This window comes from Alligator mississippiensis, chromosome 11 (assembly GCF_030867095.1).
Source record: "Alligator mississippiensis isolate rAllMis1 chromosome 11, rAllMis1, whole genome shotgun sequence".
In the NCBI taxonomy this organism is placed as follows: domain Eukaryota; kingdom Metazoa; phylum Chordata; order Crocodylia; family Alligatoridae; genus Alligator; species Alligator mississippiensis.
Window position 1 is genome coordinate 65550968 of NC_081834.1, and position 70762 is coordinate 65621729.

Below are 70762 nucleotides of genomic sequence, written 5' to 3' on the forward strand. Positions count from 1 at the left end.
CCTGTGACCCCCTGCTAGACCTGCGTGTGGTTTTGTTGATGCCGTTGTGCCGGGACTCCAGAACAGCTCCTGTGACTTCTAGGGGGTTTCCCACTTTCTCTGTAATGACGGGAATTTCTCTGCCAAACCTGTTCTTATAATGGCAAGGCGTGATCATGATATCATGCCAGGCTTTCTGTTTCTGTTGCATTTCATCCTCCTTGAGACTCTGCAGTCTCAGTTGCAAATCTCAGTGAGTCCTCTACTCAGCCAGCTTAATCTGACACCAACCATGAAGTTTGAGGTGGAGAGAAAAGGGGTGGAGGTGTAATGGAAACACACGCAGGATACGTTTGAGTCAGGTCAGCAGAAGCTTTTTATTTAAATGAAACTTCAGCTGTAGGAGAGACCTCAAAGTGACATGGAGTCACCAAGCACTTGGAAGAGATCTCTCTCCAAAAGCAAAATCAGGCAGCTTATATACCTTTAAACAGCCACTACAACTCACATGATCGTATCATGGCATTTTTTAGAACAAGCAGCTATAGACACTAATCGTGTACTGTCTTGCTGTTATTGGGAAGCGGTTACGGGGGAGACAGGGTTTGCTAGAACAAACGCTTTCTGCTAACAACTGAAAGACAAAACTTGTCCTTTTCCACTCACATCTTTTTCTTACAAAGTCTGGTCAAAGTTTAAGGCCAGCGATGTCTGAATTCCACGCTCCCCACTTTGAGACTTTTAAGCCTCATTTTAGCCTTAAATTTCAATGCTCATTAACCCTTTTATTTCATTATATCTTTCTTCTTGTTCCTTCTCAATTTGCCCACATGTCTGTAATATCATTATTTTGTTCTCTATCTTAGGTTTACTAATCTTGCCAAACGTTTGCATACCAGTGCGTATGCAGCAAAGAGACAATTGAAGTAAAACATATAGCACTACTCACAGTATTAGAACAGACATTATTCCATACAGAATTTTCTTTCCCAGAGCCCCAAGGCTGGGCAGCCAGGAGGTAAGCCAGGACCACATATCTTCGATTCCCCATTTGGTATTTATTGAGGCTACCTGGTGTAGGACCCTAAACTGGTTGTGGATTTTGTGAATGTCTGTCTCTATTCGCTTGTTTTGATTGACATAAACACAGCAGGTGGAGTTTACCAGGACACATACTCCTCCCTGGGACACCAGTAGGTAGTGTAGGGCCATGTGGTTTTGTATAGTTACTTGTGAGGTCTGGGAGATCTCTTCTTGTAAGGCCTGGATAACATCAGCAGTAGTGTTCCCCATAGCTTCCGTTGTGGCTGCAATATTAGCTATGGCTTGTTCCCATTCATTTACTCCAAGCTGAGGTATGAGGGTCCTCACAAATTGGTGGAACCCTGTGTTTCTGGTAGCTCAGGGGTTAACCGCCCTTTTTATGCGATGGTTGAAATTTCTTACTTGTTCCAGATATATTGCATTATGCATTTCAAAACCAGGGATAACACGTCGAAGAGTGCATGTCGCCACCCATTTCCAGATGTTGTTCATTTAATTTCTTGAAACTTTGCACTTTTAGAGAGAGGTAAGGGCTTAACCCCATGTACACAAACTTACAGAGAGACAAGAGGGCTAATGGGTGGGTCTGTTGTCTCTTATCTCCATATATTGCTGTTAACAAGGATTGTTATTTCTGGAGACACAAATCCATAGTTTGAGAACCAAAACTAAGCATCACAGAGCTGCTTAATGGGATCTTGTAGACTGAGCACTTAGTCCCACTGCATAGAGTAGCTTTCTTTAATCTTTACTAATCTTTAGAGTAGCCTCTGGGAACCCCCTTAAGATTGGGCCCCCTTAAGATTGGGTCAATGGCCTGTTGTGACCCATTTATAAAACTCAAGTTACAAACTTGAGAGGCTTCCACCCAGCTGTTAAATTTAGACGGCCACCCCGACCATTTCACCAACAACCGCTTCTTTTGACTTCCACATTTCCCCCCTTTGAGACTTACAAGTCTCATCTTATTCTATTTCTATTCCCATGAGTCTCTTTATTTCATCTTGCATCCTTCTGTATCTTCTTTCAATCTGCTCACATCTTTTTAGTACCATTATTTTAGTTTCTGTGGTGTTTTTTCTTCCATTTTCCTCCTGCTGATTTTTTGTTCAGATTTTTGCAGGGACATTAATCTATTCCCTGGTTGGGTTTGCTTAGATACGTAGCTTAGACAACAACGTACGAGCATGAAAACTACACATAACAGGACGATAATAATAGAGAATATCAATAATCCATGAATAATGGTGGATCCTAAGGAGCCAAAAAGGGACCTGAACCATGAACTTAAATTCCAATTGTCTGGCTCATGTAATTTAGCTGCTTCCTCTTGAATATGTTCAGCCAAATCTTGTATTTTTTCTGAATTATCGGGGATGTAAGTACAGCATTCTTTACCAATTAAAGCACAGACTCCTCCTTCGCTGGCTAACATGTAATCTAAAGCAAGTCTGTTTTGTAAAGTCATCTGTCTTATTTCCTTCAGTTCAATATTTATTTCGTGAAGACTAATGGCAGTAGCATTAGCTATCTTCTCTAGGGATGCTGTTTGGGTTTTTTGGGGGGGAGGGGTGTTATTATTATTATTATTTTGATGTTTCATTAGTGTATTAAATCCATAAATAGCAAGAACATTAAGAAATTAGATATTAAATTGGGGTTTTTTTACATTTAAAAAACCCCATGCAAATAAAAAGGTTCCCTGTCTAAACATAGTCCGAGGAAGGGTGCTTCGTGCCTGAAATCTTGTCTAACTTCTCTCCCTCATACAGTTAGCCCAGGCGGCAATCTCTTCCCCCACAATGGCAGTGACTGGCTGATCAGGTCCAACAACTGTAAACAGGGCTGTAAAATGTACCAAATCACCCCAAAATAAGCTCAGAAGTAAAAAGAGAAACCCAAGATACTCAACAGGAGATGGATACCCAGCTGGCAGAGTTTCAGCCTGGACTGGGAAAAGGACAAATAACTCAAATCACAGGCTTAAAATAGAAAGGGCTGAGCAACTCGAACTGCAACTGGGTGCCCAAGCTAAGATATTCAGTGTCTGGGAAAGGACAGAATATCCTGAATAAATACAACATGTGTATTTTCTTGTAATAGAAATGTCAACATTTTTCACTGGACATTTTCTGAACATTGTATCCCATAAAATGTATTGGTGCCTTGATATTTTAATCACATTTTGGAATTAGATACAAATATCAAATCATTAAAATGTTATGTAAAAGAGAATTTTCCCCTTCAATATTGGTTTTGAAAAGCCAGTGGAAAGACGAGAAGGAGGATGTTAGGATACTGTGGGAACGAGGAACATAGAAGTGCACAGAAATATGGAAATATGATCGGGCGATAGATCTATTCTTCTGTATGCTTGGGGAGAAAGAGGAAAACTTTAATTTTAGATGTATTCATTTTTTCTTCCCACACAGTGATGCTGATGCAGTCTGGAAATTCTCACAGTTTCTTTTCCATTTGCCAGAAAAGACTAGAACAATGTGGAACAATGTGTCAATAAAAAACTAAATAAACCTTTCAGCAGCAGCAGAGGCCATATTAATATGGAGCAGATACCTACCTGATTCCAGCTTGCAAATATGAAAAGTAATGAAGAATGTGAGAAAACCAGGCAGCGATGTGGAGACTCTGCAGATTTGGCACAATGAGGAAGGCATCTTCTTCAGGGAAAACAGCACATTTGCATTGGTCCAGACAGGCAGTGAATAAGTACGGGGAACAGTACTCTGTGTCTGAGGCACTGTAGCAAATACACAGCACATCACTCACCAGCCTCTCGCATGGGACACTGCAAACGCTTTTTCATCTCCTCAGCCGCAGCAGCCTTGCCCTGGGCTCCCCAGCACTGCGGGTGTGAGCAGTGTTTGTGGCAGAGGAGGAGGCTGTCGCTGAGGTTCTGCAATGTCCTGACATGGAAAGAGTATCTCCAGAACCATGTTCTCCACAGCCCTGCGGAGGGGCTCTGCCTGCCCCAGGGAAGTGCTAGTGCCCAGCCTGACACCTCGGGGCCACAAGCTGATGTCCAACCCAGCCCAGCTCAGCGGGGACTGACGGGGGCTCTCAGCCTGGCTAACAGAGGTTGGGCTCCCTGGACGTGACATGCGCGTCTTGGGGTCTCAATCCCAGCTCTCCCAGCACAGGGGCACTCCCTGGCGCTGCACTGAATGGCCGTGTGTGCCAGTGTGGCACCGGCATCTGAACCTCTCATAAAACGCTGTGCTGAGGAGATGTGGAAGGGAAGACTGGAGCCTGAGACACTTTTCCTCAGAGGAGCAAACAGGAAGGGCCCTGACAAAAGCTTGGCACGTGATGCACATGGGGCTGCGGCTACGTGGCCCAGCCCTGCCCTAGGGAGGGCCCTGGCTGGAAACCAACAGCCCATGGCAAGCAGCTTGTTAGGGCGAGGGGTTGTGGGGTAGGGGAGATCCCCCAGGGAAACTCCAACCAGCAGCTGCAGAAGTGCTTGCCCTGCCGCTCCACGTGCCATGAGGCCAGCGGTGCTGCTGGGCTTGGCCTCTTCCTGTGCTCGGTGCCACTGGCTGTACTGGTTCCTGAATAGAGTCCCTGCAAAGAGGATTTCTATGGAGGAGCTCTGTCTGGACCAGAGGTTGGATGTTACAAACAGCCAACATTTGGCTGAAACTGGGCATCCAACATCATTTTGCAACACTACCACAAGATCTATGGATGGGACTGGTCAAACACTGGTACCATCTACTTAGAGAAATTGTGGTGTTTCCATCCTTGGAAGCTTTTAAGAGAAGGACAGATAGACACTGGGCTGGGCTGGGCTTTGTTAGTCAAGTATGCTCGTGCCTTGAGAGGGGGCTGGAGTAGATGAACTTTTGAAATCCCTTCCAGTCCTCCTGTCTTACGATCCTGAGGCACTTGCCTGTGGCCAGTGCTGAGCCCACTCCCCTCTCCCAGTCTCAGAGGGAGACCTTTTAAACAGAGAAGGATGGGAAGGGGCTCCCATTGACAACTTCCCTAAGGTGAGAGTAAGCAGAGCACTGCAGCCAGGCGCAGGTCTGACCCGTGTAACAAGCTGCTCCTTTGACGCTGTGCTGGGAGAAGCGTCTGTACCTGCTGGAGACGCACGGCCCGTGTCCCTGCAGAGCTGGGCGTGGGGGAACAGGGCTGTCACTCAGGAGGTGCTGCCCGCCTGGTTTGCTTGATGGAAAGTTGTGGTGTGGGCGGGGAGGGGGTTTTCCTCCTGGATGATCCATGCACTCGCTGTCAGAGAGCAGGTCCATTGGGATTCGGAGACGGCCCCTGGCTCTTACCCCCCATCTTATGGGCTTGGGTGAAGAACCAAAGTCTCCTAAGGAAGTGACACAGAAGTTTGCTGTCTTGCACCTGCTCTTCTGCCTGCGTCTCGGCACCAGAGACAGCCCAAGACCGTCGTCCCCACTGGGAAAGGGAATCGGTGAAGGGCAGAGTGGGTCCCCGCCTGCTCCGCAGCCTTGCCCGACTCGTGCTGACCCTGAGCCTCCCACGGGCTGTTGTGGGATGGAGCGATGTTTTCTTGAAACGAGCATGAAACTCCTGTGTTGCGGATGTCCCGGTGCTGAAGGTCACTGGAAACCTCCGTCCTTGTCGGCGCTGCCCCGCTCCTGCACACCTCCTGCCTGGCTCCGTGGGGGTCTCCCCGGCTTCCCCGGCGTGCGGGCGGCGGGGCCTGCGTGCGCGGGGCTGGGTCAGCCCCGGCGGGCAGGGGAGGGCCGGGGGGCCGGCTGGAGGGGAGGTGGGCTGCAGGGCTGTGCCGGGCCCTGGGGGCACTCCTCCGCGGCACAGGGAGGCCGGCCGGCCGGCCGGCGCTGGCAGGGCGCGGGCGGGGGCAGCGCTGGGCCCCGGGGAGGCGCCGCCTGGCCCGTCCGCGCCCGCGGCCCGCACGCCCCGGCCCTGCCGGCCCGCGTGTGCGGGGGGGGGGGGGGGGCGGCCCCGGGGTCCGCGAGGGCTGCTCCCTGGGGACCGACCCCGGGGCTGCTCCTTGGCCCCGCAGCTCCGCCCGCCCGCCCGCGCTGTCTCCCTGCGGCCGCCCTCCGCGGAGCCCCGAGGGAGGCGGTAGCCCGGGCCTCCCCGCTTGCGGCTGCGGCTCCTCCGCGTGTGCCGCCGTCGGGTGCAGGGGGAGCGGGCGGGGGCTCCTCTGCTCCCGGGACCTGCCGTGCCCGGCCCGTCCCGTCCCGGGGAGCGGCCCCTGCTCGGGCACCTCAGGCCCGGCTGTCCGGGGGGGGCGGGGGGGGGCAGGCCGGGCCGGGCCGGGCCGGGCCGGGCCGGGAGGAGCGCGGCGCCGGCGGGGTTTGGTCTCGCCTGTTTCTCGGCGAAAGCGCCCCTGGGCGGAGCTCCCTTGTCCGGGGCCGCCGCGGTCCGGGCCCCAGGTCTCGGCATCGCTCCCGCCGCAGTCCTTGTATTTCTGGACGTCGCAACAACATGCCTCGCAAACCGGACACAAATCAAGCTCTGGCCGCAGGAGTTCCCATGTGGGTGAGCTGAGCCCCGCGCTTCTCCGCAACTTGCTTCACTAGTTTGTCGATCTCCGCAGATTGCCTGTTAGACACGGGTTTACCGTGCGGGGCAGACAGCCCACCAGAGGGACATGCCTGGCTGTTGGGAAACGGATCTGTTTTCCTTTTGGGGGAGTGAGTCTGCAGTTACGACTAAGGAGCATTCAAATTCAAGTTCGGTCCTTGGACCTGTACTCTTGAACATCTTCATGAGTGACTTGGATGTGGGTGACGTGTACATTCTTCATATTTGCAGAGGATACTGAATTGTGGGGAGAAGTGCCCGCTCTGGAGGGTAGGGAACGATTGCAGTCAGACGCGGACAGGTTAGAAAAGTGGGCAGGACACAACAGGATGCAGTACAACAAGGACAAGTGCAGAGTGCTGCACCTAGGGTGCAAAAATATCCAGCGCACCTCCTGGCTGGGACGTGACCCTCTCAGCAGCAGGGAAGCGGAAAGGGATCTCAGAGTCATAGTGGACTCCAAGATGAACACGAGTTGTCAGTGTGACGAAATCATCGGCAAAGCTAACTGCACTTTATCGTGCATTAGCAGATGCATTGCAAATAGATCCAAACATGTGATACTTCCCCTCTATGCAGCATTTGTCAGGCCGCAGTTGGAGTACTGCATTCAGTTTTGGGCGCCGCACTTCAAGAAGGATGTTGATAAACTGAAGAGGGTCCAGAGAAGGGCCACTCATGGTTAGGGGCTTACAGGTCAAGCCCTATGAGGGGAGACTGAGGGACCTGGACCTCTTCAGCCTCCACAAGAGAAGGCTGAGAGGTGATCTTGTGGCCGCCTATGAATTCATTATGGCGACGCAGCAAGGGATCGGAGATGCTTTGTTCACCAGGGTGCCTCTTGGGGTAACAAGGAACAATGGTCACAAACTGATAGACAGCAGACTTAGGCTAGAGATCAGAAAAAAACTTCTTCATGGTAAGGGTGGCCAAAACTTGGAATGGGCTCTCAACGGAGGTGGTGCTCTCCCCTACCTTCGGGGTCTTTAAGAGAGAGCAGGAGAGGCATCTAGCTGGGGTCATCTGACCCCAGCACTCTTCCCTGCCTAAACAAGGGGTCAAACTCGATGATCTCTTGAGGTTCCTTCCAACCCTAACATCTATGTATCTATGAATCATTACTTCTTTTTTTAAGGAGACGCTTTACCACATCAGTGCCAGATAAGCCTGCAGCAGGTTGCAGGCCTAAGGACAGTCCCAGAAGGAAGTTCCTGCCCCAAGAAGTCCTGCCTTTTTGTTGCCTTGCCTTTTTACTGTCTTGAGCCGTAACCAAGGAAGAGAGCGGGCACCACTTCCAAAACTTGGTGGATCCTGTTGAAACTCACTGATGCTCCTACCCATCCTCCAGCTGCATCTAGTGAGCCCCGGTGCCATGGACGACGCACTGCAACAAGCATCCCAGGCGCTTCTCAGCTTCCCTGCACCTCTGGGAAGAAGTGTCCCTGTGGGAACAGCTTTGAGATCTCTTGCACCGGTTTCCCCACAATTTCATGTACTGGGATCTCATGTACCTTCTCCTTCCATCTCTCTAGCCCATATCTCCAGAGGTGGCCATGGTATTGTTCACACAACCGGGGACTTGGTGTTCTCCCCAGATCTGGATTATCTCCTTTCCCAATTCCATTTTTGATTCCAATCCTGAATCCAGTCCTTCTGGTGCTACCTGGAGAGGTCGGACTGAGAAAGATCTGACAAGGATCATGGATACGCCTACTCTGCACAGCCACCTCACCGATCCAGAGCTCTCTTTAAAAGTTTCCTAGAGCATCAACACTCAAGCAAAAAGCTCCACTCATCTTAGCGGCTTCAGCTGCATCTGGCTATCAACCTTTGGGAGGCAGTGACATCCCCAGCTAACAATGCTTCTAGTCTCCCTCAGTTGGCTTTTACAAACCAGGATGAGCATGGGGTACAGTTCACAGTTGTCCCCCCCCAAACCCCCCTCTCCCAGCACCTACAACATTGGGCAGCAGCAATTGAAACTAAGTCATGTAACCCAGACAAGACAGGAGTTCTCCAACTCCAAACTCTGACTCTGTTACAAGGGACAGCCCCCCAGCTGTGCTGGATACCAGCAACTTCAATTGAAAAGTAGGAGTTACTCTGAAACTCCTCAAAGCAGACCACAGAAAACTCATTTGGGGCAGGTGGGACCATGTGGGACTGCCCTGGGCACTGTGCTCCACATGCCTGTTTCCAGGAGGATCGTGTTGGGGGCTGGACCAGGAAGGGCTGCTGTAGGGGCAGATGAGAGCATGTACATGATTTGGGACATGCAGTAACAGAATGAAAGGCAAAGATGACTATTATTTAAAGTGGGGAGAGTACAGTGATGTCTTGATAACTGAGGCTAGGAGAAGGATTGCATCCTGATGGTTAGGATGGGGCAGGACAGAAGCCCAAGAAACAGTACTGGTCACAGAAGTTCCCCTGCTCTTACAACTCAAGTCAGGAGACTCCTGTAATGAGTTTTCTGTTTTCTCTCACTTTGCAGAGGATGCCGTTGTCTGAACTGCTAGGCTCTATATTGGAAAGTGAGGAAATGAGAGGATAGTTCATGTAACCCTGAGGACGAGGGTGCTCTTCCCTCCCCACCCCTGCCTGGTCAACATGGAACCAAGGAGAGTTTCAAGGGAGAAGGAGCAGGAGGGGAAGGAGAGAGGACAAGGGGAGAGGTGAATACAGAGATACAAAAGAAGAGAACCTACGGGGAGAAGAGAAAATGAGATTGGGAAGTAAGAAACACCAGAGTAGGGACCAGGACCACGGAAGAGATAGACACTGAGTGGGCACAGTAACTCCAGGATTAAACTGTGCCTGGGAGCAAGTGTACACATGTGCCTCTTGGGCACACATTTGCACCCAACAGTATCAGCCTGGTCCAGGACTGCACCTGTCCTGCTCTGCCCAAATGAAAAACAGCCTGGGGGGAGCTCCAGTCTCTCCCCATGCAAGCTCCAGGTTGGCAAGAGGCATGGGATCAGGCCTGGCCTTGGGGGCCTGGGGAGTGGGGGGAGCTGTCCCTGGCTCCAGAGGCAGCTCCCAGCCCCATAGTCAGGTGCGGACGGTGTGCCTGGGAGAAGCATGTGCTGGGTCCAGCCAACAGCTGAGGAGACGGGGCCGTGTGCCCATACCATACCCGTCCTTCTTTCCCCTGGAGTTGCAGTGGCAGTGAGGCCCAGAGCTTCCCCATGGTCCGCATCCTGCAGCCGTGGAAGAGGCTGGGGTTTTGGGCAGCAAGGATCACACAGCTGTCCCAGGCCTGGGAACTGCCCTCACGCTGCTGAGCGGCTGATACCTGGGCTGCTTAGGCCCCTGTTACCCTACAGTACCTCCGATGACAGCAGAGCCTGGCCCAGCTTGGCAACAGCCAGGCTTGGCTCTGGGTATCATGAAGAGCAGGGGCCTTCGCTGGCGTGCTGCTGGGCCTGTTGCCCCCTACGCGATTACCACACCAGTACAGGCCTGCTCCCAGTGCACCTGTGGAGCTCTCGGTAAGGGGCAGGTATGCAATGGTGTGCCAAGCCCCCATGACCCAATGCCTTCCTCTCTGCCTTGGGCGGTTTGCTCTCTGGGGCTCCAGCCGGCATTGGGTTTGGGAGGGTTCGTAGCGTTGGGGTGAGGCTTGGGTGTGGGATGGTTCCTCTTGTCCCAGGGCTCTTTGGGAATCTTGAGATGTCCTGGCTGGGCTGTGCTATGGGATTTGGGGGCTTTGCAAGCCAGTTCCTGTAGTGAGGTTGCTGGGAGTCTGCTGCATGGGGCTGCTGGAGCAGCCTGCTCAAGGATTCAGTGAAGGATGAGAGAATAGGAAAAGTTTAGAGCTGCCTGTGTGGGACTCCTGGAGGTCTGTTCAGCCTCCTCCTTCCTAAACACACCAGGGTTGGCCCTTTGGCTCCCATGGGTGGGTTGGGTCTGGGAGGGTTTGTAGTGGTGGGGTCAGGCTTGGCTGTGGGAGGGGTCCTCTTGGGGTGCATGTTCCCAGCAGGGGATCTCTCAGCTGGGTGCAGTGTTGGGGTTTGGTGGTTTCACCTGGTTTGTGCAGTGAACATGTTCTGCTCACATGCCTGGGGGATGCTGGAGCACCTCGAGCTTGGTGAGGGTTAGAGAATGGGGATTTACAGCTGCCTTTTTCCTTGGCAATGGTAGGGCTCCCAGTGCTGCTCCTTCTCCAACCTAGCCTGGACATTTTTTGGGGATGCCTGACTCTTGACTCCCAAACCCATTGGCGGATTAAATGTTATAGGTGCCCTGAGCAAACAGAAAATTGGAGGCCCCCCTCACCCCATTATAAACATGTATGTATCAAGAAGCATTAATAAATAGACCTGTTAAATGTTTACATGGTTCATTAATACATAAAGCACAGCACACAATGTCAAAATTAACTACTCAATTTTGCCACACAAAACTGAGTCAAACAAGTGCCTTAGTAAAATTACTCAGATGCTTGGGATCACAGAAGTGTATAATAACACAAATGAGACAGGGGAGGCCCACACACAAAGGGGCACCACAGCTGGGAAGGGTGCACAGGAAAGGGCCCCAGGTGCTGCGGCCAGCGTCAGGGGTCCTGAGGGCAGCGGGGATTGCAGTGGAGCTGGTTCTGGGGTCCTCTCCTTTTCCGAGCATCCCTCTGTGCCCAAACAGGCTGAGCTGTGTCAGGAGAGAGGGGCAACCTTGGTTGTGATTCCCCTTGGGGTCCGGCAGACAAAGCCTTCCAGGACCGCTCTGCCCTGCTGCTCTGGTGGCACTCTGCTAAGCTCTTGTGGGGGCAGAGGCGGGGGCGAGTCCTGTTCTCTTTACCCACGTGTCATGGCACCGTTACGGACAAGGCTGGAGTCTAAGGAGATTGAGACCTAGCTGTCCAGGCTGCAAGTGCATCTGTCCACCCCGAAAATCCTTGGCCACCTTCTCTCAGCTGCATCTCCTCCCCCAGTAGCCAGAAGAAGCTTCCTGGTCCTGTTCCTGGAGACAGCTGGCTCTTGAGAGCCTGATTCCCTTCCCCATGTGCCAGGGGTTGGCAGCACATCCATCAGCGTTGTCCTGGTTATTACAGTGTTACGTGTCCCTGGCTGTCATGTGGCAGACCGGGTTCAATTCTGCTACAGGGAGGCGCTGCTTCTGCCCACCTGCCAAACCCACTGCCGCTCCCTCCTGGTTCCCTCAACCAGCGCTCCCCCACCGAGAGCACGGGCCTTTCTTTGCAGGCTCCGGCAGGGCAGGCTCTCATGTGCACTGCCCTCCCCTGAACCACTCGTGCTTGTCAGAGCTGCCACTCTCGGCGGGCCCAGGGTGACTGGGACTTGCTGAGCAGTGCGGACCCTGCCTGGGGCTGGGGTATGGGTCAGACACCACCAAAAGCCTCCCCTTTAGGTGCAGCTGCTTCCAGTAGTGCTGTCAAATGCCATGCGGGGGAGGCAGTTCTGGCACAGGGACTGGGGCTTTCCCAGCACATCTCCCTGGTAGCACAACTTCTTCCCTCCCCTCAAAACTGCTCTGAGCCTGTCCCAGGTTCAGATATCGATGCAGCCAAAAGGAGACCATTGCCCCAGTGCCTGGCAACTCCCTGCTGCCTCGACCCACCCTCCTCGGGGCCTGGTGGAGTAAGTGCTGCAAGGGCTGGTGCACTGTTGCGGGCAGGGAGGTGCAAGTACTCGCGTCTGGGGGAATCAGCAGCCGCGGTCCCCATGGGGCACTCAGTGTCTCTGGCTTGGTACCAGCACAGGGACAGGCTGGGGGAGCCTGAAAGGGAGGGCCCAAGGCACATGTGGGCCAGCAGGATCGGAGCAGGTAAGCATCCCCTTCCCATGATGCTTGGGAGTGGCAGCGCTTGAGCCCCGGTGCCTCAGGAGACCCCATGTCCTGCAGGGCTGCCCCGTGGCTGGGTGCAGGCTGCTCACTTCCCCTGGCTCTGCACTGGCCCTGGATACGGGCGTCTGGGGCGGGAGGCAGGTGGCCCCATCTGCATGAGTGCTTCTCAGAGATTTTTTCCCAGGGGACCCTTGATTGGCAGGAGTGTGAGCAGGAGCTTTACTTCACATTTTCTTGATTTTCCACCATCTGACCTTTGGGTTTCGAATCAGGAAGGACAAGGTGACAACAAGGCCCAGTGGTATTGGGCGACAACCATAGAAAAGCTGTATGTCCATCTGGCTCACAGGCAACCCAAAAAATGATGCTTACAGCCCCCACAAACTGCAACGCGAACTTCCCAGGGAAGGCAATCGGTTTGGTTCGTGAGGAATCGAATTCCTTGAAGCCAGCGTCTCCGTAGCATTCGTGACAAGGGAATGAGACGTTAAAATAAAGGAATAAATCACCAAGGAGGACCTACTTTTATATCTATCAACAACAGCTTTATTGACCGCAATCATGAAGACGAGGAATCACTTGGGGGTGATTTTTTAATAATCAGAGTGAGGGGAAAGGGCCAAAATTCGCACAAATCATGTTTTAAGCAGCTGCAGTGGCTCCACTTCTCAGGACCGGAGGCTCTGGGTAAAGAGCGCTGCAACGAACAGCAGGGCCAGGTTCAGCTGCATTTCCCAACCCAACCGGCCGTGGGTTTTGGTGCCTCCTCTTCGCCGCCCCTCCCCCGACCCCCTGCAGCTGCACCCATGGGTGCCGGACCCCACAGGCCCCCGAGGGCCCCTCAGTCATGTAGGAAATGACACACGGGCAGAGGTGACCCTCCAGCTCAGCTACGTCCTGCTCGCTGTGGTTGGGGGGGGATGAAGAAACCCAGCCTTCATGCCCAGGGCCACGGACACAACACAGCTGATCATCTGCAGGGAGAGGAGTCCTCCAGGGTCACAGACACGAGCACAACTGAGGCCGGAGGGGACAACGAGCAGGTCCGGTCTTGCACGTTTCCTTTCCCTCTCACTGGCACCGTCTGAGCCTGATTTCACCAAACACACCTGGAACCAGGGCCGGATCCTGCCCCCCCCACGAATGAGGCCGGCGGGAAGCTGAAGATCGGTGCCCTGGTGTCAGCACTGAGAAACAACACCCGCCCCAACCTGCAGTCCAGATACACCCCCACGCTGCTGGGCAGATAGCTCCCTGTGCTTGTGCAATACACTGATGATCTGCTCTTAGCATCTACCTGCCTTAAAGCCTGTAAAGCTGATCCTTTAACTCTTCTCACCTCTCTTGCCCTAAAAGGTCATAAGGCATCTAAAGAAAAGCTACAACTTTGTCTCCCTCGTGTCCACTATTTGGGTCATGATATTTCCGCTATGCCTCTGTAGTCGGCCAGTGCAAAACCTGACTCTTGAGCCTTTGCCCTGGACTTCAGAAGCTGAAGCCGCTTTTGCCTCTATTAAACAAGCTGTGTCGCAAGTTCCTGCCCTAGGCCTTCCTGATTATACTAAACCCTTTATTCTTTTTTGTCATGAAAAGGACGGATTTGCACTTGCTGTGCACATGGAGACAAGCACCGTCCCATCGCTTATTATAGCTCTGCTCTTGACCCAGTTGCAGCCGGACTTCCTCCAAGTCTTCGTGCTGTAGCTGCAGCTGCTATTCCTGTTGAACTGTCCTGTACCCTTGTATTAGGTTCTCCCCTTACTGTTGCTGTCCCACACGCTGCAGCAGCCCTTTTACTGAAAACTAAAACTCAACACCTTTTAAATGCTAGATTGACTAAGTATGAAATTTTGCTTCTTTCTGCTGGAAATATTCCTTTAACTAGATGCTCTGTTTTAAACCCTGCCTCCCTGTTGCCTACTCCTTTAGATGGTGAACCCCACGATTGTATTGCTGTTACTGCCCACCTAACAATGCCCCGCACTGATCTAAAGGACACCCCCTTGCAAAACCCAAATCTAGTATTTTATGTTGATGGGTCATGTCAAAAAAACTTAAAAGGTTCTCTTGTTGCAGGATATGCAGTATGTTCCCAATTTGATGTTATAGGAAGCCATCACTTGCCCAATGTGTATTCAGCTCAAGTTGCTGAGCTTGTGGTCCTTACCAGGGCTTGCACCCTAGCCTCTGGTACCTCAGTTAATATTTACTCTGATTCTTGCTATGTCTTCGGTATTGTACACGATTATTGTCAACTTTGGAAGCAAAGAGGCTTCCTCATGTCAAGAAGTGCCAAAATTAGTAATGGTCCATATGTAAATGCCTTGTTAAATGCTTTACAGTTACCTTCTACTGTTGCTATTATTTCTTGGTCCAGGTCAACCCCATGGCAGGGTGGTCTGTAGTAGACACCCACCATAAGATCCCTTTCACCTTGCTCCCCTTGAATTTTGACCCACTGTGCCTCTGCCTGACCTTCCTCTGCCCCAGAGCTAATTCATAGAATCCTAAAATCATAGAAGTAGGGTGGGAAGGGACCTTGTAGATCTTCAGATCCAACCCCCTGCCTGAGCAGGAAGAAAAATGGGCTCCAATGACCTCAGCCAGGTAGACATCAAGCCGGTTCTTAAAGACCCCCAGAGTAGAAGCGAGCACCACTTCCCTTGGAAGTTGGTTCCAGATCCTAGCCGCCCTGACTGTGAAGTAGTTCCTACGGATGTCTAATCTAAACCTACTCTCCAATAACTTGTGGCCATTATTCCTTGTTATCCCAGGGGGTGCTAGGGGAAACAAGGTCTCCCCCAAACCCTTCTGGTCCCCCCTAGTGAGTTTATAGACTGTCACCAGGTCCTCCCTCAGCCTTCTCTTGTGAAGGCTGAACAGGTTCAGGTCCTATAGCCTCTCAGTATTGGGTCTGCCCTGCTGTCCCCGGATCATGTGGGTGGCCCTTCTCTGGACCCTCTCAATGTTGTCCACATCCCTCTTGAAGTGTGGCGCCCAGAACTGGACACAGTACTTCAGCTGCGGCCTGACCAGTGTCGCATAGAGGGGGAGGATCACCTCCTTGGCCCTACTTGAGATGCACCTGTGGATGTACAACAAGGTCTGGTTAGCCCTGCTGACCATGACCTCCCATTGTCGGTCCATGTTCATCTTGGAGTCAGTAATGACTCCAAGATCCCTTTCTGCCTCCGTGCTCTCAAGAAGGGAATTTCCCATCTTAAAAATGTGCTGCTAGTTACTACTGCCCAGGTGCAGCACCCTGCACTTGTCCGTATTGAATCGCAACCTGTTTTTGTTAGCCCACCCCTGCAACCTATCCAGATCTCTCTGCAGTCTTTCCCTCCCCGCTAATGTGCCCACCTCACTCCAGATTTTGGTATGCAAATTTGAACAGTTTGCTTTTCACCCCATCATCCAATAGCTGATAAAGAGATTGAACAGTGCAGGCCCAAGGACCGAGCCCTGGGGGACTCCGCTGCCCACTTCCCCTCAGGTCGAATATGACCCGTCCACCACCACCCTCTGAGTATGACCCTTCAGTCAATTTGCAATCCATCTGACTGTGTAGGCATCGATGCCACAGTCACCTAGTTTTTTAAGGAGGATGGGGTGGGAGACAGTGTCAAAGGCCTTGCTGAAGTCCAGAAAGACTACATCCACGGTGACACCTGCATTCAATGCTTTTGTGACCTGATCGTAAAAGGCAATCAGGTTGGTCTGACATGACCTGCCCCTAATGAAACCATGCTGGTTGCCCTTGAGCATCATCCCTGATGCCGGCCCATTACAGATGTGCTCCTTGATGATCTTCTCAAAGAGTTTCCCCAGGATTGAGGTAAGACTGACGGGCCTATAGTTGCCCGGGTCCTCCCTCCTCCTTTTTTAAAAGATTGGGACCGCATTGTTATCTTCGAATCATCTGGCACCTGGCCCGAGCACCACGAGGACTTGTAAAGCCATGCCAAGTGCCCTGCAATAACCCCTGCTAGCTCCCTCAACATCCTGGGGTGGAGAGCATCTGGACCTGCTGATATGAACACGTTCAGCCCCTCCAGTACCACTCTAACCTGATCCTCCTCAACCTTTGGTCTTGAGGCGTTCCCCTCAAGTCCATCTTGAATCGCAGTGGGGGAGTCCTGGTCCCTGCATAAGAAGGCAGAGGTGAAGAATTTGTTAAAGATGTCTGCTTTCTCCTCTGGCGCAACCACTAGATTGCCCAGCATATCTTGCAGGGGCCCCACATTTCCCGGCACCTTCTTCATCCTCCCTATATGTTTTAAAAAAGACTTTTTATTATCTTTGATCTTGGACGCTAGTCCTAGCTCTATGTCCATCTTAGCTTTCCTAACAGCCCCCCTACAGGCCCGAGCAGTGGAGGTATACTCCTTTTTGGAGATCGCCCCCCTCCACCGGGTGTATGCCGCCTTTTTGGCAACCAGCCATTCTTGGACATCCTTGGTGAGCCAGGGAGGCTTTTGGGCACTCTTGCCCCCCTTGCTTCTAGTTGGGATCATTGCCCTTTGGGCCCCGAGTATCGTCTCCTTAAGGAACGACCACTCATCTTGGGCACTGAGTTCCCCTGCCCTTGAGAACCCCAGTGTCTTTCCCACCAATCTCCTCAACTCCTTAAAGCTGGCCGTCTTGAAGTCTAGGGCTACCGCCTTGCTGCAGGCCCTTGACACCCTGCACTGGATGATGAATTCCAGTAAGCGATGATCACTATCACCCAGGTGGTCAAGGACCTGGAGCCCCATTACCAGATCATCGCCTGTGGCCAGGACCAGGTCCAACAGGGCATTTCCTTTGGTGGGACTGTGCACCTGCTGGGTTAAGTGGATGTCCTGTATCTTGGCCAGAAACCTCCTGGAACGGTCTGACCTGGCTGACTGCTCCTCCCAGCAGATGTCTGGGTGATTTAGATCACCCATGACAACTACGTCCCTTGCCTTAAGTGCCTGTGCAAGCTGGCTTGAAAATTCCCGGTCCAGCTCCTCCCCTTGGTTGGGGGGTCTGTAGCAGACCCCCACCGTTAAATCCCTCTCTCCATGACCACCTTGTATCTTGACCCAAAGCACTTCAGCTTGCCCTTCCTCCGACCCCATTTTGCTGGCAGAGCAAATTCTTGATGATGTGAGTTTCTCTTTGACATAGAGGGCGACCCCTCCGACTTTCCTCCCAGTCCTGTCCTTTCTATATAGTGTGTATCCCTGAATGCCCATGGCCCAGTCATGGGTAGGATCCCACCAAGTTTCTGTGAGCCCCACTAAGTCTGGATTCTTTCCTGCTATCAGAAGGCAAAGTTTCTGTTGCTTGCCCCCCATACTACGTGCATTACTGTACAGACATGAGTGGCCTCCTGAGAGTGCACGTACCTCCCCACTGCTTCCAGGGCTGTTGTGCCCGTTGTTGCTTACCTGCGTTTCTGTTTCTCTTGTTGCTTTGCTAGTTGGCGAAACATCCCTTCCTCTTCGGGTGGCCCCTGCCCCTGACAAAGCTAGTTTAAAGCCCGCTGAACCAGATCAGCCAACCTAGAGGAAAAAATGCGTTTACCCTTGGGTGAGAGATGTAGTCCATCCCACCCCAGCATGCCCTCAGCCCAGAAATATGGGTCATTATCCATAAATTCGAAGCCCGCCTCGTAGCACCAGCTCCAAAGATGCCTGTTAACTACACCAGTACAGGCCTTGTTAGGACTGGCTGTGGGAAACCAGGTGCATGGCACTCCTCAGATATTATGGCCTAAGGAAACAACTCCACCATGAGCTGTGAAGTCCAGTGATATGTGGAGTTGACAGATTTGACATACCTCACCATATATGATATGGTTTGGATTATGGTGTGTTTCTTTCCCTGCACATGCTAGGGCTTATCATGTCAGTTGAGACAGCGAGCTCTTTCGAATAGGAGCTGCGTATCTATGTCCAGCAACTGCTATGTGGAGGTCTTGATCTGTGTTGCCAATAAATGTTTCCTGCTGGACAGGTGCATGGCAGGATCTGCCCGACAATCCTGAGAGATTTGACAGTGTTCATAGATTTCATAGACATTAGGGCTGGAAGGGACCTCGGAAGATCATCGAGTCCAGCCCCCTGGCCAAAGGGCAGGGAGTCAGCTGGGGTCATAGGATCCCAGCAAGATAAGTATCCAGTTTCATCTTGAAGGTGTTCAATGAAGGCGCTTGAACCACCTCCGGTGGCAGGCTGTTCCAGACCTCGGGGGCTCGGACAGTGAAGAAATTCTTCCTTATGTCCAGCCTGAAACGATCTTGTAGTAGTTTGTGACCATTCGACCTCGTCATCCCTTGGGGCGCTCTGGTGAGCAAACGTTCCCCCAGATACTGGTGGTCACCCCTGACAAACTTATAGGTGGCCATCAGATCACCCCTGAGCCTGCACTTTTTCAGAGTAAAGAGCCCCAGGGCTCTCAGCCTGTCATCGTAGGGTCTGCTTCCCTGACCCCTGATCATGCGCGTGGCTCTTCTCTGCACTCTCTCAAGTTTCTCCACATCCTTTTTGAATTGTGGAGCCCAAACCTGGACATAGTACTCCAGCTGCGGCCTCACTAAGGCCAAGTACAGGGGGAGAATGACGTCCCGGGATTTGCTTGAGAAGCATCTATGGATGAAAGCCAGCGTTTTGGTCGCTTTACTAGCCGCAGCATCGCATTGCAGGCTCATGTTCATCTTGTGGTCAATGATGACCCCCAAGTCTCTTTCTTCCATAGTGCTAGCTAACATAGCACTGCCGAGCCTATAAGGATGCTGCGGGGTTTTTTTCCCAAGGTGGAGAACCTTGCATTTATCGGCGTTGAACACCATCAGATTCTCGTCCGTCCACTTGCTGAGCCTGTCCAGGTCAGCCTGGATCACCCGCCTGTCTTCTGGCGTGGATGCTTTGCCCCAAAGTTTGGTGTCATCGGCGAACTTGGCCAGTCCGCTTCTGACTCCAGTGTCCACATCATTAATGAAGATGTTGAACAGTATGGGTCCAAGGACAGAGCCCTGGGGGACCCCACTGGTCACAGGACACCACGATGAGTGACTTCCATCAATTACTACCCTCTGGGTCCAACCCCGGAGCCAATTTTCCAGCCAGTGGATCGTGGAGGACCCAAGGCGACAATTGGCCAGTTTCTCCAAGAGGCAATCATGGGACACCAGATCAAAGGCTTTTTTGAAGTCAAGATATATGACATCAATCTCTTCTCCCTTGTCCAGGTGATAGGTCACCTGGTCGTAGAAGGAAATGAGATTGGTCAAGCAAGACCTAGCCGCAACAAACCCGTGCTGGCTATCCCTTATGATGTTGACGTCGGCCAGTCCATTTAGGATGGCCTCTTTAATAAACTTTTCTAAGATCTTCCCCGGGATAGAAGTCAGGCTGATGGGCCTATAGTTAGCCAGATCCTTTCCTCCCTTTCTTGAAGATAGGCACCACATTGCTCTTCTTCCAGTCTTCGGGCACTACACCAGAGCGCCAAGAGTTTTCAAAGATCCGTGCTAGAGGCTGGGCTATGATGCTCGCCAGCTCCTTGAGTACCCTGGGGTGAAGATTGTCAGGGCCGGCTGACTTGAAGGTATCCAGCTTCTCAAGATGTTCCTTCACGAAGTCAGCATTAATGGAGGGCAGGGGATCGCCCTCACTCGGACTTCCCGGCCCTGTAGTGGGCATGGGTGTCCCATGGGGCTGATGAAAGACCGCCGCAAAGTACCTATTTAATAGGTTGGCTTTTTCCTGGGCGTCAGTTGTCAGTTGCCCCATCTGGTTCAGCAGGGGTCCAACGTTGCCCCTGCTTTTCCTCCGGCTCCCCACACATCTGAAAAAGGACTTTTTATTGTCCTTGATGCTCAAAGCTAGCTGGAGTTCAGTTGCAGCCTTGGCTTTCCTGGTCTGCTCCCTACAGGACTGGACCAGGGCAGAATAATCCTCCTTGGAGGTGACTCCCATCCTCCATCCTTTGTAGGCCTTTCTTTTTAGCCTCAGGAGGTCTGCTAGGTCCCTGGAGAGCCAGGGGGGCTGCTGTGCCCTCTTGCTGCCTTTCCTCCGAGATGGAATAGACTTAGTTTGTGCATTGAGGATCGCTCCCTTGAGAAGCAACCACTCTTCTTGAACTCCCCTCTCCCTGTGGTCACGATCCCTTAGGGCCTCACTGACAAGCCTCCTGAGCTTGTCAAATTCAGCTTTCCTGAAGTCAAGGACTTGCGTGTTGCTGACCGACTTGCCAGCTTTATGGCGGATGGTGAAGGTGATCAGCTCGTGGTCGCTGTCACCCAGCTTCCCATCGATCAGTAGGTCGCCGGCTAGGTCATCCCCAGTGCCAGTACCAGGTCGAGCAGCGCTTTGCCTCTCGTTGGCCCATAGACTTCTTGAGTCAGGTAGAGGTCATCCACGCACGAGAGGAAGCTCTGCGACCTCTCAGATTTTGTTGAGCGATCCTCACACGAGATGTCCGGGTAATTGAAGTCACCCATGACAACCATGGTCCTGGAGCAAGCTGCCTCAGCCAGTTCCTGGGCAAACTCCTGGTCAAGCTCAGGACTTTGAGCAGGAGGTCTGTAATAGACTCCCACCATTGTGTCCCCTGTGCCGTGTTCCCCACGGATTTTAACCCAGAGGGTCTCCAGCCGTCCACCCTGGTCGCCAATATCGGCTTGCAGGGACGTGTAGCTTTCCTTAACATAGAGAGCTACACCCCCGCCCCTTTTCTCTACACGATCCCTCCTGTACAGGGTATAGCCATCTATCCCCGTGGTCCAGTCATGGGTGGAGTCCCACCAGGTCTCTGTTATCCTTATGACATCGTAATTGTTTGCATTGAGCAGGAGGATGAGCTCCTCCTGCTTATTCCCCAGGCTCCTGGCATTAGTGTACAGGCAGGCAAGTGCCCCCTGGGGGGCTCCTTCCTTGCCCACAGATTTTACCAGGGCTGGGGCAGGGGTGGGCTCCCTGAAGCGCCATGATCCGCTGGCTTTGCAAGGATTGCTTGGCGGGCCAGCAGTGGCGGTAGTCCCCCCGTCCCCCAACGGGATTAGTTTAAAGCCCGGTGGAGCAGGTCAGCCAGTCTGGCTAAGAAGAGCCTCCTCCCTAGGGGAGAGAGGTGGAGGCCATCTCCTAGGGGAGAGAGGTGGAGGCCATCTCTTCCCAGCAGCTCGCTGCCTCTCTCGCCAAAGAGCGGGCTGTGGTCATGAAAGCCAAAGCCTTCCTGACAACACCAGCGCTGCAGTCTTTGATTGACCACATAGATCCTCCTGTCCCTTCTCAGCCCATAGCCTGAGACTGGGAGGATCGATGAGAACACCACCTGTGCCCCCAGACCCTTAAGCCCCGCTCCCAAATCCCTTTGTCGCTGTGTGCTGGGCCGTGAGGGATTCACCTCCGGGAGACACTGGTGGGAGGTGGAGGTGGAGGTGGAGGTCGGGGAGGGGGGATGGTGGGCCGTGTGGGTGGCCAGAGACTCTGTGTGGAGGTTGGGAGTGATCATATTTAGCCCCGAGGAGCGGGTCTGGGGTGTGCGGCACTTAAGGGGTCAGTACGAGGCTCTCACTGCCCCTCACCGTACCCCATGATGCCTGCAGCCTGTCCCTGCTCTTATAAGAGGAAGATAACTTTTGATCCATGATGAGATACTAGAGCTTTAACGTACCTTAAATTAAAACTGTCTTTATATAGGTTTGGGGTATTTTTTTTTAAAGTATCCTAAAAAAATATAAAAATTTGATTAAATTTAAAGATCTGATTTAAATAAAAAGAAATCCAATTTTTTTTCAAATCATTGCTTTTTATCCACCCTGATTGTAAGCTGCCCTGAGCCTTCTTTTTGGAAGGGCAGCATAGAACCAATTCTAATATAATAAATGGCTTTGTCCGTCTGTCTGTCTGTCTGTCAGGCTTTTGGGCAACAGAGTAGGCACTGCTGAAAAGGCCGGCAGCAATTGGCTGTGCAGGATCCACCTCCTCAGGCAGGGAGAGAGCCCCTCGTCCCCCAGTAGTGGATGGGGAGGAAGCAGCCGTGCCAGAGGCTGGAGGGGGAGTGCCGGTTAAAAAAGACGGGCAGGGTGTTGCTGCAGCAGAGCAGGCTGGGCAGGGGGGCATATGCAGATTAATACACAGGCCAGCGGGTGTGTTCCAGGGAAGGGGTTGGCCGGATGTGAGGCACCCCAGGGAGGCGCTTGGAGCCTGGCAAGTGGTTGGGCACAGTGAGGTGGGCGGCTCAAAGCAGGAGTGCCCCCTACTGGCCCGCCACACATGGTGGTAGGGGTGGGATCCAAATACCCTGTTGTATTTGAGGCATAATTTGGGGAAAGGAATAGTCACTGTAATCCCTTGAGCAAACAATTCCTAATTTGGCATTGGGTTGACTGGATAGTGTAGATAGTCAGGATGGCAGACGAGTATGTCCGGATGACCGTGCCTGAACTGAAAGAACTGGCAAAAGAGACAGGCCTTCACGTAAAGAAAGGGCTAAAGAAGGAAGAGCTGGTTAAACTCTTGTGCATCAGCCAGTCAGAGCAAGTGTCATCTTCACACTTGACAACTCCTGAGTCCAACCCAGAAACACGCTCCCGCTTGTCAAGTCCGGAGGCCACCAAGAGATCACCCTCTGAGGGGGAGTGGCAGAGACTCCACGAGCAAGAGCTGAAAAGGATGGAGTTAAAAAGGCTGGAGCTGGAGGCTCAGCGTAAGAGGGAACAATGACAGCTAGAAGTGAAAAGGATGGAGATGGAAGCCCAGCTGGAGGAGAAAAAGCTGGAGGCCCAGCGCGAGAAGGAACAGGAACAGCGACAGCTGGGGGAGAAGAGGATGGAGTTGGAGGAAAAGAAGCTGGAGGCTCAGCTCCGTCTGCAGCCCAACGGGGGAAACGCGAGCACTCCGCAAGCATCCGGGGAACACCCCAAACTGGACGTCTCAGCCTTAGCTCGCTACCGAGACGGAGACGATCCTGCAGTGTTCCTAAGCAACTTTGAAAGACAAGCCCAGCGGTGTAAGGTGCCGGAGGAAAAGATCATGATGTATTTATCTGCTCTGGTAGAAGGTGACATGGCGGTGGTCCTGAACAGCCTGCCCTCAGACGCAGCTGATGACTATAATGCCTTTAAAGCTGCCATGTCTAAAAGGTTCAAGTTAGGACCAGATTATTTTCGGAAAAAATTCCGGAATACGGGCCCACAACCCGGCAAGTCATTGACTGATTATGTGGCCCTGTTGGAGGACACATGCATTAAATGGTTAGCCGAAGCCAAGGTTGACGCTTTAGAAAAGGCATGCCAGCTCCTGGTGCTGGAACAATTCTGTTTGCTGTCCGAGAGAGGTTAAGACCCTCGTCAGGGGCAGGGACCCCAAAAATGCTCACGAGGCCGCTGAAATTGCAGACCAACTGTTTCTAAATCATGAGAAGCCTCCCTACTTTGGGAAGGAACAAAAAGGGTTTCAAAGAGGGGGGAAGGGAGGGCCAGGTCAAAAAGGGGAAAGAGGGCCACCTCCTGCAGAGTGCAAGGCGGCCCCAGATTCAGACAAACCACCCAATTTGGAAAAGAGGGGGTGCTATAACTGCGGGGAGCAGGGCCACATCAAGCCCAACTGCCCAAAGCTAAGCACTAGACCCAGGCCCGTCAGGCGTGCAACAGCCGTGAGCAGTGAGGGGGAGGGCTGGAGCCCCTCTGAGGGGAGGGTCTGTTGCTACAGGATCACAAACTCAGAGGAGGGGATGGCCCCCCACCGGACCATGATAACGGTAAAGGAGAGGACCCTTGTGGGGGAACTGCACACGGGGTGCAGGGTGACATTAATCAATTCCAACCTTGTCTTGCCTGCAGACATAATCCCGGGGAGGACCCTTAAAGTTCAAGGGGTGGGGCCCCCACCTCTGACGGCACCAGTAACCCATGCACCCATCATGTGGAACAACTGTGCAACATACCTGGAAATGGGGGTACTGGAAGGGGCTCCGGTCCCCATCTCGGTGGGACGGGAGCTTAGGGGGCAGGAATCCCAGCTCCGGAGGTGGGAACAGACCCAAGAGCCGAAGCCCTGCACTGTTCATGTGGTGACTTGTCTGCAGAGCAAAAAGGCTAAAGAGCGGGGGTTAGAAAATCCCCAGGAGACAGCCACACCACTGGCCACAGGGGAGGGGACCCCTGCAAACAGCAATTGCACACCGGTCCCAGAAGGAACTAGCGACCCTAAGGGTGGGTTAAGTGACAGTCCCGGGGAGGTGTGTATTCCGTCAGTGGCAGAGGGTGGTGAGACTGGCAGGGAGGAGACCCAGGAAGTCCCTGACGGTGAGAGTGCACTCCCTGCAGGAGCACCTGCACTCCCTGCTGATTGCCTAGCTGGGCAAGAGGAGTTCAAGCGGGAGGTTTGGGAGGACCCCAGCTTGGAGGGACTCTGGCAGATGGCTCAGGAGCAAGAGACTGAGTTCACTCCAGAGAAAAGGGAAGAGGTGGTCTGGGATAAGGGGCTTCTCTATTGGTTGTGGGTACTGAGGAACCATGTCAAGACCTGGGAGCCCCAGCGCCAGCTCATAGTACCCCGGAAATACAGACAGCAATTGCTCTCCATGGCTCACAATCTACCATGTGCTGGTCACATGGGCAGGGAACGGACACACCAGCGGTTGCAGGTGAACTTTTTTTGGCCCAGATTTGCCCAGAATGTGGCAGACTACTGCAAATCTTGTGAGACATGCCAGCCGATGGGCAAAAGTGGGGACAGGAGAAGGGTTCCCCTTCAGCCCTACCCTATCATCGACCAACCCTTCCAAAGGGTGGCAGTAGACATTGTGGGACCACTGAAGCATAAGACTCGTAAAGAGATACATACAATCTAGTGGATTTCGCAACATGGTACCCAGAGGCAGTTGCCTTGACCTCCCTTGAGACACCCGTGGTTGCTGATGCCCTAATCAAGGTCTTCTGTCAGCTGGGTTTTCCCTCTGAGATCCTGACGGACCGGGGTGGGAACTTCATGGCGGAGGTGATGAAGTGCCTGTGGGACTGCTGTGGGGTGAAACACCTTAAGACCACAGCCTACCACCCTCAGACAAATGGGCTGGTGGCAAGGTTCAATGGGACCTTGAAAGGGATGCTAAAGGCCTATGTGGACTCCAACCCCAATGACTGGGATGAAAACCTGCCGCATCTGCTCTCTGCCTACCGTGAGGTGCCCCAGGAGTCCACTGGGTTCTCGCCCTTCGAGTTGATGTTCGGGAGGAGAGTTCGAGGTCCTCTTGATTTGGTGAGAGAGGAGTGGGAAGGGAAGACCCCTTCCACAAAGACCTCCATGGTGGAGTATGTGCTTAACTTTTTGTCAGAAACTGACTGACATGATGAAGGTGGCACGGGACTCCCTGGGACAGGCCCAGGAGAAGCAAAGGTCCTGGTATGATGAGAAGGCCCGCTTACGTACCTTTGAGCGGGGTGATAATGTGATGGTTTTCCTGCCACTAAAAACAGACAAGCTGCAAGCCGCTTGGGAAGGTCCTCATGCTATCCTGGACAGACTGGATGATGTGACCTACGCAGTGGCTATTAGGGATAGAAAGCCTAAGACAGTTCATGTGAACATGCTTAAACCCTACTACGACAGAAAGGAGATGGTATTCTGGGTTCCCGCCGTTGAGGGAACACCGGAGGACCCCGAGGAGCCGGTCAGGTATGGTGACTGGGATGGTGAGTCAGGGATTGAGGAACTCCGCCTGCCGGACCATCTGCCCTCCCAGGACAAGGACCAGCTGCTCACAGCACTCAAGGACTTTGAGACTGTGTTCTCTAATAAACCAGGTAGAACGGACCTGGCGGTACACTCGATAGAGACGGGCAGCCATCACCCTATATAATCCCGACATTACCCATTAATGAGAAGGTGAGGCAAGAAATAAAATGGGAGATCGCAGAGATGGAGGAGTTGGGGGTAATCCGGCCTTCAATGAGTCCCTCAGCCAGTCCGGTGGTACTCGTCCGGAAGCAGGGTGGGACCATCTGGTTCTGTGTGGACTACAGGAAGCTGAATGCCATCACCACCCCTGATGCGTACCCTATGCCCAGGATGGACACTCTGCTGGATCACCTGGGCCCAGCCAAGGTTATCTCTACTCTCGATCTGTCTAAAGGATTTTGGCAGATGGCCCTGGACTCGGATGCCATAGCCAAGTCTGCCTTTACCACACCTATGGGGCTATACGAGTTCACTGTTTTACCTTTCGGTATGCGCAACTCTCCTGCCTCTTTCCAAAGACTGATTAATAATATGCTGCAAGGATGTGAGCAGTTTGCCATGGCTTACGTAGATGACATCACCATCTTCAGTCAGGATTTTGAGTCGCACCTGACTCACCTGACCACCATGTTAGGAAAAATCAAGCAAGCTGGTCTTACTGTGAAAGCCAAAAAGTGCCAGTGGGCACTATCGGAGGTAGTCTACTTGGGTCATTGTGTGGGTGGAGGTCATATTGCTCTCTTGTGGGACAAGATCAAGGCCATCAGACTGGCCGCCTCCACAAACCAAGAAGGAAGTCAGAGCCTTCCTTGGCCTGGCGGGTTATTACAGATGGTTTGTCCCTGGGTTTGGAGCAACCACAGAGCTGCTGCACGAGCTGACCAAGAAGGGGAGCCCGGACCCAGTGGTCTGGAAGCAGGGGTGCCAGGAAGCATTTGACACCCTCAACAACCGATCCTGAAGGCACCGCTCCATGATAAACTCTTCTACGTGGCAACGGATACCTCCGATGTAGGACTGGGAGCTGTACTCTTACAGGAGCACCAGGAGACACGGCACCCCGTGGCGTACCTCAGACGGAAGTTAATCCCTCGGGAGCGGAACCTGTCCTCCATCGAGAAGGAGTGCTCGGCTATCATCTGGGCCCTGAACAAGCTGAAGCCCTATTTATGGGGACAACAGTTCACTGTCCTGTCGGACCATGCCCCGCTGCAGTGGTTGCAGACCATGCAAAACACTAATGCCAAGCTGCAGCGACGGGCCTGGCAGCTTCAAGAGTTCAACTTCACTGTCGAGCACATCAAAGGAAGTCAGGATGTGATAGCGGATGCCTTGTCATGAAAGGACTCTGGGTAGTGGGTCCTCAGGACTCGGGCCTAGTGAGGAGATCACTAGTGTAAGACTGCCCATCAGGTTTTATGGGTTTTGTATGTTATTGTTATAACTCGTTTCATGTTTCAAGTTTTCATATTTTTTTCTCTTCAACTGGCATCTTGTGGGAACTCCCTGACCCGACATGCCAGGACCCACGGCCCTGAGAGGCCCCATGTTCGAGCTTATAAAGGGGGCGGGGTAGGGTGGGGTGGAGTGTGGCAGAAATGCCATCGTCTGTGTCCCTCTCCAGACATCTGTCTCTGCCAGCGTGAGAGGCTGGTGTTGAATCCCTCAGGGAGGAGGATCTTCCTCCCTGCCGACATGACAAAAGCCTGGTGCCTCGGAGGTGGATGCTCTGGTCACCTGTGGGGGGAGGGAAAAGCCCCACTCACCGGCCCAGGTAGCCAGTGATGTTTTTTTTTCATTGGTTGGCTAGTGGCCAGCACTGGCAGCTTCAATTGGACCGGGCTGCTGAGGTCAGTAAGGTTATTTAAAGGCCCGGGCCAGGAAGAAGGGTAGCCATTAGCCATGCGGTCAGCCAGGTAAATCTGAAACAGGCTCCCTCCTCATCACCGCATGCTCCAAGAGTGCCCTGCCTCCAGAGGGAAACTCCAACCACCTCTGGATGATGTGTGTGAGTAAGCTACTCGAGATCCTACTAGATATTTAGCTTACAGTAACTCAGATGTGAGATCAAACGGCTACCTCAGCCACCCTGGTTTGCTCTATGGGATTCCTCTGATATTTCTATGATACTGCTCTACCTTTTACCCTGTTCCCGCCCTACCCCCTGTAATCAATAAAGTTCTCCTTGTGACTGGTGTGGGAGACTTATTGAGGGGTGGGTCTGAATTATGCCGAGGAGGCCCCTTAGGTCTGTGGACTAAGGGAGACTTTCCTATTAAGCCCCTGACTTGGGGAAGCGCCCCAAGTGCCTGTATTGGGTCTAGGACCCATTGGACGATCAGGCCTGCGTTCTCCAAGGTGCGCAGAGCCAGGATTGAGTCCAGAGCCTTGGATGGTGGCAGCGGGACCCCAGGCTAGCGGGTGTGCTCCAGGGAAGGGATCGGCCGGACGGGAGGCACCCCAGGGAGGGCACTCTGAGCCTGGAAGGTGGTTGGGTGCAGAAAAGTGGGGGCTCAATGCAGAAGCACCCCCTACTCGCCCGCCATAGTGGGCTTAACTGCTGGTTAGATGAGTGGGAAGCTGGCTGTGAGGTAGGACACAGAGAGTTTTTCTGAATGGATCTGTGTCGTCCTGGCGAGAAGTGGGCAGTGGTGTCCCTCAGGTGTTGGTACTCGGTCCAGTGCTTTTCAACATCTTTATCAATAATTTGAATGTGGGGGTGAAGAGCTCATTGGCTAAGTTCGCAGATGACACCAAGCTATGGGGGAGTGTGGTCACTGTGGAATAAGCTCCCTCCAGAGGTGGTGCAATCACCCATCCTGGAAATCTTCAAGAGGAGACTGGACAGTCACCTCGCTGGGCTCACCTGACCTCAGTTGTCTTCTTGCCTAGAGCAGTGGGGCTGGACACTGATCTTGCAAGGTCCCTTCCAGCCCTTTACGATCTATGAATTTCCTATGTATTATCAGCTCTATTTTATTCTATGCTAAATATATCTAGGGAGTATTTTTTTCGAATGTATTTCCTAAGGCTGATGAAAAAAATATTCTCTCTTGCTTTTAATAAAAAATATAGGTGATTATAAGGGAAAATAGGTATGCCCTTATTGGTTTTGGAAGTACTACCATACATGTGTCTTTCCAGGTCTCAGAAAACTTTTTTTATTCTTCAGCATCTCATTAAAAACTTCTGATAATAGGTGCACTAATGCTGGAGTAAAACACTAGTAAAACTCTGGAGGGAACTCATCCAAGCCTGGAGATTTACCATTTTGAGAGACTTAATTTTGTTTAGTATCTCTTCTAATTTAATGTCCTTTTCTAAAACCCCTTGGTCCTCAGGGTCTAGTCTAAGCAAATTTCCTTTCCTTAGGTATTTATGTACATGTTCACAATTTGCTATATCTAAAAAATCGAGATTTTTGTAATACCTTTCAAAGATTTCACATATGGCTTTAGTGCCAGGTAAATCATTTGGAGCTTTCTACACAGGTGCTTTAATTTTAATGTCATATTTAAAAAAAAAATAATAATAGCTCGTCCTTTTCTTTCCCCTTTTTATCCCATATCTATATTGTATAACTACTCATTTTCTGTGGGGGTGAGGGGGAGGGGGAGGATTCTGTCCTTTTGGTTTCTATACACATCTAATTCATTTTTAGTTTCTACTACTTTTTTTTAAATATACTTTGTGATTGATTGATCTGATATAGATTGTTTGTCTTTCTATCACTATGGTCATTCTTAATTTCCTCTCTTCTAATCTATCTTGAGTAAGACTCCAGTTATTAGGTCGTCTCTGATTACTGCCTTGAATGCATCCCATAAAATATTATTTAAAATTTTTTATTCATATTATACTCAGTGGAATAGTTTGAGTTCTTTTCTCTAGTGCAAAATCTTCCCTGCTTACACAGAAGTGAGATATTCAGTTGCCAAGTTTTCACTTGGGTGTCTTCTTCCAGTCTTGAATTAATAACTGTACTGGACCATGGTTTGGAGGACTATAAGACTGCATGACTTTTAATAAGACCCTGCATATATGCATACACACACACACATATATGCACATACACACACGTGTGTATGTGCATATATCTATGTATGTATTATTTATTGACACTCTGGACACTTTGTATTGACAGCTAAACCTGTTTACTGATATTTTTATGTAACACAAATGTAACTCCTCTGCCAGGCCTTGCCCTGTTGCCAGGCCCATTAGAAAGGCTGGATTCTAACTTAGGGGTTCAACATCTCTGTCTGAAATGTGCTTGTGCTTCTGAGTTGTTCTCTAGCAGCTTTGGTCTGCTGAGACTCTGAACTCCTTTTGCCGTATCCCTTGTGGTGTGCTGTTGTCTTTTTGGGTAAACAGATGCGCAAAGGTGTAGCCCCTTCTGTTGCGTTTCATATTTCTTCTCTGAGTCGAGACAAGTGAAGTCAGTCCCAGGGCTGCTGAGATGGATGGGACACCTTAGATGCTGCGCATCATTGGTGATACTTCGGGCAGCCGACACAAGATGTTCCTTGCGCAGCACACTGTTCGCTGTGCAGTAAAATAGCCCCGTCTACATGTGCGACACTGTTAGGTCTCAGTAGACTAATAAATGCTGCTGCAGGGTAGTCCTGCTAAACACAATAACTACCCTGGGGTGGCCTGGTTTCATATGCCAGAGTGCACATGTATGGTGACAGGGCCGGCTGAGGCAGGAGGATGCTTCAGGATGGGGCTGCCAACTAGCTCCACACCGAAGCACCCTCCTGCCTCGGCCAGCCCCCGCCCTGCTGCACATGGAGTCCGGTCAGAGCAGCTTTGGCTGGCAGGATGCCCCCTGGGTCCCCTTCACGCCCAGGCTGCTCCGACTGAACTCCCATGTGCTGCACACATTCACATGGCACACCCACGAGCAAAACGCTCCAGATCAATAAGTTCTGGAGTTTATTCATGTACACCGATTGTACGTGTAGACGTGCCCAGAGTCAGCTTGTTGCTTCACAATTTTTTCTTGTGATCTCCTTTGGAGGAGAAACCTTCCTGTATATCAGTCTTCTTTATGTGTGGCTACCCTCTAACATTTAGGGAAAAATGTTTCTGAGTCTAAAAGGAAGAACCTAGGCCTTTGCATTGTGTTAGATTCTCCCTAGAGCTCTGGCTTTAAGCAGCCATCTCTATCAGAGACATCATATACCCGCTGCTGCCCAGACTGGCATTTTGAGACTCTTTAATTTACATTTGTTGCCACTTCCCATCCCTGCCATCCTCTTAGGTTGCAAACAGATTACATTTATCTAATTGGGATAAACCGTTTTGTCCTGGGACAAAGTGCAAGCCTGCAGATGTCCATGTCTGCTGCCCAGGATAAATTCTAACAAGTTTCCTGGATAAAAGGTAGTAACATTTATCCCAGGATATTGCAAAGTGCATCTGTAGGGTTATCCTGGGATGTCATCATTAAATCAATGACTGAAAAGCAGCACTACATTCAGCCACTCACTAAACTCTGATTACATGAGTGAAGTGTGTACACGTCAATCCAGGATATTTTTATCCCAGGACAAACCCAGGCACAACTTTTCCAGGGACTAATGCAACTTCTGTGCCTGGATTTAGAAATTTATTTTATCTCTGCATTTAACCCTTCCAGATTATGGCTCACGTTCTCACCTCTGCTGCATTTTAGTTTTGAGGCACCAAGAAGATGCCTTTGAGCAAACCCCAGCTTTCAGTTACATCCTCCCACTATAAACTGCTGTTCGCATGCTGGTGACTACAACAGCTGCCTTAAGCCTTAGAAAATGGTCCCCTTAGAGCCCCCATAGCAGTGTGCATGCCCTTGGCTGTGCCAGATACTATCTCACAAGGCACATGTAGACAGGGAATAGGCTCTACTTCCAAGCCTTCCTCTGCAGCTTGCTCCAGACAAGGCTTGCTGAGCTGCTCTGATTTGGCTTCACCGCTAGGGTACCATCGAGGTACCTCAAGAATAGAGGACAGTTGCATTTAGTGCATAGTATTTTTATTTTTTTTTTACTACATTTAGTGCTAACTCATAATAACCACATCTTTTGCTTGGGCATTTTGAATTAAGGGTGATGTCAAACTGATTTTGAAAACAAAAGTTTAACAGCGGCAAGCAACAGTCGTAACATAAGGACGCCATTAGGAAGCATGACCAATAGGAGCTTTGTTGGCATTTCCAGGACCAATACAAACAGAGGATTAATTAAATGTTAACTATATTAACCAATGAAGACAAACAATCTAAAGTTTAATTGTGGGTAGAAAGGTTGGGTGCCTCAAGAGAAAAATAAAGGACATAGAGGCTTTCAGTTTCGTATCAACACAGGACAGAGTAGCAGAAAACAGGACTGTGCTCTATGAAAATGGAGGAATGACCATCCTATCACCATTCCTGACACATTTCCAGGCTGAGGTCTACTCCCCGCTACGTGGCTTCGAGGCTCTGGGAGCTGCTCCCCGCCCCCACACTGGGTCGGAGCCAGGGGCTCTCCAGGGTCTGGTTCCCTGTCCATGCTCCTAGGAACCTGGGATGGGGGGAAACAGGGGAGGAAATGGGGAACCAGGGCTCAGACTGGCTCAGGGACTTTCCAGTGGGTGTGGTCCCTGCTCTGGGCCTGCACCAATCACATGCACCGGGGTGTTTTGTCACCTGTTACCAGGTAGACCTGCTGCCAGGAGATCCCAGGGCTGGACTCTTGTCTGATTTCTGCAGCTGTATCCTTGCCCTGGGGCTGCTGGCACTGGGGAGAGACACTCCTCTGCTGGGGGCACCAGTGTCCCTTCAGCTCCAAACACCACAGAGGTGCTCCCTAGACTCTGCATTGTGGTCCAGGGGTTCCCCAAGTGCCAGACTCTGCCAGGGGGGTTTCCCCAGTGCTGGGTGCACAGGGACCCCCTTGCCCTGCTCCTCCTTCAGACCTGAACTTACCAACGCCGCCCCCTCATCCCCTACCCCTCAATAGCCCAGGGAAGCACCTCCCTTCTCAGCACCCAGTTATGAGTACATGTTTAGTTACTTTTCTGTTCGAACCTACAAAACCCCAATGTCCCCCCAGGAGTGTGGATTGAAACCAAAGCCTGCTGGAGCCCAGGGTGCAGTGGTGACTCACAGGAGGAATATCCCCTGCTGAGCCCCCCTGGGGTGGCTGAGTCCTGGACAGGGACTGGAAAATCATAAGGCTGGTCCAAGCCAGGGGCTCCAGTCCCTGCCCAGAGGGCAGGCTCTGCTCAGCTGGATGTGGGCCTGGGATGTCCCTGTAGAAACCCTTGCTCTTCCTGTCTTCTGCAAGTGAGTGTCCCGCTGGGGAGAGCTCAGCATGTGGAATGAGGGGGCTCTACTTCCCCTCTCCCATTCCTGCTCCAACCATTGGTCCAGGTGTCCAAGACCGTGTACTGTAAGTGGCTTTGACCATCCTAGTGCTCTGCAAGGCCAGCTGGGTACACAGGGCCAGCTAGGCCCAAAGGAAGTCCCATTCTCTATCCAGCTCCTCTCTTGGGGGCACTTGCACTGGGCACAAGGTCAGGCAGTTACAGAGAGATCAGGGTGGTGGGGACACATGCAGCTTTCCCCTGGGCAGACAGCAGGGGCTGGGAGGGATCTGCTAATGGGAGAAATTCCTTGTCCTGATGAAGCGATGGCAGGGAGAGCAACAGCCCAGAGGAGATGGACAGAAAATCTTCTACCAGACAGCACCATATGTGCAATCTTATAGTCCTGCAAACCATGTCCCAGTACAGTTATTAGTTCAAGACTGGAAGAATACACCCAAGTGAAAACTTGGCAACTGAATATCTCACTTCTGTGTAACCAGGGCAGATTTTGCACTAGAGAAAAGAACTCAAACTATTCCACTGAGCATAATATGACAACTCCCACCAGACAGCAGGTACCGTAATATGACAAACCAGCAGGTACCAGAATATGACAAACTCCTACCAGACAGCAGGTACCATGGATGGGGCTCAGGGGAGATGGGACACGGGGCCCTGCCTTTCACCAGTTCCAATCTGGTCCCAGTGACCAAACCCTCCAGTCCTGCACCCCTCTTTAGTCCCTTTGTGCACAGAGTGGTTGGGATTCCTCAGCGCGCACCCTTCCTGCCCACCCTCAGCACCCAGTTGCTGCCTCTGTCTGCGGGGCTGGGTGGTCACAGGGGGCTGGGCAGAGGGGAAGGGAGAGCAGATGGGTGCACAGTCCTGAAGGTTGCCTGGGATTTGGGTGAACAGATGCTCCATGTACCGCACTGCACAGCACTGTACGGCTCTGAGGCTCAGCTCCCACCTGTGACATGGGGAGAACAGCCCTGCCCAGGTGCACTGGGTGTGAGGGGGAAATGCAGAGGGGAGAGAAGTCAGGGATTGGGAACACTGTGGGAGATGAGCTGAGGGAGCCCTGGGGTGGTTGAGCCCTGGAGACAGGGCTTCCCCCTGGGGTGTGTTCCTGTGAACAAAACTGACTCCTCTGTGGATGTGGACCCTGGGCTCCCCCCAGCACCACCCAGCTGCCATGGGGCCAGTGCAGGTGCTGGGGCCAAGCACCGACTCTGCTGCAGCCGGGACAAGTGTGGAGCGGAGCCCTGCTGACCCCGGCTTTACCTGGCGACAGATGACACGGCTCAGCCCCGATGCTGATTGGTGTGCGGGGCGGGTGCTGTCCTGTCCCCGGGGCTGGGCAGCGTCCTGGGAGCTGGTGCTCGGAGCTGGGCAGAGCAGTTCTCATTTAGGGCCATCGAGGGGTGTCAGCTGTGTGTCCTGCGCAGCGATGGGGACCGGGGGGATGCCGGGGGCCGGGAGGCGCTGGGCTGGGGCTGTGCTGGTGACACTGGCGGTGCTGGGACCCCACGTGGCTCGTTGCACGGAGCCCCCAGGTGAGCAGGGCTCGGGGTGGGTCCGGCAGGACCTCGAGCCGCGGCAGCTCTGGGCTTTCCTGCAAGGGGAACCGATCTCCGGCTTTAGGGACAGGGATGTCGGGGGTTTCTGTGCGGAGGGACCGCAATGCACGGCCGGGCGATGCTGCGGGGGAGCAGTGACCCCCGATGGGCACCCGGGTGCTGCACAGGCAGTGGTCTGAGGTGGGGTCACTGGGGGGCAGGATGGGGGTCGGGGGGGGCAGCCCGGGGGGTCGGGCAGGAGGGGGGCAGACGGCCGGGGGGGGGGGGGGCGCCCCGTGTGATCCCAGAGCAGTGAGTGCCCGGGCACTCTGCCCCCCGGGGTCTGCTGTGGGGAGACCCTGACCCGCCTCCTCTCTCCCTCCCCCGCCCCAGAGCACTTCCTCTACCAGGGCAAGCACGACTGTCTCTACACCAACGGCACCCAGCGCGTGAGGTATGTGAACAGGTACGTCTGGGACCGGCAGGACTACGCTCACTTCGACAGCGACCTGGGCGTGTACGTGGCCGACACGGAGCTGGGGGAGCCTGACGCCAAGTACTGGAACAGCCAGAAGGACATAATGGAGGACAGACGGGCCGCAGTGGACACGTGCCGATACAACTACGGGGTGTTGGAGCGAGGCCACGTGATCGGCCGCAGCGGTGAGTCCCCGGGGTCTGGCGCCGTCGCTGGGTGCGGAGGCGGTGGCGGAGGCGGTGGCGGTGGGGGCAGGGGCGGCGGCGGTGGCGGTGGGGGCAGCCCCTGGGGTGATCGCCCACAGCCCCTGGCCCTGCGGGGCGCACGGGAACACCATCCCCGCGCACAGCGGAGCTTGAACCACTACAAGCAGGGCCGTGTCACTGGCCGCAGCGCGGTGTCCCCGGGCTCTGGCGCCTTCCCCGTGTGCAGTGGGGCTGTGGGGGGCGAGGGCCAGGAGCTGCAGCTGCTCCCCACAGCCCGCACCCATGCTGCCAGGGCAGGGGCAGAGCTGCGCCGTGGGGCGCGGGCAGAGGAAGGGGCAGGTGTGACTGGGAAGGGAAAGAAATAACACGGTGGGGCACAGGAGGAGGTGGGAGTGCAGACCCCGGGGGGGGGAGGGGCAGGTGGTGGGTGCCGGGTTGTACTTGGGGGGGGGTCACACTGTCACCCTACAGGGGCACGACCCACGGGGCAGCTGCAGCGACACTCCCTGGGGCAGGGGCAGCTGGGGGCAGTCAGGTCACACCGGGAGTTGCAGAAGTGACCCAGGAGCATCAGGCCCCCAGGGCTGGGAGGGGGAGGGGCTCAGGGGTCACCCATGGTTAGGACAGACAGGAGCCCAGGCACGGCCTGCGATGCAGTGATGGGAGCTGTGGGGTCAGAGGGGGCTCTGCCCGTCTCCACTCGCAGGACTGCTTTGGCTGGGGAGTGGCTGTGGGCCCTGGTCCCGGGGGCCGGCTGCGCAGCATCCACCAGTGCCTGAGATCAGAGCTCCCTGCCCTAGAAACCAGTCCCTGCAAAGAGCGTTGCCCAAGGCCTGCAGGTGGGTCCAGGCAGGGGCACTCGCGCCACAGGCAGGATCCAGGGGACTCAGCCCTGTGGAGCCTTTCCCTGGGGCGGGGGCAGGTCCCTGCGGTGTGGGAGGGGGCACCACAGCTGGGGGTTTCCTGGGCCCAGACAGCTTTGCCTGCCCAGATCCTGGGGAATGTCCCGTTTCCATCAGGGTAGAAAACCAGAAGGGTCTTGCTCATCTCCGAGAAGACAAGCTTGTTGCTCTTGGTGTGGGGCAAGTCACTGCATTCAGGGGTAACAGGAATCTCAACCACATGAGCCGGGGTCCTGGTGTCCTGTGTTTAAAAATCCCAAATTCTCTGCTTAATAAACCCCAAATCCACATTTTTCCATGATTAAAATGAAACTCTGCTGTAGATAGAGGTGTCAGCTGCACACAAAGTTTATTGAGATATTTACTGTTTTAAACCAATTTGGAAACCAGCCAGTGCCTCAGTCATTACAATAAAATACAATCTAAATACCTCTATATTTTGGCATTTGATTTTGGTCATAGATCATGGAAAATCATAGCTTCCCCTGCCCGCTTCACTCACCAGGATGTGGGTCCAGCTGCAGCTGCTCCCCCCGCCCCTCCGGTGCTTTGTGCTATTGAGCAGCCCTGATATGTCAGTACCCCTCACTATCAAGCTGTAGCCCCCCCCAGCCCTGCTGATACCCCTTACTACTGACCTGCACTCCCCCATCCTCACCAATGTCCCTCACTCCTGACCCACAGCCCACCGTCCCCACCAGTGCCCCTCAATCCTGATTCACAACCCACTAGCCCTGCTGATGCCCCTCACTCCTGACCTGCACCTCCCCATCTCCACCAGTCCCCTCACTCTCGAACCGCAGTCCCCCATCCACACTGGTGCCCCACACTCCTGACCCACAGCCCCCATCCCTGCCAGTTTCCCTCTCTCCTGGCAACCCCCCACGCACCTCAGTCCTGCTGGTGCCCTGCACTTTCAATCCACTTCCCCCTCCCCCAGGCTGCAGCCCTTCTGTATATTGGGAAGGGGGTTGTATGGGGCAGGGGAGGTGCCCAACCATAGGCAACAGCATACGTGATGAGTTGGGGTGGTATGGGGTGAACATGTCCCCCCCCAGATTTGTGTGCCCACAGCAGGACGTGAGGCTATAGCTTGGCCAGACCACCAGGCAGGAGCTGCCTTTGTGGCCCAGCGGGTGGGACCTGGCACAGGAGGGTGGAGCAGGGTGGCAAGACTCACTGCTGCCACTGCCGCCAACACCTCTGCACCAGCCCTGCCACCATGGAGTAAGGCCGCGCCACCAGCAGGGTGAGGAGTAGCAGACCAGGGGGGCTCGCATGCGGGGCTGCACCTCTACCCGGCCTCCTTTTCTCTTTAAAGGAGAACATCCACATTCTTCTGCAGTAAATGGAAAACCCGAACGTCTGCTTATGAGACATATGATGTGGTCTCCTGGGGACAGGGCCAGGTCCCAAACCTGGGATATCTTTGCCACTCTCTGGCACTCCCAAGCAAAGCCCCTGGCTGTACACAGGTGGAAGCCATTAACCCAGGACAGGACACTTTGTGCTGCAGCCGTAGAGCTTGAACTCCAAAATGGAGAGGTCTCCCCTTGGCATCTTGAATGAAAAAGGGAATCCAGAGCCTTTGAAAGACACTACTGGATTCAGGTCATTTGCAACTAAGAAAAAGAAACTGCAATTAAAGTTTAGCTTTAATGATAAAAAAATAGCATATTTTCTTGAATGCAACATGCAGCAGCAACAACATGCATCAGGGGAGAAAAACACATTTTCTTAAAATAAGTAAGCAAGTAGTAGCAGGGAGGCTGCCACTTGCTCCGCTTCTTGAGAGTCCAGAAACTGCTCTTACCGAATTCCTCAGTTCAGCTTCACATTGCAAAGTCCAGTTATTTGTTCTTGGGGAAAAGAATGTGTGCTGCATGTGGGAAAACACAGCAGTTTTATAGTGGCACCAAAGTAAAGATTTACCTAAACTCAAGGCTCAGGGGTGAGAGAAACTGAGGCGGGCAGGGGTTGGGGGGAGAAAACTTTCCCTGATGGAGGAATCATTCTTTCTCCCAGCTCATTCTCTCCATCTCTTTCCCTCTCAGTGAAGCCCAAGGTGAAAGTCTCCCCAGCAAAATCAGGAGCCCAGGCCCACCCAGACACACTGATTTGCTCCGTGACGGGGTTTTACCCTGGTGGGATCGAGGTGAAATGGTTGAAGAACGGGCAGGAGCAGACGGCCGCAGTGGTGTCCACGGAGCTGATGCAGAACGGAGACTGGACCTTCCAGATCCTGGTGATGCTGGAAATGACCCCCTGGAGCGGGGACGTCTACACCTGCCAGGTGGAGCACAGCAGCCTGCCGGGCCCCGTCACTGTGCTCTGGGGTAAGGAACTCGGATCCTGGGGCAGCCCCTGAGATCTTGGAGGAGACGGGTCTCCCTTTGTGCAGCCCCACAAGGGCTGTCCATGGTCAGACCCCTTCCCCACAGAGGGCAGGGGTGTGAGCAGGGGGTGGGAGCCAGGACTGAGCCCTTCACCTCTGGCTCTTGTCTCTACAGAGGCGCAGTCAGACTCGGCCAGGAGCAAGATGCTGACAGGGGTCGGGGGCTTTGTGCTGGGGCTGGTCTTCCTGGCGCTGGGACTCCTCGTCTACCTGAGGAACAAGAAAGGTGAGTGGGGCTCGGCTGGGGTGCTGGAACCAAGGCGTCGTTGGGGCAAAATGCTCGGCCTGTCGGTCTGTCTGCAGGCTCTGCTCCCTCTCACACCCCAGAATGAACTGCCCTGGAGTCTGGCAGGGGCTTCCCGGTTTCTCAACTCCTGGGGCTGGGGTTGGATCCTACTGTCCCTCCCTCCTCTAAGGGGCAGGGCAGAGCAGGGGCCATGGGTAGGCAGAGCTGCCACTGCCTTGACTCTGGGCATTTCCTCTCCCCTGCTAAAAGGCAGTGACCCTGGGTTCGGAGGTGCCAGTCCCAAGGGGGTGGGGGCACCTGGGTGTAACCCACTGTGGGACTTCATGGGGCTGAGGTATCAGGGGGTCTTTCTGCCCCAAACCTCTCTCCTCTGTCCTGTTGCTTGTCTGCTGGCACAGAATCAGGTTTGCCTCTGGGAAAACTTCATATCCTAGCAGACCTTAATCTCAGCTGCCCTTGTCTCGGACTTTGTTGCTCCAACTGAGGAAGCTTTGGCAGCTGGTGGGTCAGACTCATTTTGTTCAGCCCAATATAATGTAGATCCTCAGCCCTGCAGGTGTGAAAGGCCTGAAGGTGTCAGTTGTTCTGGACTCACCATTACCCTAGACAATCAGGGAGGGATGTGGAACAGGAGAAGGATTGTCTCACCTACACCAGACCCAGGGAGAAAATGTCCCCCTGCACTGTGACTGGCAGAGAGGAGCATAACAGACCTTTCCTGCAGTCAGGAGATGAGGAGCAGCAACAGGAAGGAGAAAGCACTGCTCATGGCTCTGCTCCCTGTGAGGCCAATGCAGCTTTCACGCCTACCTGGGAACTAGCAGAAGCTGCTCTTACCATATTTCTCCCATATACTGCTCACTGCAATTTCTTGCAGGTGGAGTTTTTGGTGTTATTTTTTCTTTCTTAAGGAAAGGTGACTGCAGTCTGAGGATAGTACATTTTCTCTTGCACCCGTGCTTATCGGAATCAGTTTCCTTCTTTCTGATACTCCTCGCCACCTCCTTCTTCCCTAAATTTTCAATTGCTGTTTTTGGCAGAAAAGAAAAACATAGCAAGGGCTCCTCCAAAATGTGCAGAGCCATGGTCTGGTCTATGGGTGTACTGAACACTTGATTCAGCCCGCATCTCCCTGCCTGCCCTCGGTCATATAGTGAAGATACAGACACACCTTCCTAGCTGAATCTGTGGCTTACACAAGTGTGACCCTGCTTGAATTCATCCTTGCTGAATGTTGTCTGGAAATAGAGACCAAAGCAGAGAGTAGTGAATCCAGTTCAGGGAAATATCTACACGTGCACACAGCAAATCCCTATATCCAGCCCTATTTGGCTGAGCCTGTCATTGGGTTTTTAATGGGGGATGTGGGGTCCCTAATGGGGTCTGCTCTGCACCTCAGGGCTAGGGCAGGATCTCTGATCTCTCAGAGGGGCTGCCTCTGCTGAGACTCTCACCATGTTTCTCCTTGTTTTCCAGGCCGCCCCGTTCCCCAGCCAACAGGTAATTTCCATCTCTGTCTACTCCTATGAAGCCCCCTCCCCCTCAGGGACCACAGGCTGTACAGGGAGTCCATGGAGCAGCTGCCCCTGCCCTTTCACCCCAACACTTGCCCAGCCCAGCATGGGTGGGAGCTGGAACATGGAGCGTTTGCAGTGAGGAAGAGGAGGAGTCTCCATCTCCCTCATTAGTGCCATTTGGGACAAACCTAGAGCTACTCCCATGGTCAGAGCATCCTGGGCCCTGCAAAAGCATCTCCCCACCCGGAGGCTCCAGACAAGCCTCTAGGGAGGCCCTGGCGCCTGTCAGATCCCCCCCGGCCCTTCCCCAGTGCCGCTAGTCCCTGCCCTGTGCTGATGTCTCCCCTCTCTCCCTGCAGGGCTCCTCAGTTAGATCCTGCAGCTTCGGGGCCTGCATTGCCCAGCGTGATTCTCCAGCCCCGTCTCCTGGCACCTGTCCCTGTGTCTGGAGCTCTTCTCACTTTCCCTCCATCCTCACCTGGACCCCTGGGGTTGACTCCTCAGAGTTAACCCTTTATCTGCCTAAGTGTATACCACATCTGCACTCAGAAATGCTACTGATTTTGGGGGGATCTCCAGGGGACTCGTATCTGAGACACAGGGAGTTGTAACAAGGCTGTTTGCAGCAGTTGTCACAGCCCTTTGGAATGAGACTCCCGTGGGGCCCAACTTAAGCTAATATGCCCCAGGAAGGACCAGTATCACCCTCAGCCCGAGCGGTGGAAACATGTTGTTAGGAAAGGACAGGGTGGAGGAGCCCAGTGATACCCAGGGAACACATGCTCTACCCTTGGGCCAGGGCGGTCCTGGGGGGTTTCTGAGCTTGTAGCCACCTCGTTGTAATTGAGATCTGGTAAGCCTGGCCTGGGGTCCCAGGTGTCCCGTGGGGCTGTTGGATAGAAGCAGGTGGGAGTTGAATTGGGTCCATTGAAACATGTGCTGGAGCTTGTGCTATTTAATTGTTCCTGGTACTGCTCTGGATCACTCCTTGGGGACTGGAAAGGAGCAGCTTTCTGTCCTGCTGGGGGTGATGTTGTTTCTGACCAATAACTTGTCTCACCGGTGTGTGCGGTGCGTTGAGCCCTCCCTTTTCATAGCTCCATTTCCCTGGGTCTGTTTCTGAAGCCGTGTGGGTTTACAGCCCCGTGCAGCAAAGTCAGTCTCCCCCACACTCTCCTAACTGCATCTGGTGTTTCCCTCACCCCATGGCTGCCACGTTCCCTTTGGTGGTGGGAGTTGCAATCAGGAATGAAATGGCAGTGAAGCTGTGACAGAGGCTGACCTCGGGGGTGCCACCAATCCTGCTGTGATCCACAGGCCTCGCTTCAAGTCACCTTTGGTGCCTTCCCCCTGGGCTCACCCCACAGCTCTGCACAGGCTGTGCTCGGCTCCCCATCAGCAGGTGCCAGCAGAGGCTGTCCCTGGGCCCTGCCCTGAGGGCTTTCCACTGGCTTTGGAGGACATCAGCTACTGAGAGTGTGAGCTTGCGAAGGTGCTGAACATGCAGGTGAAAATCTCTGGTTCTTGTTCCTTGAATCTGCTAATGGTAATACAGGTCTCATGTCCCCGCATGGTCACAATGTAGTCTGTGCTGGCCGGCCTCGCAGCTCTTTCCCTTCCCCTGGCTGTGCGTGTTGGTTTCTGAGTGTCCTTGGACATCATGAGCATGGCTTGTCCCTTACTGATGGTCTGCGAAAGGGGAGATCAGATCCGAGCACTTGGGAAATTCTGTTCTGGAGGAGGGGACCTGTCATTTCTAGCACAAGTGAGGTGAAGGGTGTGATTCCCTAAGTTGGCAAAATTTCCACCGCTGTGATCAGGCACTGACTGAATGAGTGCGGTGCAGCTGAGGCACTTTGCACTGAAGAGTTGGTCCCTTGGGTCTAGCTCTCATCTGTAAAACAGCAGACAGCAGAGAGGGGTCTGGGGCTGAGGGACTCCTGTGAAGGTGTGAGGGCTCCCCAGGGTGTCCCACAAACACTTGTCAGTGCTGAAACCCATCCTGTTCTCATCTGCCCACCCCTGTAACCTGTCCAGGTCTGATTGCAGCCTATTCCTCCCTTCTAGCATGCCCACTTCTCCCCACATCTTAGTGCCATCTGCAAATTTGAACAAGGTGCTTTCCACCCCCTCATCCAAGTCACTGATGAAGATGTTGAACAGTGCGGTCCCGAGGACCGAGCCCTGGGGGACCCCACTGCCCACATCCCTCCAGGTCGAAAGTGAACCGTCCACCACCACTCTTTGGGTGTGGCCCTCCAGCCAATTTGTGACCCATCTGACTGTGTAGGCATCGACACCACAATCTCCTAATTTTTTAAGAAGAATGGGGTGAGAGACAGTGTCGAAGGCCTTCCTAAAGTCCAGAAAGACTATGTCCACCATGACACCTGTGTCCAAGGAATTTGTGACCTGGTCATAGAAGGCCACCAGGTTGGTCTGACAGGGCCTGCCTTGAATGAACCCATGCTGGTTGCCCCTAAGCATAACCTCCCCTGCTGGCCTCTTGCAGATGTGCTCCTGGAAAATTTTCTCAAAGAGCTTCCCCAAGACCAAGGTAAGACTAACAGGCCTGTAATTTCCTGGGTCCTCCTTCGTCCCATTTTTGAAACTGGGGACCACTTTGGCCCTTTTCCAGTCCTCTGACATCTCGCTGGAGCACCACGAGTGCTCATAAAGCCATGTCAGGGGTCCCAAAATGACCCCTGCTAATTCCCTCAGCATCCTGGGGTTGGAGATCGTCAGGACCTGCTGATTTGAACACGTCCAGTCCCTCCAGAAGTTCCCTGACTAGGTCCTCTCTGACCCTGGGCCTGGCTGCGCCTCCCCTGGGGCCATTGGGGATCCCAGGGGTGGGGATGACCTGGTCCCTGCTCAGAAAAATGGAGGCAAAGAAATCGTTAAATAAGTTAGCTTTGTCATCTGGTGTGACCACCAGATTTCCAGGCGTGTCCTTCATAGGCCGTACATTACCCAGTAACTTTTTTTTGACCCCTTCATATTTATCAAAGGATTTCTTGTCGTCCTTGATCCGGGTAGCTAGTCCCAGTCCCATCTCTGCCTTAGTCTTCCTGACTGCCCCCCTGCAGCCCCGAGCAACTGTAGTCCTCCCTGGTGATGGCCCCTCCCTGCCATTGGGTGTACGCCTCCCTTTTAGCTAGGAGACATTCCCATATGCTTTTGGTGAGCCATGGGGGCTTTTGAGCACTCTTGCCCCCTTTGATCCGTGTTGGGATTGCCACCCTTTGGGCTCGGAGGACCTTCTCCTTCAGGAATGACCACTCTTCTTGGACTCCCAATTCCCCACCCCTCTGGAACCTCAGTGCCTACACAACTAGTCTCCTTAGGTCAATGAAATCCACCCTCCTGAAGTCCAGGGCTGCTGTCTTGCTGCAGGCCTTTATCACCCTGCGCTGGATGGTGAATGCGATGATCGCTATCTTCCAGGTGGTCGAGCACCCGCAGACCCCTCACCAGGTCGTCGCCTGTGGCTAGGACTAGGTCTAACAAGACGTCTCCCCTGGTGGGGCTGTGCACGTCCTAGGTTAGATGAAGGTCCTGTAACATGGCAAGGAACCTATGTGAGTGGTCAGACCTGGCTGACTGCTCTTCCCATCAAATGTCCATATAGATTAGGTCACCCATGATGACCACGTTCTTTGACTTAACTGCCTCTGCGAGCTGACCTGAGAATTTCCGCTCTAGCTCTTCCCCCTGGTTGGGAGGTCTGTAGCAAACCCCCACCGTCAAGTCCCTTTCCCCCCGACCCCCTTGTATTCTACCCCAGATCACTTGAGTGTGTCCCTCCTCTGACCCAGTGCTGCTCATTGAGGATGTGAATTGTTCTTTGACGTAGAGAGCCACACGCCCGCCTTTCCTCCCTCTTCTATCCCTCCTGTACAGCCTATAGCTCTTGATGTTCACCGCCCAGTCATGTGTTGGATCCCACCATGTTTCAGCGAGCCCCACTATGTCTGTGTCTGTGTCAGCTAGCAGGAGGGCAAATTCTTCCTGCTTGTTCCCCATACTGCGAGCATTAGTGTAGAGGCATTTAAGGCCTCCTGAAGGTGTATGCACCACCCCTCTAATCCCAGGACTATCTGGGTCTCTTACGTGGGTATTTCTTGTGCTCATTGTCAGTTTTGGCTGGGCTGTTCTTGTGGGCAACACTTGGTTTGGTGGTCCAGGGCTCCCTCGCACCTCATCCTCCCCTTCCCCCAGCGAGCCTAGTTTAAAGCCCGCCGGAGGAGATCGGCCAACCTGAAAGAGAACACACGCTTACCTCTGGGGGAGAGGTGAAGCCCATCCCACCTGAGCATGTCTCTCATCTTGAAGTATGGGTCATGGTCCAAGAAGCTGAAGCTCTCCTCAAGACACTATTCATAAAGGCTCAAGTTGACCTCTCTGACACAGATCTCATGGCGTCGTCCACGTCCGCTCACTGGAAGGACAGATGAGAAGACCACCTGTGCCCCTGTCTCCCTCAGCTTGCCCCCAGAGCATGGTAGTCCTTCATCAGATGATCTGGGCTTCCCCTGCCTGCATCATTAGCGCCCACAGGAATTAGTACCATGGCGTAGTAATCAGTGGGCTAGATAATGGCCGGGATCATCTCTGTCACATCCTGAATCCTCGCTGCGGGCAGACAGGAGACCTCATGTGTCAAGGAATCCTGGTGACAGGTGGGACCCTCTGTACCTCTCAGGGTGGAGTCGCCTATAACAAGCACTCACCGTCTCTTCTTCCAGGTCAGCTTGCCTCCTTCAGTCTGTTCTGTGCGTGGAGTGACCTCCTCTCCAGAGGTTTCTTCCTCTCCTTCCTTCTCCTCCAGTGTCGCCAGGGCCTCATACCTGTCTCCAGCTGGACTGGGAGAACTGGTAGTGCACCGTCGCAACCAGCCCTGGCTCTGGAGGGAACCTTCTGCCATTCTGCTGTGGAGGGCATCTCCTGGGGTGCTTCTCCCTTTGGTGCTTGGCCCTGCAGGGAAAGGAAATACCCTTCAATATTGTCCTCTGCTTCTCTGATCCCCTCAGCCTGCTAACCTCCTCCTGGAGCTCCCTCACCTGCCCCTCCAAGGCCCTAAGATGGGCACCTGCAGGACAGGTGTGGGGGCCCCTGTTTCCTGCCCCGCCCCAGCCCCAGCCCCCCTGGGAACCATATTCCTTTTGTCAGGGATAGGCGGTGGAGGGGGAAACATTGGCGATCAGAAATCCACCATGATTGAAGTGCTGGCAGGGGCTGACCTGCGGGTGGAGGGGGCCACCGATTCCTGTCATGATTCACACAAGGAACCAGGGGGGACGTGTAGGGAATACATGTGCGTGCACATGCAAACCCTGAACGTGGCAGTGCATCCCCGGTGGCATCTGCAGGAACTCCCAGCTTACTACCACCACGCTCCCACTGCCACCAGCACAGCCGTGCCCCCTCAGCTGCTGGGGGCACACACCATTCATGCAAGGAACTTCTGGAGTCTCTCCCATGAGGCTCAGCCCACAACTAGATGGGAGGCCATCTAGACCTGCTGAGCAGGGACACGAGCAGAGGCAGCTCCTGGTGCCCTGCTCTGAGGGCTCGTAGCTGGCTTGTGAGGATGTCACCCCCTTGAGGCAGGTGGGGTGCATGTGCGTAACATGCAGGTGAAAATCTGAAGTTAGGTTTTGTTGAGTCTACTAATGGCAAACCAGGCCTCTAGATGTTCACAGCATAGCCTGTGCTGTCCAGCCCGGCAGCTGTTTCCCACGCTTGTGGCTGGAGTCCTTTATTTCTGCCTGGCCTTGGACAGCCTTACAGAGCTTGTGCCTTACTGACCATGTGCATTAACTGTGAGATCAAAGCACTTGGGAAATCCTGGCTGCCTCTTCTGCGGAGGAGGGGAGCTATAGCATGAACATAATGAAAGGAGTGATTCCCAAATCTGGCAATGTTTCCTCTGCTACGAGCTGGCAAGGCCTGAATGAGTCCAGTGGAACTGAGGCATTTGGCACCTGCGACGTAGCCCGGCTTGTTCTCAGTGCTCAGACAGGAGACAGCGGAGAGGGGTTTGGGGCTGAAGGACTCCTCTGAAGGTGTGAGGGCTCCCCAGAGAGTGTCACAAAGGATGGTAATATGGGAGTGTGGGGCATCTCTAAGCCAAAGGAGACAACAGGGGTAGTGCTGGTGTTGCTATGATCCAGGGGAGCCCTTCACAGAAGATACCAACTAGAGCCCAAGGGCTGGGCTGGGAGTTGTGACCCAGGACAGCACTTCTTTGTGCACCAGGCAATGAGCTCCCAAGCTGAGGATCACCCCTCTCTCACTGCCCCTCATGTCACTGGACCATGTGCCACATCCTGTCTTGCAGCTGCGAGGTACTGGCATCACTCCATCACTCACAGGCTGGAGCTACTGGGTCTCCTATGTCTCTGGTGGGGACCCCAGGACCCAGAGAGTTGCAGAAATGTCCCATGTGGAGGGGTCCCCATCCAGTCCTTCACTAATCATGGGGCTGGGGCACCTTTGTAGCTGGTTACAGGGTGATGGTGCTAAGGATTTACCATGTGCACTCTCCTCCTGCCTTCCCAGGCACGAGAAAGGGAGAAGCTTGAGTTGGGAAAGACCCTTGTCCAGCTGCCAGAGAGGAGATGAACAGCTCCCTGCTTAAGTGCAACTCTGAACCTGTATGCTGGCACCCACCCCAGCTGCCCTGCCCCTGGCACCCCCTGAGACTGCATGCTAGTGCCCCTCCCCGTGTTGACATGAAGGGTGGGGAATGGGCACACTCGTCCTTTCCTGTCGTTTGAAGTCCAGTTCCACTTAGGCCCCAGTGATGGACGACTGTGAAACTCAAGCTAACCTGGGCCTTCCCACAAAAGTTAAAATACAAAATACTGATGACAGCTGCATAGTGCAAGAAGATGTGAGTTTGTGGCTAGGCTGTCTGACAACAATCAATGAGGTATCCCTTCCTGCTTACCTTGCTGTATTCATGCTGAGTTTAATCAGGCTCCTGTTGTGTGGTACGTAGATGTATAAAATGTCTGTCCTTGAATAACTAGTTTGGTAAATATTTCTTTTGTAAATAATTCATGTTTATGTGCAGGAAGAGTCATTCTCAATATCCTTCTGATTTACTTTTGTTTTACCTTAGTGGTTCCCTTAATCTTCGGAGGACAATTCCTAAAAACCTTGTGTTTTCCCTGGTTGTTAATCAATTTCTTGATACATCCCAAACTTAGTAGAAATAGATAACCTCTTGTCACTGAGGTGCCTCCTGGCTCTGGGGGGGCGCACAGTGTGTGGGGGCACAGCCCAATGCACTCCCTAGCGGACCCGGAAATGGACCAAAAGTGCTTCTGGTCCACTTCTGGGTGTGCTGCTGAGCTCGCTAGGGACTCCCCCAGATTCGCTCCCTCCACCCCAGCATCTCAGTACTCACAAGACATAGAAAAAACATTGAAAGCTGTTTCTGTGGGTGAATCGCTGATTCTCTGAAGCAGCATCAGATCTTCAGATTCGGTTTTGGCCGAATTGAATTGGGACAGTGATCCAAATCAACGAATCAAATCACTGTCCCAAATTTGAGCCAAATCCAAATCTCAGTTGATTACAGCCTGTTTCATACACCGCTAACGCCCATCCCTCACAGCCATTACCACTCAAAATACCCTGCTCGCAAGCCTGAGCCTTCTCTGGCTCGTATCTCTGCCCTTCTTTTGGGCATGACACTTGTCTGGCTACATCTCTGCCCTGCTCCTGGGCCTGCTGAGACCACCACCACCCACTTCTCACTCCGTAAACCACCAGCCCCTAATGTGTCTCTAAGGCTGCCTTGTCTTAACCCCTGGCAGTGCAGAGTCTCCCTCTGTCTGTTGCTGTGCCTAACCTCTTCTTTCACCACCAAGGGCTGCTGACCTCCTCTCCAAACCATGCTGCCCAATGCAGTAGTCTGGGAGTTGACCTTGCCTGTGAAGACTAAGGCAAAAATGGCATTGAGCACTTCAGCCTTTTCTGCATCTTCTGGTGAAAGGTTGCTGTAATAGAGGGTCCCCTTTGTACACTCCCCTTCTCAGCATGGATATAACAGAAGCCCCTTCTTCGTGCACCTCCCCTCCTCCCCCCTCTTTTGTGCATTTCTTTTTCCTTCTAAGTATTGACAGAGACCTAGCACACTCATTGCATGGCTGTGGCAAGGCTCAGAGCAATTCAAGAAGCAGAAGTGGCTTTCTGTAGGAGAATCCTACAAACTACCTCTACGTCTCAACTGAGCTAAGTGTCACTAAGGAAAACAAAAGAGCTGAAATATCCACTTAAAAGGAAAGTGTATAAGAGACAAGAAAAGTCAAAGTGCATTGAACACATGACCGTAAATATACCCTGGTGAACGTGTTCCCTCTTTGATTAAGACCTGTTTACCAAAGCAAATGTCCCATATCTGTCTAAAGTTTTATGCTAAATCAGTCTACGTGACTGCATCTAACCTAGTTCACTCACTGTCCCCAGTGGTCTTTGATCCTCACTACCTCTCATGGTATTTTTATATATTTCTCTCAGTGTGTTTTTATATTTCATCTATCTCATGTGTGGCCTGATATTCTGTATTTTATATTTTATATCTTTTAACTTTTAATGAATGTATTCCTTAGAGTAAGTCATACCTTGCATTACTAAAATGATTATTATAAGAATACATTGGAATTGTAATCACTGGACTTGGATTGCTATATTGGGGTGGTCCTCTACGTGAATGGAGTATATATAAGTCAGTAGATAATTGAATGACAAAGCAAGATCCTCTGGCTGTTAATTGACAATAGGCTAGCCAGAGGAACTTACCATTACAAAACTCTTCTCCAGAAGCCATTTTAAGCTAATCCAGCTGCCTGAAACCTGCAAGGACACTGCCATTAAGTCAATCAAGTCAAGGGTGGACTCCCAAAACTGCACCGTCAGGCAGAACCCCCAGTGACTGTGACTGACAGCTGTCGTGCACTACGCAAGACCTGTGTAGAACAGCGACCTCTGGACTGGGCAGCCAAGATGATGCTGGGGGATCACAGAAGTCTGCCAGAAAGGGATTAAAAGGCAGTGAAGCATGATCCTCAGTGGCGTCCTCTCCTCCAGCACCCGACCTACCAGGACAGGACAAGCATGTGACTCCCTTCTGGAGAAGACATCACCTTGGAGGAAGCTGACCATCGACAGCAGACTCCAGTGCCCTGGATAGGTATAAACCAACACTGGTGCTACACTACTATTGCAGCCATTGTGTGTATGAGTGTATGTATGTGTGTGTCAGTGCATGTTAAGGTGGCCAGTACCTGTCATAACTCAAAGTCTGCATTAATGATTTTATTGGTAACTTCACATCCTGTACAATAAACTAGAATTCATGGTGATCCTGTGAGTTGGTCCTTTGTAGCCAGCATTGCCTCCCCCATTCAGTAAGGGACCCACACTTTCCCTGATCCTCCTCTTGCTACCAACAGACCTGTAGAAACCCTTCTTGTTGCCCTTCACATCCCTTGCTGGCTACAACTCCCATTGTGCTTTGGCTTTCCTGACTTCATCCCTGCATGCCTGAGCAATGCTCTTATATTCTTCCCTAGTTATTTCTTCAAGTTTCCACTTCTTATAAGCTTTCTTGTTGTGATTTAGTTAAGCTGCTCTTCTGCCGTACTTGCTAGTCTTCCTGTGCAACACGATGGATTGTTCCTGCAATCTCAGTTACATTTCTGTCAAGTACAGCCAGCTCTCCTGGACTCCTCTCCTCCTCACTCTGGCTTCCCAGGAGATCCTTCCTATGAGTTCCCTGAGTGACTTAAAGTCTGCTTTTCTGAAGTCCAGGGTCCTTACTGTGCTGCTCTCCATCCTTCTTTCCTCAGGATCCTGAACTCATTCGTCTCATGGTCACTGCTGCCCAAGTTGCCATCCACTACTACATTCCCCGCCAATTCTTCCCTGGTCACGAGCAGCAGGACAAGAAGAGCAACACTCCTAGTTGTCCGCTCTATCACTTCCACCAGGAAGTTGTGGCCAATGCTCTCCAGAAACTTCCTAGGTTTCCTGGGCACTGCTTTGTTGCCCTCCCAGCAGATGTCAGGGTGACTGAAGTCCCCCATGAGAACCAGGGCCTGTGATTCGGAAACTCCTGCAAGCTGTTTGAAGAAAGCTTCAACCACCACTTCCTCCTGGTGTGGTGGTCTTGCAGATCCCCACCACGACATTGCTCTTATTGCTCGCCCCTCTAGCCCTAACCCAGGGACTCTCAACAGGCCTGTCTCCAGCTTTGTACTGGAGCTCTGAGCAATTATCAAGCTCTTTTACACACAGTGCAACCCCTCCTCCTCTTCTCCCCTGCCTGCCCTCCCTGGACAGTTTGTACCCATCCATGACAGTGCTCCAGTCATGCGAGCTCCCACCAGGTCTCTGTTATTCCAATGCTAATGTAATAAAAGGCTTAGTCCGTCTGTCTGTCTATCTGTCGATATTACTCCAGGCCAACTGCCCATGCGCTGCTGAGAGGATGGGCGCTGATTGGCTGGGCAGCCTGGGCTGTGTGGGGGAACAAGCCGTGGCCATTCAAGCAGCTGGGCTTCCTCCTCTCGTCTCCATCCCTGAGGGTGCAGTGCGAGGATGATGGTGGCAGCTCCCACTGCTGCCCAGCCCTACCACCCCCCAGAATAGCCAGCAGGGAGGGGGAGGCAGTGGGCAGGGAGGGGTGGGGCTGGGGGGAGCCGACTGGGTCTGGGCCCACCAGAGTGCCACGCCGCACCTTGGGAGAGGTGGTGCACAGGGAGGGAGGGGAGTGGTGCAGGGAGGCACGTGGACGGGGGCCAGGCAGACCTGAAGGGTGGGGTGGGAGGGGAGAGGCATAAGACCCAAAGTGGTGGCGGGGGTGTGGGGGGACCAGACCTGAAGTAGTGGTAGAGAGGGGAGGAGTGGGCCTGGACCCAACATAGGGGGAATTGGGGATGGGGAGTGGTCCGGGATCCAAAGAGGCAGTGGGGAAGTAGGGGTTTGGGACAGGGGAGGAAGCTGGACCGGACCCGAAGCACCTGAAAAGGGGCGGGGGTGGAAATCAGGCCTGGATGCAAGGCAAACATGGGGCGTGGGGAATCCAGACCAGGACCAAAAGCAGCGGGGGTTGTGGGGTGGAGTCTGACCCAGGCTGAAGTCATGGAGGGTGGGGAGGTGGACCCGGACCTGAAGCGGCAGGGTGGGGGTATGAACATGGGCCTCTGTTCCTGCCCCTAACACCCAGTTATTGTTCACAGGCAACTTCCTAGTCAAATCTTAGTGCCATGACTGTGAAAGGACTTCCAACTCTTCCTCCTTGTGGAGTCCTTGAGGATCTGCTCCATGATTTTTCCAGGGGCTGAGGTGAGGCTGACCGGTCTGTAGTTTCCTGGATCCTCCTTTTTCTTTTAATTAAATATGGCCACTATCTTTGCCCTTTTCCAGTTATGTAGGACCTCTTCCAATCACCATGAGTTATCAGAGATGAAGGCCAGCAGCTTTGTAATGATATATTCATAGGCTGTAAGGAAGAGGTTATAAATATGTATCCACTGAGATGTAGGGTCATTCTACTGAGATGTAAAATCGGTCCAGTTGCTGCTTCACCCTCCACAATAGACCGCTCTGTGTGGGTTGGTAATGCATTGGTTTTAAGCCTGGGTGACTGGCATTGGTCTCTCCAGTCCTAATCAATATGTTTAACTAAGCCAGGGTCTTGAGTCCTCATAAACACCCTCTCATCATGCAGTCATAGAGAAGACAGGCTGGAAGGGACCTCCAGAGGCCATCTAGTCCAGCCTGCTGCCTGAGACAGGATCAACCCTATCCAAACCATCTCAGAGAAATCCATTGTCTAAGCTTTTGGCAAAAATACAGTCATCCATGACACAACACAAGATATCATACCTGCCCCTGCCCTCCTCCTGCCCCAGGGAAAGCAGGAGTACCACAGTGCCCAGCACCCTGCTGCTGTAAATGTTGTTAAAAATATGCTCAAGAGATCCCAGGAAAACATCTGGTCATCAGTTCCCAGCTGATGTAACTTCTGGTTCCCTGCTCCTGATGCTTCTCAGCTGGCATCTAAGTACCTTCACTGCACAGAAGACTGACTTGGTTCTGGATCTGACCCCAGCTTAGACGATGGGGGAGAGGGATATCTAAAAAGGGAACAGGAGTGACTGCTCTGGAGTGTGCATTGGCTGTGATGAGGCAACACACGATCCTGTGCTAATGTAAGCACAGCCAAACCGGTGAACTTGAACCTTGCATGAAATAGGGGTTAACGCTGCAATTGCTTCACTATGCTCTTACCTACATGGGACCATGCCCAGGTTACAACAGTTACATCATAACCACTTGTTTCCTTGGGATTTGACACGGATACAGTTGTTGCATCTGCTGTTGCCCCTAGGATACAGAGAAAGCTTCCCTGTGGGTACGTCAGCTTTTGCAATTCATGTGCTTGAATTTTCTGCACAGGAAATTCAGGTGTGTTTAAATTGTTCCCAGGCACACGTCCGAATGTGCATCTACAGCTGTTCAGTTCCGGGGTGCTCCTGCCTGCCTTCCCCACCCTCCCCTCCCCAGAAACAGCTGGGGGGAGCTCCATACTCCCCTGGGTGCTAGACTTGGGATGGCAGGGGACACTTGGAGCAGCCCCAGGCTGGCAGAGGGTGGTGGTGGGGAGAGGGTGGTGGTAAAGCCTGGGCTCCAGAAGGAGGTGGGAACAGCTGCCCACCCACTCCCCAGAACAGCTCCAATCCTTCTGACCTCCCCATCCACCCCTCGGAGCGTAGCACTAACCTGTGCCACCCTGCTGCCTGGGCTGATTCATAGCAATTTGCTCTGAGTCAATGTCTACATGTGCACTTTGGTGCCTTAATTTAATGTGCCATTTTCTAGTACCTGTATCTACTGATACTAAAAATGGTGCATTAAACTAATCTGCTATGCAGTAATTGCTACACTCATGTAGACAGTGATGTTTTAACATACATTAGATCAAGGGTCAGCAACCCCTGGCACGTGTGCTGAGCACGGCAAGTGAGGCCATTTTTCTTAGCATGTCACCACCAGCCTGGGCTCTAGGCAGCGGCTGCCAGCCACCAAGCCCGTGCTGCTCCCAGCAGGTGGCTGCGTGGCTGCACGACCTGCTGAAAGCAAACCAGGCTCCGGGGTTGGCAACAGCCTGGGCCGGTTGCAGCCGGGACCTCCAGGCTCCGGATTAGCTCCATACCAGCAGGTGCATGTGCGTCTTGGAGGGGACTGTGGGTAAGGGGCCTGAGGCAGCACAACCCTGGCCTCTCCCCCACTGCCGGCACAGATCTGATGACTGGGCTCTGGAGCCTGGCGCAGCTGTTAGTAGCCAGCCTGGGCTCTGGGCAGCTGCAGCAGGCTCCACAGCCCTGGCATCAGCTCCATGCTAGCAGTGACTGCACGTGCACCTCAGAGCGGACAGTGGGAGGGCTGTGCTACCTCAGGCCCTAACCCCACCGTCTGCTCTGAGGTGTGCATGCAGCCGCTGGTATGGAGCTGATACCGGAGCCTGGAGCAGCTGTTTGCAGCCTCCCAACTGCAGCCGGCCCAGGCTCTGGTAGCTGCTGCCAACCACGGAGCCCAGGCTGCTTGCAGCAGGGCTTGCAGCTGAGCCCACCTGACTCCCACCCACTCTGAGCCCAGCCCCAGTCCCCCCTCCCCCCCAGGATGAGGCTGGCGCTGCCCCTTGCCAGGAGCACCGTAACTTTTGCGGGCTTAGCTGTGCGGGGTGGGTGGGTGGTTGGGCTAATGGGCAGGCTCCGGTCTGGCTGCAGCCTGGGTGCTGGCTCCCTGGAGAAGCACAGGGGCTCTGGTGGGACCGGGGCATTGTTAGGTCAGACTTTGTCCATCAGCCCAGGAGCCCAGCTCCATGCACCCATGCATCTGGTTCTGTGTGTCTGTGTGCACACACGTGTCTGGTTCTGGATGTGTGTGTGCATGTGTCTGTTGTGGGTGTGCTCTGGTTCTCTATGTTTGTGCACGTGGTTCTCTGTGTGTATGTGTCTGGTTCTCTCTTTGCTCTCCTTTTTCTTTCTCTCTCTCCTCTTTTTCTTATTTGTCTCTTTTTTTCTCTCTCTCATTGCAACATGCTTAACAAGAAAGGAATACACGATGACAAAAACAACATTTATAATTATTAACTATACTAATCTGCAGTGCATCCTGCCATGTAACACCCCCCTCCCCACCCACCCAATTTTGTTTTCCTGCCATGCTGGCACTCTGACAGCTTCCAAGGTAGACATTGTGGTTTTTTCAGCACTCCAGCCACAAAACATTGCCTACTCCTGCATTAGATTAGTCTAGAGCACAGCAAAGTCTCATATGTAAATGCACCCTGTGACTGCAAAATTACCTTTCCTATTGATAAAAAAATGTGACTGGGGACAGTGGCAGGAAGTCCCACCTCATGCCCATGGGCATCTCCACACCCAGAATGCTTTTCTTCTGAGCCCAGGGGCTGACTGTGGTGCGGGGGGATCTTTTTGGGAGAAAGCTCCTTCCCTTGGCTAATCCCCACCTGATGTCTGATGTGCTTCCATAATCCAGTGTCCTGAAATCTCACTCTGTAGCTCTTTGGCATGTCAATCATCACGTGGATTGTGTGGACTGTTCCTGAGTATCTGACCATGCTGAACTTCTGGTCTGTTGGCTCACGGGATGCTTCAGGGTCTGTTATGCTATGTACCCCCAAGTGGGAAGCTCCTTCACAAGATTGATGCATGTGTGAGGTATGCCAGTGATATAATTATGGCCACCTTGAAACAGGGCTGAGCTTGTGATGTTGGAGTTGCAGGGGGCACAGCAATGAGTGGCTCCTTTTGGGTGGCAACACTTGCTGCTTAGACTGACTCGGAGAAGGTCCCAAGGTCACCCAGGAATGCTAGTTTTAATGCAGTGTTCAATGGCTGAAATGGGGAGCCAGAACTGTGGAGATGAGGGATGGGGGGTCAGGGGAAGGATCTCACCTCTGTGCCCAGCACTGGTAGGACCATGCTTAGGACACTGCATCCAATTTGAAACATCAAGAAAGATGCACACATACCAGAGGGACACAGAAATAACCAGGGGGCTGGAAAACCAATGTCACAACCCAGAGGTGGCAGGAGCTCAGTCTCCTTAGCTTGAGGAGAAGGGCTTCTATCCCTGGGTGCAGCCACTCACCAGTAGAGAAGGGGAGCCCTTTTGCCCTTGTTCACACCGGCATAAACAGAGGCACCAGCTCGAAATTGCAGTCGTATAAGTTCAGTTTTGACAACAGACCCACTTTCCTAGCAGCAAGTGATTAATCACTGCAATGGCGTTACCAGGGTGGGGTGGACTCGCTGTGGCTTGGAGTCGTTTTAGACTTGCGCATATCCAGTTTCATCCTGAGTTTATGCAGGGGATCACATGTCTTTCCTATCCCCTAAAGTCAATGGGAGAGGCCTTCAGGAGGTCCTTTCTTGCCTTGTGCTCCTGATTTTTCTGTTGTGATGTGAAAGCTTTATCATGACATTGTGCATGCCCATCAATGGCCTGCTCTACTGCAGTGTCTGGGAGAAACTCTGCTCTTTGGAGGCTGGGTGCTGTTACAGTTCTCTTGGCCTTGGGAGTCTGTGACATGTAACCCCACTGCTCATTCATTCCCTCATCTTCCTCCAGTGGGGAGCATTGGGCTGCCCTCATCACTGTCAGGTCAGCTGTTAAATAACTACAATATAGTCTCGAGATGCAGGGCACCAGCTATCCAGCTGCAGGGAGCAGGAGTGAGATTTGTGGTGGTGTAGAAATTACTGGGAAGCCTTTTTGCCCTGAAACATCAGTAGATTGGCCATGGCTGGACATGGGACAAGCTAGGTCAGTGCTCTGAGCGGGTGTGGAGAATTCCCTTGTTTGATGACAGGAAGGAGGGTCTTGGTCACATGCCCAGAGTGACACTGATCACTGGCTTTGGGGCCAGGAAGGATTTTCCCCTCCAGTTCAGACTAGCAGGCCCCTGGAAGGGATTGTGTGCATTTGGGGGGACTGGTCTGCCCTTATGAAGTTATGGGAATGGTCACATGCTGGGGCCTTCTGCTCACATCTCCACTAACCAATCACCCCCTGCCCCAGCCCTTGCAAGAGGATTAGGCCCTGGCATCGCTAGATCCATTCCTGGGGCACCTCCAGTCTAAAGTCCGGGGACTGGAAAGCTCTGGTCTAACTACAGCTCAGTGCAGGAGTCGTCTGGGGAAGGTCCCTCCTCAAAGGCACCTGGAGGACAGGCCAGACCATCCTTTCCTCCCTGGCTGTCTGGGACAGGACTAGGAGCAATGGCCTCAAGCTGAAGCAGGAAAAATTGAAGTTTCAGATGAGAAGGACATTTCTGACTGAGGGCGGTCGAGCGCTGAACAGGCTTCCAGAGGAGGAATTGTGAATCTCCTTCCTAGGAAGGTGTCAAGAGCAGGTTGGACAGACATTTGGCTGAGTGGTTTAATCAAGGGTGATCCTGCCTGGAGCAGAGACTAGATGTGACCTTACCAGGCCCCTTCCAGCCTGGCTTTCATATGATCCATGGGTGCTGTTGGGTTGGAAAGCCAGGAAGCTCCCTGACATGGACCCAGCACTGACTACAGAGGTCGTCTGCCCCCACCCACCCCTGCTTTGGTCTGGGGCTTCCCAGACTGCAGCAGGGCACATGGAGCTGGGGCTCACTGAGATGAGAGCAACCCTAATCTTGTCTCTGGGTCCTGCTTCTAAGCATAGCCCTTGGCACTAACTCTTACCTCCAGCTCCTATTTCTATGCTTCAGGCAGCTTCCAGTGCCAGCCCTACCTTTCCACCCCTGAAATCCCTGCCTTTTTAAACTGACCAGTGCATTAACAGTACTAACCATGAGACCCTTCCTAAATCCTAACTCTCATGTGTACGTGGCTATGTCACTCCAGTTCCCTGCCCCTCAGGTATTTGAGGGGGAGGAGAAACCCATAGTATAGACCCATGGGTTTCAGACCCTCCCCCGCTGCTCTGCACTCCCAACCGCCTGCCACGGCTGAGCTTCTGCTGCTGCTCAGGGGGGAAGTCTGCACCACTGAGCACAAGCGTCACCCCCTGCCCCGCTCCAGGAATTTGGACCTTTTCTGAGAATTGCTTCCTCTTCAATGCTTTGCCTGCAAGTTACTCCCGTCTGGGCCAATGAGCCGGCAGCTCTGGACAGTATCATCAGTCTCTGGTAGACTCCAGCTGGGCAGGGTTGCAGAAGACACTTAGCAGCACTGCACACAAGCTGGATACAGTCTCGCTGCAACAAGTTCTACCTTTTACAAGTAACATCTCTGAGGCGGGATCACCATTTTTAGGGTTGTTATTACCTGGTAAATAGCTTCGACATGTGTCATGTTATAATGTATCACTCAATGAATATGTTAATCACAGGAGAGATGTAACATCTGCCTGCGCCCTTGGAAAAACCTGGCTGGAAAGAGCAGCATCTAGTATAACCCTCTGCTCATCCCTTTCTAAACAATCCCGGACAAGTGTGTGTCTGACCTGCCCAGAAATTATCAGTAACCTGTGGCAAGGCTGAGCCACCCAGTTATGAACCTCTTAGTCCCCACTTTAAGTCTCCCCTGTTGCAATTTAAGTGAATTAATTCCTGTCACATCTCATTGAGGAAGCTTTGGGGTAGTGGGTGCTGGCTCTTCCAGACCGATGGACTCTGTTGCAGACCCCATTTCCATGCCTCTTATACACTAGGGACTTTAACATGAAGCTTAAAACCCAGATCCTGAGACCACACTGCTGATCCCTGTCAGGGGGGCTCTACTTCCATATAAGAGCCCTCCCTAATGCAGCAGTGACTTGGCCTTCCCTGGAGCCCAGTTCTTTGCAGAGGGGTTGGGAGCAGAGCGGATGCCTATTTTTCACATTGGACTGATTCTCTGTATCCTGTAGGTTAGAAGATGGGGATAGAGAGTCCTTTTCCCTGCAGCTCAACTCCCTGCCCTGGAGGATGCTCTGAGAAAATGCCTTTCAGGCACCTACATCTAAGATTGGCCCGTCAGCCTTGTGACTCAGGAAAGGCTCAGCTGCCTCAACCACCCTGCCTGTGACCCCCTGCTAGACCTGCGTGTGGTTTTGTTGATGCCGTTGTGCCGGGACTCCAGAACAGCTCCTGTGACTTCTAGGGGGTTTCCCACTTTCTCTGTAATGACGGGAATTTCTCTGCCAAACCTGTTCTTATAATGGCAAGGCGTGATCATGATATCATGCCAGGCTTTCTGTTTCTGTTGCATTTCATCCTCCTTGGGACTCTGCAGTCTCAGTTGCAAATCTCAGTGAGTCCTCTACTCAGCCAGCTTAATCTGACACCAACCATGAAGTTTGAGGTGGAGAGAAAAGGGGTGGAGGTGTAATGGAAACACACGCAGGATACGTTTGAGTCAGGTCAGCAGAAGCTTTTTATTTAAATGAAACTTCAGCTGTAGGAGAGACCTCAAAGTGACATGGAGTCACCAAGCACTTGGAAGAGATCTCTCTCCAAAAGCAAAATCAGGCAGCTTATATACCTTTAAACAGCCATTACAACTCACATGATCGTATCATGGCATTTTTTAGAACAAGCAGCTATAGACACTAATCACGTGCTGTCTTGCTGTTATCGGGAAGCGGTTACGGGGGAGACAGGGTTTGCTAGAACAAACGCTTTCTGCTAACAACTGAAAGACAAAACTTGTCCTTTTCCACTCACATCTTTTTCTTACAAAGTCTGGTCAAAGTTTAAGGCCAGCGATGTCTGAATTCCACGCTCCCCACTTTGAGACTTTTAAGCCTCATTTTAGCCTTAAATTTCAATACTCATTAACCCTTTTATTTCATTATATCTTTCTTCTTGTTCCTTCTCAATTTGCCCACATGTCTGTAATATCATTATTTTGTTCTCTATCTTAGGTTTACTAATCTTGCCAAACGTTTGCATACCAGTGCGTATGCAGCAAAGAGACAATTGAAGTAAAACATATAGCACTACTCACAGTATTAGAACAGACATTATTCCATACAGAATTTTCTTTCCCAGAGCCCCAAGGCTGGGCAGCCAGGAGGTAAGCCAGGACCACATATCTTCGATTCCCCATTTGGTATTTATTGAGGCTACCTGGTGTAGGACCCTAAACTGGTCACAGATTTTGTGAATGTCTGTCTCTATTCGCTTGTTTTGATTGACATAAACACAGCAGGTGGAGTTTACCAGGACACATACTCCTCCCTGGGACACCAGTAGATAGTCTAGGGCCACGTGGTTTTGTATAGTTACTTGTGAGATCTGGGAGATCTCTTCTTGTAAGGCCTGGATAGCATCAGCAGTAGTGTTCCCCATAGCTTCCGTTGTGGCTGCAATATTAGCTATGGCTTGTTCCCATTCATTTACTCCAAGCTGAGGTATGAGGGTCCTCACAAATTGGTGGAACCCTGTGTTTCTGGTAGCTCAGGGGTTAACCGCCCTTTTTATGCGATGGTTGAAATTTCTTACTTGTTCCAGATATATTGCATTATGCATTTCAAAACCAGGGATAACACGTCGAAGAGTGCATGTCCCCACCCATTTCCAGATGTTGTTCATTTAATTTCTTGAAACTTTGCACTTTTAGAGAGAGGTAAGGGCTTAACCCCATGTACACAAACTTACAGAGAGACAAGAGGGCTAATGGGTGGGTCTGTTGTCTCTTATCTCCATATATTGCTGTTAACAAGGATTGTTATTTCTGGAGACACAAATCCATAGTTTGAGAACCAAAACTAAGCATCACAGAGCTGCTTAACGGGATCTTGTAGACTGAGCACTTAGTCCCACTGCATAGAGTAGCTTTCTTTAATCTTTACTAATCTTTAGAGTAGCCTCTGGGAACCCCCTTAAGATTGGGCCCCCTTAAGATTGGGTCAATGGCCTGTTGTGACCCATTTATAAAACTCAAGTTACAAACTTGAGAGGCTTCCACCCAGCTGTTAAATTTAGACGGCCACCCCGACCATTTCACCAACAACCGCTTCTTTTGACTTCCACATTTCCCCCCTTTGAGACTTACAAGTCTCATCTTATTCTATTTCTATTCCCATGAGTCTCTTTATTTCATCTTGCATCCTTCTGTATCTTCTTTCAATCTGCTCACATCTTTTTAGTACCATTATTTTAGTTTCTGTGGTGTTTTTTCTTCCATTTTCCTCCTGCTGATTTTTTGTTCAGATTTTTGCAGGAACATTAATCTATTCCCTGGTTGGGTTTGCTTAGATACGTAGCTTAGACAACAACGTACGAGCATGAAAACTACACATAACAGGACGATAATAATAGAGAATATCAATAATCCATGAATAATGGTGGATCCTAAGGAGCCAAAAAGGGACCTGAACCATGAACTTAAATTCCAATTGTCTGGCTCATGTAATTTAGCTGCTTCCTCTTGAATATGTTCAGCCAAATCTTGTATTTTTTCTGAATTATCGGGGATGTAAGTACAGCATTCTTTACCAATTAAAGCACAGACTCCTCCTTCGCTGGCTAACATGTAATCTAAAGCAAGTCTGTTTTGTAAAGTCATCTGTCTTATTTCCTTCAGTTCAATATTTATTTCGTGAAGACTAATGGCAGTAGCATTAGCTATCTTCTCTAGGGATGCTGTTTGGGTTTTTTGGGGGGGAGGGGTGTTATTATTATTATTATTTTGATGTTTCATTAGTGTATTAAATCCATAAATAGCAAGAACATTAAGAAATTAGATATTAAATTGGGGTTTTTTTACATTTAAAAAACCCCATGCAAATAAAAAGGTTCCCTGTCTAAACATAGTCCGAGGAAGGGTGCTTCGTGCCTGAAATCTTGTCTAACTTCTCTTCCTCATACAGTTAGCCCAGGCGGCAATCTCTTCCCCCACAATGGCAGTGACTGGCTGATCAGGTCCAACAACTGTAAACAGGGCTGTAAAATGTACCAAATCACCCCAAAATAAGCTCAGAAGTAAAAAGAGAAACCCAAGATACTCAACAGGAGATGGATACCCAGCTGGCAGAGTTTCAGCCTGGACTGGGAAAAGGACAAATAACTCAAAACACAGGCTTAAAATAGAAAGGGCTGAGCAACTCGAACTGCAACTGACTGCCCAAGCTAAGATATTCAGTGTCTGGGAAAGGACAGAATATCCTGAATAAATACAACATGTGTATTTTCTTGTAATAGAAATGTCAACATTTTTCACTGGACATTTTCTGAACATTGTATCCCATAAAATGTATTGGTGCCTTGATATTTTAATCACATTTTGGAATTAGATACAAATATCAAATCATTAAAATGTTATGTAAAAGAGAATTTTCCCCTTCAATATTGGTTTTGAAAAGCCAGTGGAAAGACGAGAAGGAGGATGTTAGGATACTGTGGGAACGAGGAACATAGAAGTGCACAGCAATATGGAAATATGATCGGGCGATAGATCTATTCTTCTGTATGCTTGGGGAGAAAGAGGAAAACTTTAATTTTAGATGTATTCATTTTTTCTTCCCACACAATGATGCTGATGCAGTCTGGAAATTCTCACAGTTTCTTTTCCATTTGCCAGAAAAGACTAGAATTGGGACAATGTGTCAATAAAAAACTAAATAAACCTTTCAGCAGCAGCAGAGGCCATATTAATATGGAGCAGATACCTACCTGATTCCAGCTTGCAAATATGAAAAGTAATGAAGAATGTGAGAAAACCAGGCAGCGATGTGGAGACTCTGCAGATTTGGCACAATGAGGAAGGCATCTTCTTCAGGGAAAACAGCACATTTGCATTGGTCCAGACAGGCAGTGAATAAGCACGGGGAACAGTACTCTGTGTCTGAGGCACTGTAGCAAATACACAGCACATCACTCACCAGCCTCTCGCATGGGACACTGCAAACGCTTTCTCATCTCCTCAGCCGCAGCAGCCTTGCCCTGGGCTCCCCAGCACTGCGGGTGTGAGCAGTGTTTGTGGCAGAGGAGGAGGCTGTCGCTGAGGTTCTGCAATGTCCTGACATGGAAAGAGTATCTCCAGAACCATGTTCTCCACAGCCCTGCGGAGGGGCTCTGCCTGCCCCAGGGAAGTGCTAGTGCCCAGCCTGACACCTCGGGGCCACAAGCTGATGTCCAACCCAGCCCAGCTCAGCGGGGACTGACGGGGGCTCTCAGCCTGGCTAACAGAGGTTGGGCTCCCTGGACGTGACATGCGCGTCTTGGGGTCTCAATCCCAGCTCTCCCAGCACAGGGGCACTCCCTGGCGCTGCACTGAATGGCCGTGTGTGCCAGTGTGGCACCGGCATCTGAACCTCTCATAAAACGCTGTGCTGAGGAGATGTGGAAGGGAAGACTGGAGCCTGAGACACTTTTCCTCAGAGGAGCAAACAGGAAGGGCCCTGACAAAAGCTTGGCACGTGATGCACATGGGGCTGCGGCTACGTGGCCCAGCCCTGCCCTAAGGAGGGCCCTGGCTGGAAACCAACAGCCCATGGCAAGCAGCTTGTTAGGGCGAGGGGTTGTGGGGTAGGGGAGATCCCCCAGGGAAACTCCAACCAGCAGCTGCAGAAGTGCTTGCCCTGCCGCTCCACGTGCCATGAGGCCAGCGGTGCTGCTGGGCTTGGCCTCTTCCTGTGCTCGGTGCCACTGGCTGTACTGGTTCCTGAATAGAGTCCCTGCAAAGAGGATTTCTATGGAGGAGCTCTGTCTGGACCAGAGGTTGGATGTTACAAACAGCCAACATTTGGCTGAAACTGGGCATCCAACATCATTTTGCAACACTACCACAAGATCTATGGATGGGACTGGTCAAACACTGGTACCATCTACCTAGAGAAATTGTGGTGTTTCCATCCTTGGAAGCTTTTAAGAGGAGGAAAGACAGACACTGGGCTGGGCTGGGCTTTGTTAGTCAAGTATGCGCGTGCCTTGAGAGGGGGCTGGAGTAGATGAACTTTTGAAATCCCTTCCAGTCCTCCTGTCTTACGATCCTGAGGCACTTGCCTGTGGCCAGTGCTGAGCCCACTCCCCTCTCCCAGTCTCAGAGGGAGACCTTTTAAACAGAGAAGGATGGGAAGGGGCTCCCGTGGACAACTTCCCTAAGGTGAGAGTAAGCAGAGCACTGCAGCCAGGCGCAGGTCTGACCCGTGTAACAAGCTGCTCCTTTGACGCTGTGCTGGGAGAAGCGTCTGTACCTGCTGGAGACGCACGGCCCGTGTCCCTGCAGAGCTGGGCGTGGGGGAACAGGGCTGTCACTCAGGAGGTGCTGCCCGCCTGGTTTGCTTGATGGAAAGTTGTGGTGTGGGCGGGGAGGGGGTTTTCCTCCTGGATGATCCATGCACTCGCTGTCAGAGAGCAGGTCCATTGGGATTCGGAGACGGCCCCTGGCTCTTACCCACCATCTTATGGGCTTGGGTGAAGAACCAAAGTCTCCTAAGGAAGTGACACAGAAGTTTGCTGTCTTGCACCTGCTCTTCTGCCTGCGTCTCGGCACCAGAGACAGCCCAAGACCGTCGTCCCCACTGGGAAAGGGAATCGGTGAAGGGCAGAGTGGGTCCCCGCCTGCTCCGCAGCCTTGCCCGACTCGTGCTGACCCTGAGCCTCCCACGGGCTGTTGTGGGATGGAGCGATGTTTTCTTGAAACGAGCATGAAACTCCTGTGTTGCGGATGTCCCGGTGCTGAAGGTCACTGGAAACCTCCGTCCTTGTCGGCGCTGCCCCGCTCCTGCACACCTCCTGCCTGGCTCCGTGGGGGTCTCCCCGGCTTCCCCGGCGTGCGGGCGGCGGGGCCTGCGTGCGCGGGGCTGGGTCAGCCCCGGCGGGCAGGGGAGGGCCGGGGGGCCGGCTGGAGGGGAGGTGGGCTGCAGGGCTGTGCCGGGCCCTGGGGGCACTCCTCCGCGGCACAGGGAGGCCGGCCGGCCGGCCGGCGCTGGCAGGGCGCGGGCGGGGGCAGCGCTGGGCCCCGGGGAGGCGCCGCCTGGCCCGTCCGCGCCCGCGGCCCGCACGCCCCGGCCCTGCCGGCCCGCGTGTGCGGGGGGGGGGGGGGGGCGGCCCCGGGGTCCGCGAGGGCTGCTCCCTGGGGACCGACCCCGGGGCTGCTCCTTGGCCCCGCAGCTCCGCCCGCCCGCCCGCCCGCGCTGTCTCCCTGCGGCCGCCCTCCGCGGAGCCCCGAGGGAGGCGGTAGCCCGGGCCTCCCCGCTTGCGGCTGCGGCTCCTCCGCGTGTGCCGCCGTCGGGTGCAGGGGGAGCGGGCGGGGGCTCCTCTGCTCCCGGGACCTGCCGTGCCCGGCCCGTCCCGTCCCGGGGAGCGGCCCCTGCTCGGGCACCTCAGGCCCGGCTGTCCGGGGGGGGCGGGGGGGGGCAGGCCGGGCCGGGCCGGGCCGGGCCGGGCCGGGCCGGGAGGAGCGCGGCGCCGGCGGGGTTTGGTCTCGCCTGTTTCTCGGCGAAAGCGCCCCTGGGCGGAGCTCCCTTGTCCGGGGCCGCCGCGGTCCGGGCCCCAGGTCTCGGCATCGCTCCCGCCGCAGTCCTTGTATTTCTGGACGTCGCAACAACATGCCTCGCAAACCGGACACAAATCAAGCTCTGGCCGCAGGAGTTCCCATGTGGGTGAGCTGAGCCCCGCGCTTCTCCGCAACTTGCTTCACTAGTTTGTCGATCTCCGCAGATTGCCTGTTAGACACGGGTTTACCGTGCGGGGCAGACAGCCCACCAGAGGGACATGCCTGGCTGTTGGGAAACGGATCTGTTTTCCTTTTGGGGGAGTGAGTCTGCAGGTACGACTAAGGAGCATTGAAATTCAAGTTCGGTCCTTGGACCTGTACTCTTGAACATCTTCATGAGTGACTTGGATGTGGGTGTGACGTGTACATTCTTCATATTTGCAGAGGATACTGAATTGTGGGGAGAAGTGCCCGCTCTGGAGGGTAGGGAACGATTGCAGTCAGGCGCGGACAGGTTAGAAAAGTGGGCAGGACACAACAGGATGCAGTACAACAAGGACAAGTGCAGAGTGCTGCACCTAGGGTGCAAAAATATCCAGCGCACCTCCTGGCTGGGACGTGACCCTCTCAGCAGCAGGGAAGCGGAAAGGGATCTCAGAGTCATAGTGGACTCCAAGATGAACACGAGTTGTCAGTGTGACGAAATCATCGGCAAAGCTAACTGCACTTTATCGTGCATTAGCAGATGCATTGCAAATAGATCCAAACATGTGATACTTCCCCTCTATGCAGCATTTGTCAGGCCGCAGTTGGAGTACTGCATCCAGTTTTGGGCGCCGCACTTCAAGAAGGATGTTGATAAACTGAAGAGGGTCCAGAGAAGGGCCACTCATGGTTAGGGGCTTACAGGTCAAGCCCTATGAGGGGAGACTGAGGGACCTGGACCTCTTCAGCCTCCACAAGAGAAGGCTGAGAGGTGATCTTGTGGCCGCCTATGAATTCATTATGGCGACGCAGCAAGGGATCGGAGATGCTCTGTTCACCAGGGTGCCTCTTGGGGTAACAAGGAACAATGGTCACAAACTGATAGACAGCAGACTTAGGCTAGAGATCAGAAAAAAACTTCTTCATGGTAAGGGTGGCCAAAACTTGGAATGGGCTCTCAACGGAGGTGGTGCTCTCCCCTACCTTCGGGGTCTTTAAGAGAGAGCAGGAGAGGCATCTAGCTGGGGTCATCTGACCCCAGCACTCTTCCCTGCCTAAACAAGGGGTCAAACTCGATGATCTCTTGAGGTTCCTTCCAACCCTAACATCTATGTATCTATGAATCATTACTTCTTTTTTTAAGGAGACGCTTTACCACATCAGTGCCAGATAAGCCTGCAGCAGGTTGCAGGCCTAAGGACAGTCCCAGAAGGAAGTTCCTGCCCCAAGAAGTCCTGCCTTTTTGTTGCCTTGCCTTTTTACTGTCTTGAGCCGTAACCAAGGAAGAGAGCGGGGCACCACTTCCAAAACTTGGTGGATCCTGTTGAAACTCACTGATGCTCCTACCCATCCTCCAGCTGCATCTAGTGAGCCCCGGTGCCATGGACGACGCACTGGAACAAGCATCCCAGGCGCTTCTCAGCTTCCCTGCACCTCTGGGAAGAAGTGTCCCTGTGGGAACAGCTTTGAGATCTCTTGTACCGGTATCCCCACAATTTCATGTACTGGGATCTCATGTACCTTCTCCTTCCATCTCTCTAGCCCATATCTCCAGAGGTGGCCATGGTATTGTTCACACAACCGGGGACTTGGTGTTCTCCCCAGATCTGGATTATCTCCTTTCCCGATTCCAATTCTGAATCCAGTCCTTCTGGTGCTACCTGGAGAGGTCGGACTGAGAAAGATCTGACAAGGATCATGGATACACCTACTCTGCACAGCCACCTCACCGATCCAGAGCTCTCTTTAAAAGTTCCCTAGAGCATCAACACTCAAGCAAAACGCTCCACTCATCTTAGCGGCTTCAGCTGCATCTGGCTATCAACCTTTGGGAGGCACTGACATCCCCAGCTAACAATGCTTCTAGTCTCCCTCAGTTGGCTTTTACAAACCAGGATGAGCATGGGGTACAGTTCACAGTTGTCCCCCCCCCCCCCCCCCCAAGCCCCCCTCTCCCAGCACCTACAACATTGGGCAGCAGCAATTGAAACTAAGTCATGTAACCCAGACAAGACAGGAGTTCTCCAACTCCAAACTCTGACTCTGTTACAAGGGACAGCCCCCCAGCTGTGCTGGATACCAGGAACTTCAATTGAAAAGTAGGAGTTACTCTGAAACTCCTCACAGCAGACCACAGAAAACTCATTTGGGGCAGGTGGGACCATGTGGGACTGCCCTGGGCACTGTGCTCCACATGCCTGTTTCCAGGAGGATCGTGTTGGGGGCTGGACCAGGAAGGGCTGCTGTAGGGGCAGATGAGAGCATGTACATGATTTGGGACATGCAGTAACAGAATGAAAGGCAAAGATGACTATTATTTAAAGTGGGGAGAGTACAGTGATGTCTTGATAACTGAGGCTAGGAGAAGGATTGCATCCTGATGGTTAGGATGGGGCAGGAAAGAAGCCCAAGAAACAGTACTGGTCACAGAAGTTCCCCTGCTCTTACAACTCAAGTCAGGAGACTCCTGTAATGAGTTTTCTGTTTTCTCTCACTTTGCAGAGGATGCCGTTGTCTGAACTGCTAGGCTCTATATTGGAAAGTGAGGAAATGAGAGGATAGTTCATGTAACCCTGAGGACGAGGGTGCTCTTCCCTCCCCACCCCTGCCTGGTCAACATGGAACCAAGGAGAGTTCCAAGGGAGAAGGAGCAGGAGGGGAAGGAGAGAGGACAAGGGGAGAGGTGAATACAGAGATACAAAAGAAGAGAACCTACGGGGAGAAGAGAAAATGAGATTGGGAAGTAAGAAACACCAGACTAGGGACCAGACAACAGGAGAGAGAGACACTGAGTGGGCACAGTAACTCCAGGATTAAACTGTGCCTGGGAGCAAGTGTACACATGTGCCTCTTGGGCACACATTTGCACCCAACAGTATCAGCCTGGTCCAGGACTGCACCTGTCCTGCTCTGCCCAAATGAAAAACAGCCTGGGGGGAGCTCCAGTCTCTCCCCATGCAATCTGCAGGGTGGCAGGAGGCATGGGGTCAGGCCTGGCCTTGGGGGCCTGGGGAGTGGGGGGAGCTGTCCCTGGCTCCAGAGGCAGCTCCCAGCCCCATAGTCAGGTGCGGACGGTGTGCCTGGGAGAAGCATGTGCTGGGTCCAGCCAACAGCTGAGGAGACGGGGCCGTGTGCCCATACCATACCCGTCCTTCTTTCCCCTGGAGTTGCAGTGGCAGTGGGGCCCAGAGCTTCCCCATGGTCCGCATCCTGCAGCCGTGGAAGAGGCTGGGGTTTTGGGCAGCAAGGATCACACAGCTGTCCCAGGCCTGGGAACTGCCCTCACGCTGCTGAGCGGCTGATACCTGGGCTGCTTAGGCCCCTGTTACCCTACAGTACCTCCAATGACAGCAGAGCCTGGCCCAGCTTGGCGACAGCCAGGCTTGGCTCTGGGTATCATGAAGAGCAGGGGCCTTCGCTGGCGTGCTGCTAGGCCTGTTGCCCCCTACGCGATTACCACACCAGTACAGGCCTGCTCCCAGTGCACCTGTGGAGCTCTCGGTAAGGGGCAGGTATGCAATGGTGTGCCAAGCCCCCATGACCCAATGCCTTCCTCTCTGCCTTGGGCGGTTTGCTCTCTGGGGCCCCAGCCGGCATTGGGTTTGGGAGGGTTCGTAGCGTTGGGGTGAGGCTTGGGTGTGGGACGGTTCCTCTTGTCCCAGGGCTGTTTGGGAATCTTGAGACGTCCTGGCTGGGCTGTGCCATGGGATTTGGGGGCTTTGCAAGCTGGTTCTTGTAGTCAGGTTGCTGGGAGTCTGCTGCATGGGGCTGCTGGAGCAGCCTGCTCAAGGATTCAGTGGAGGATGAGAGAATAGGAAAAGTTTAGAGCTGCCTGTGTGGGACTCCTGGAGGTCTGTTCAGCCTCCTCCTTCCTAATCACACCAGGGTTGGCCCTTTGTCCCCCATGTAGGGTTGGGTCTGGGAGGGTTTGTAGTGGTGGGGTCAGGCTTGGCTGTGGGAGGGGTCCTCTTGGGGTGCATGTTCCCAGCAGGGGATCTCTCAGCTGGGTGCAGTGGTGGGGTTTGGTGCTTTCTCCTGGGTTTGTGCAGTGAAGATGTTCTGCTCACATGCCTGGGGGATGCTGGAGCACCTCGAGCTCGGTGAGGGTTAGAGAATGGGGATTTACAGCTGCCTTTTTCCTTGGCAATGGTAGGGCTCCCAGCGCTGCTCCTTCTCCAACCTAGCCTGGACATTTTTTGGGGATGCCTGACTCTTGACTCCCAAACCCACTGGCAGATTAAATGTTATAGGTGCCCTGAGCAAACAGAAAATTGGAGGCCCCCCTCACCCCATTATAAACATGCATGTATCAAGAAGCATTAATAAATAGACCCGTTAAATGTTTACATGGTTCATTAATACATAAAGCACAGCACACAATGTCAAAATTAACTACTCAATTTTGCCACACAAAACTGAGTCAAACAAGTGCCTTAGTAAAATTACTCAGATGCTTGGGATCACAGAAGTGTATAATAACACAAATGAGACAGGGGAGGCCCACACACAAAGGGGCACCACAGCTGGGAAGGGTGCACAGGAAAGGGCCCCAGGTGCTGCGGCCAGCGTCAGGGGTCCTGAGGGCAGCGGGGATTGCAGTGGAGCTGGTTCTGGGGCCCTCTCCTTTTCCGAGCATCCCTCTGTGCCCAAACAGGCTGAGCTGTGTCAGGAGAGAGGGGCAACCTTGGTTGTGATTCCCCTTGGGGTCCGGCAGACAAAGCCTTCCAGGACCGCTCTGCCCTGCTGCTCTGGTGGCACTCTGCTAAGCTCTTGTGGGGGCAGAGGCGGGGGCGAGTCCTGTTCTCTTTACCCACGTGTCATGGCACCGTTACGGACAAGGCTGGAGTCTAAGGAGATTGAGACCTAGCTGTCCAGGCTGCAAGTGCATCTGTCCACCCCGAAAATCCTTGGCCACCTTCTCTCAGCTGCATCTCCTCCCCCAGTAGCCAGAAGAAGCTTCCTGGTCCTGTTCCTGGAGACAGCTGGCTCTTGAGAGCCTGATTCCCTTCCCCATGTGCCAGGGGTTGGCAGCACATCCATCAGCGTTGTCCTGGTTATTACAGTGTTACGTGTCCCTGGCTGTCATGTGGCAGACCGGGTTCAATTCTGCTACAGGGAGGCGCTGCTTCTGCCCACCTGCCAAACCCACTGCCGCTCCCTCCTGGTTCCCTCAACCAGCGCTCCCCCACCGAGAGCACGGGCCTTTCTTTGCAGGCTCCGGCAGGGCAGGCTCTCATGTGCACTGCCCTCCCCTGAACCACTCGTGCTTGTCAGAGCTGCCACTCTCGGCGGACCCAGGGTGACTGGGACTTGCTGAGCAGTGCGGACCCTGCCTGGGGCTGGGGTATGGGTCAGACACCAC

General features: G+C 52.9%; 1 protein-coding gene across 1 annotated transcript; it reads left to right on the forward strand.

Moving 5' to 3' along the window:
- Positions 1-34826: 34826 nt before the first annotated feature.
- LOC132244216 (DLA class II histocompatibility antigen, DR-1 beta chain-like) lies at positions 34827-50109 on the forward strand. The gene is made up of 6 exons (XM_059715357.1): positions 34827-34984; positions 35381-35650; positions 38628-38909; positions 39084-39194; positions 40692-40715; positions 41092-50109. The coding sequence occupies exons 1-6, from the start codon at positions 34879-34881 to the stop codon at positions 41103-41105; spliced, it is 807 nt and encodes a 268-aa protein (XP_059571340.1). The 5' UTR covers positions 34827-34878; the 3' UTR covers positions 41106-50109.
- The last annotated feature ends 20653 nt before the right edge of the window (positions 50110-70762 follow it).

Excerpts from the sequence above, each read along its gene's own strand:
- LOC132244216 (XM_059715357.1), top strand. The coding sequence starts at position 34,879 with ATGGGGACCGGGGGGATGCCGGGGGCCGGGAGGCGCTGGGCTGGGGCT. Across the intron at positions 34,985-35,380 it reads TCGTTGCACGGAGCCCCCAG|AGCACTTCCTCTACCAGGGC; the intron begins GTGAGCAGGGCT and ends CCCCCGCCCCAG. Across the intron at positions 35,651-38,627 it reads CCACGTGATCGGCCGCAGCG|TGAAGCCCAAGGTGAAAGTC; the intron begins GTGAGTCCCCGG and ends TTTCCCTCTCAG.